The sequence below is a fragment of the Saccostrea cucullata genome, unplaced genomic scaffold, assembly GCF_032062105.1.
Source record: "Saccostrea cucullata isolate Sc308-1 unplaced genomic scaffold, CSIRO_AGI_Scuc_v1 ctg713, whole genome shotgun sequence".
Lineage (NCBI taxonomy): Eukaryota > Metazoa > Mollusca > Bivalvia > Ostreida > Ostreidae > Saccostrea > Saccostrea cuccullata.
In genome coordinates, this window is record NW_026921547.1 from 8,057 (window position 1) to 69,004 (window position 60,948).

Below are 60,948 nucleotides of genomic sequence, written 5' to 3' on the forward strand. Positions count from 1 at the left end.
TTGATGTCCCAGAGTCAAGAAGAAGATTTTTAAAGATTTCATTAATATTATTGGTTTTGGCCCCATCCCTCAGGTCCCAGGGGGACGGGGATCATAAAATTCACAATTTTTGTTCCCCTTCACCCATAGATATTGTGTACCAAATTTGGTTGAAATTGGTTTAGTGGTTTCAGAGAAGCTGAAAATGTTCAAATGTTCACAAACGACACAAGGCGCACGACGACGGACGAACACAGATAGCAGTAGGTCACCTGAGTGACTCAAAAAAGCAAAGTCTGTAAATATATCCCCCCTTTATAAGCCACAAAACATTTGGTATGAATTGTGTTAAATTACAATTCTTTAAAATACCTACAAAAAAGGAATGTATGTTTCGCACAGGGAATATTTCATTGAATTTATAGTGAAAACCCCAAGCTTTGTCAAAATTTTAGGTTATTCTCTTATAGTCTATCTCTTTGTTTTCCCAAGTAAGTCTCATATGGCCTCTTAAAATGAATATCTTAATTTTATTTAATATTTATCATTACTTTCCGAAGCCATGCCCCCCCCCCCCCTAATTTTACCGATATATAGTATACTATAGAAAACATACAGTAAACTACAGAAAAAATGTTGTAATAGTGTAATACTGTAGAAAATATAATCACTTTGTGTCTCTATATTGCTCACCTGATGCCCCCTTTTTTTCTTGTCAAGGAATTCTCCGCAGTTGATAGTGCTCCAACTGTAAATGAATGCCCCCTCCAAATGAAGAATCTGAAATTGCTTCCTACGGGCCTGATAAACTTGAAATAGTAATTTCCACATCAAGAAACAAAAGATGTTGAAATGCTTGCAATACTGGTGTGATTGAGGATGAAATTCATTCTGTTTTTCACAGTAAATTTTATTCTATTAAGGAAGACATACGTAAAACATAGTATAACCAAGAAAAGTATTAATCTTGACAATGAAAGATACGTTTTACAATTATATATGTTCATTTCCATTATTATAAATGGGTGATTCCACGAGACAATTTCCATAAGTGAAGAAGTTGATATTGCTCTTTCTTCTTTCTCTGTCTAACATGGTTCAATGAGCTTTGTAATATATGTGCTCTTTTATTTCAACGCTAGCCACGAGTCAAAGTAAACAGATTTATTATATTTAAGGAATAAAATCAAATTTATCATGCTTTGGTCATGACCGCAACTATCAAAAAACATGCAGTATATATATATTTATAGATTTAAAAGAAATATTTTTTTACCGATGCAAAGAAAATAAATACTCTGTAATATAATTGAAGTTGTAGAATTTTGGAATACGTTTCTATTCTGTAGAGGGCCAAATAATTAGCCAGATTTAAAAAGATGCTATTTGTGTAATTACAAAATCATTTTTTGTGTTGTTAAAAACAAATATTAATACGTTTTAGGAAATAACAGGCATGAAATAAAGTAAATTATATCACTAAGGCTTATTTGTTATACTTATAATCAATAGCATGTAGTTTTATATGCAAGAAAGACTGGTTCTGTGGTCATGATTAAAATTTTCGGTCATGACATCAAATTTTGGTCATGACATTGCTTTTTGTTATTTTAGAGTCATTCATTGACATTCTTTATATGTATTTAAATTTTAAATACATATAAAGAATGTCAATGAAAGACTCTAAAATAACAAAACTAAAAAACAATTAATTGAAATAAAAATAAAACCCATGTAACGTTGAATAAAATAAACGCTCTAATCCTGCATGCTTTTTGTCTGTCAAGTCCAACTCTTTACAAAACACTAAAAAAAAAAAAAAAAAAAAACAATTGTTTAATGCTTTATTAAATAAAAATCAATGAAAATGTTCATAGTTAAAAATATTCAATATAATATATTATATATACTTGAATTAATAATTGATAAAAGTTGGTTTGACAATAGTAACTATTGTCATGACCACAACATAACTATAAGTTGCGGTAATGACAGTTTTGGTCATGACATAAATTATTTCCTGGTCACTCAGCTCACCATACAGGTACAATGATTTACATAACATTGCAGAAACAGTAAATAAAGCCGTTAAGTACAAGTTTACTATGTGAAATATTTGTATTATTGTGTTTTAGAACATTCGGTCATGATACACAAAAAAGGAATTAATAAAAAAAAAAAAGATACTTACAACAGACTTTTTCTTCTAAACCATTTGACTTACACTGTTCCTTTCCCGCCATCAAAACTTTTGGTAGTTTATAAACCTTCTTTTATGGAGAGTAATAATACAAAGGGCAGTAACTCTATTTTAAATAGCAGATTGTACAATCGTTTCGGTCATGACGAAATATTAAGTGACATAAGAATCTGCAACAAAATTTTAGTGGTATGATCAATAAAGCTAATGAATAAAAATCGAAACATATTTAGTAGAAGTTTATTAGAGTAAATAAGACAAATAAAACTGAAAAACAAAAACTAGACGCGTCAAAAAAAAAAAAACTACGAAAAGTGGTAAGTCTATCATAAGGACACTGATATAAGTAATTGATACATGAAGCAGTGACATTATTTTTCATTATTAAAATCAAAATTTAACATTTTTGCATATCACTACAAAAAAGAATATCTTTTTATTTAATATTTAGAACAAAAAGATAAACATTTTGTTATATTTAACAGGAATATTAGAGTTTTTTCGTGAGAGACAAAATTTGTCTCAAATGTGTGGAATCACCCAAATATGCCTTACAGAAGTCGTAGGTTTAAAGTTTTTGATCAAATTTTATACTTTATTTCAACTTAACTGTCTCGGAAAAGTTTTTAAACTTGTTATTTATTTCTAAAAGTCTTAAAGTATACAGTGGTATACATAAAACAAGCTAATTCAGAGAATTTGTGTCTCCCGCTTAGGGAAAAGGTAAACCATGCGCAGTGGGGGGGGGGGGGGTCGGATCCTCCTGACTGAATTTGTAGAATTTACATGTATACTGAAGAAAAGAAAATATGCCAATATGGATATAAAGATTTGATTGCTTATTCTTCATTATGTGTATAGAAGATTCCCTTTTTATTTGGAATATAGATCACACTGTAATGATGATTTTATGAGTTTGTGCAAGCCAGGCCTCATAAATAATTCATTTCACATGCTGAATACTATCATTTAGTAAAAAAAAAAAGTATTTCGAAAAAAAAAGAAAGTGGATCGCCCTGGATTCGAACCTGAACCCTCTCACATGTGAAGCGAGAGACATACCACTACACCACGGAACCGCTTGAAATTCACGAAAATTATATGCAAACATGAAGTCACATATATATGTGTATATTCACGTTCGATATTGTTAAAATTTTACACAATGCATGGTGTCTAATTTAACCTTTATTAAACAGTTCTAATTGATGTACACATGTAATAAGAATATAAAGTCCGCCGAAAACCTAACTCTCCCCATGCCCCTGTGCTTAAAATTGCGACATGTAATAAATAAATACTAAAAAAACAAACGGGGTGGGACACTTTGAGAGGGGTGAGAGAGGTCCTAGGGAGTTTTGGTATAAAATTACATTGCAAAAGCTCAAAATTCTCTTGAAATATCGCCCGGAAAGGATAGTGTTACACACAGACAGAATGTATAAATTTACGACCTTGAACTCTGAGCTTTTGACCTCAAAATCAATAGTGGTCTTCCTAAGGCCACAAGTAGTTGATATGTAAAATGTCATTGCAAAAGCTCAAAGGGTTCTTGAGATATCGCGCGGAAACGAAAAAGTTACAACAGACAGAATTTACGAATTTATGTCCTTGACCTTTGACCTTTTGACCTAAAAATCAATAGGGTTCTTCTTTAGTCCATAGGGAGTTGCTGTGCAAAATTTCATTGCGAAAGCTCAAAGGGTTCTCGAGATATCGTGTGGAAACGGAAGTGTTATAACAGACAGAATTTGCGAATTTGTGTCCTTGACCTTTGACCTTTCCTCAAAATCAATAGGGTTCTTCTTTAGTCCATAGGGAGTTGCTATGCAGCTATGCAAAATTTCATTGCGAAAGCTCAAAGGGTTCTTGAGATAACGTGTGGAAACGAAAGCGTTACAGACAGACAGAAAGACGGACGGACCGACAGACCATAATTAATATCCCCCACTTTTCAAGCGGGGGACAAAAAAATAGGTGTTGTTCATTATTAGCCTAGTGTACATCTAGCCTGTATCATTATTCTCTCTTTTCCTTAAGCTTTAAAAAAAAGCATGAAATTAATACGTAGAGAAAAAAAATCATACACACATATTTTCCTAGCTTTACATTCTGTACGTTGCTACTGGTAACGTCACATTTTTCTCTAGCTGCTGTATAATAAAAACGTAAGGTTACACATGTGTGTTTATTATTTTGGCAATATGAAATTTCTACTGAGGGGCCAAGAGATTGAAATGGCCATTATTATAATTTCTGAAATGCTAAGTCTCTTCTTTCCACCCACCCAAAAATATTCATTTTTTATCATTGAAGACACACACTTGAAATAATAAATAGATAGGCAATACTTACTTTTTTTCATAAGCAAGGGCATTGTATGAGACTGAGAGTTACGTCCAAGTTTACAATGCTGTTCAGTAAAATCAAATAAGTTAACACCATTGGTAAGGCTTAAATAAGAAAGAAACGCCATTACATGCTCTACGTACGAACAATGTTTAAAACGAGGCAACCTATAGACAAACATGTTGATGAAACAAATATATATCAACAGTCTTAAGTCTTCATTTCAATTCTTCATGTCAAGTTATATAATCGATACAATATTGTCAGTAAATGCAATCAATATTTCTGTCGAATGCTAACTGACGGTTTTTATATTAATTGTAATGCCATTGTTTACACACCCAAATTTTCCCGTTTACCCGATCAAAACCAGGCTGGTTTGACCGGGGATGCTTACTCCTCCATATGGCACCTGATCCCACTTTTAATGCCTTTAGAGGTCCGAGTTTGCTCTACTCACAAAGTCACGATTTGTATTTTTAAAACGGACATTTCGGCTTGATTGCTGTTCGTTATATGCATGTTTCGTTTGTTTGTCCATATTTCATTACAAATTTTAAAGCAATAATTCTATACAATATAAGAGGGCTAGATATCGATTTGGAATTTCTTATTGCGGTATTTTAAATGTATTGGCATATTTTTATAACAGTTATAACAATCCTTTCTTTATTTCTTATCACTATTTTTTCTAATTCACCACATTTTTGCAACGGAATGAAATGATATAGCAGCAAACTTACTGTTTGACACGAATAAAAACGTTTTTGACATCTTTTAATTAAAATTTCATAAAATTTAGAAAGCTCAAGCTTTTTTATTGCATATCTTTTTTGAATAGACCTATACCCAATTTTTTTGTTATCAGTTTTAATTGTTGGGGTTAATCTAGCTATTTTAAAACACAGCACCAAAGTTTTTTTAATTAAGTCACCAGAAAAAAAAATCAAAATTGAATCATTATTTTTTGTTTTCTTTATAAAAAAAAAAAAAATAGGTGTCACAGTGTTCGTAAAAAATTACGCGAGTTTTCATTGGCTTTCGTCATTGACTGTGACGTCACGTTTCTCGGTAGGCCTAAGTTGTGTTGTGGTTACGTCTCATTCCAACGACATTAGTCAAAGAGTGCGGACGCCTTTTTCTATCGAGAAAATTTTTCTGCAATTTCTACTGCTATATCCAAATAAATGGCATCGAAGATGTCGGAAAGAAAGACTAAGAGGGTAATGCCTCATTTTGTGTGTTTTATGGCAAACAAATCGCTGATTTATTGTCGTTTTTCACATTTTCAAGGGGAAAAAGGGGGGGATGGTGTTAAGATTACAGTTAAACGGGTGGGGTTGTCGGGGGGGGGGGGTATACTTTTTCTTGAAATGTATTACAAAATAAAACAAGTAAAGATATAAGAGCCATGATGTCAAGCATTCTAGTTCTTTATATAATTTAATTTTTGTCAAAATCAAACATATTAAATATTTTAATATTCGGTCACAGTTTTCTTGTGAAACTGTTTTGATGTATTGCTGCAAAGATATGGTCTCCAGCGTCAACATTGTAGGACTTTTAGTGTCTATGTTTTATTTTTATAACAAATGTTTGGTGTTAAGATAAGTAAAATTTTATTATTTTCCTTCCTTTTTTCAGCATTCGAAAAAAAAACATTAAATACAGAAAGAAATTAGAAATATTTTCCTAGCTTTACATTCTGTACGTTGTTAGTGGTAACGTTACATTTTTTCTAAGCTGCTGCCTGCTTAATAATAAAAACTTGCGGTTACAAATGTTGTTTTTAAATTTTGACAATTTGAACTTTCTACATAGGGACTGAGACTAATATCCACATATATTTTTAACACATTTATTTTTTTTTTAAATTATACATTACTTCAGCGAAGTCAGACCCCTACAATAATTAGATATCCAGCTTTTTTTCCAAGCAAGAGCATTGTATTAGCCTGAAGTTCAATCTACAATTCGGTTTATATCAAATAAGTTAACGCCCTAGATAAGGCTTTATTAATGGGTTGGTAGGGTAGGATACGTATAAGAACATGCTCTTCGTACGAACAATTTTTAAAACGAGGCAAACTATTGACAAACAAGTCGATGAAACAAAGATATCAACAGTCTCGTTTACAGGTTAAAAATTTCTATGGTTATATAATGTTTTTAAAGCAATAATATTACAATATTTTAGGTCTGGGAATCGACTAGGAATTTTTTATTGCGATATATTGCGATATTTTTTTAACTTTATTGCGATATTGATTGGCATATTTTCTATAACATTTAAGATAATCTTTTCTTCTTTTTTTCATCACCGGTTTACAAGCAAGGTGTATATGTAAAAATTATAAATAATTGTAATAAAAAAGTTCTGTTAATTTAATTCTCGATCCACATTTTTGCAACGGAATGAAACCATACAACATACTTTCCGTTTTGCATAATTAAAAAAAGGTCTGGACATTTTCATATTTGATTTAGAAATCGATAGCTCAATCTTTTATGCGGTTTATCTGGCCCCGCCGCCACCAAAATTATACGGTACTCAGCCTCAATTCTCTACTCAAGCGTTGAGGCCATCCTCAACTGAGAAAATTCTCAAATCACCACCACCAACATAGTTGAGTATGTACTCTGTTGAGTATGGATTTTTACGTTCTCAACTCTACTGAGTAAATACTCAGTAATTTTTTTTCAATGATCTAAGCAGTCTAACGAAATATAGGCCTACAAAGTACACAAAATTTGATGAAATGTTTGTTACGTAATAAACAGTATTTCCGTCTGCTTTATTTGTTTTGTTCACAAACATGGAGCTTGTCGAAGTGAAACTCCCGACAGAACAAGAACAAAATAGTCTTAAGAAAAGGGGCACCAATTGGACCCCGGAGGAGGAGATCCTCCTAATAGAAGAGGTTTTAAAGTACGAAGAGACCCTCTTCGGTAAAATGAAGGGCTCGGGGGTGAAGGGTAAACATGGCAAATTGAAAGAATCTACGTGGAAATCCATTGCAGAAACCCTTAACTTGTAAGTTCTGTTGTTGTTGCATATTCAATCAAAACATTTAATTTTCCTATACTTAAAAAATACCGGTATTATATAGCTTATTAAGTTTTTACTTAACTTTTCCTTTCCAACTCGCTGTAACGCGGACCTGTTGTAAATAAAGTTTAGTAGTTATCTCCCTTCAATCTTTACATGGGTAACTATTCATTTCGACCCAATACTGTTTGAAACGTGACGGTTTGACATCCAAATGTGTAGGATGACAGATGTGCAGTTGTATATTAGATCTAAAGTTTAAAAAAAATACATTGCGGCTTTTTCTTTTTTCTTTTTAAAAAAAAAAAAAAAAAAACGTTTTAGATCGCAGAACATTAACTGACAAGAATGAAAACATTTCACATTTGATTCGTTATATATAAAAATTTTCTATCCATTTCATTATGAATTTAATTCTTATAATAGCTTATATAAAGAATTTTTGAATTGCTATGATGAATTCACAATTTTTAGAAACGGATTAAATTCGTTATAAGGATTAAATTCATTGAAATTGATATAATTAATTAACAATTCATTTAAAAATAATTTATAACAAATCAAATTTTACAATATGCTCACTCAGTATTCGTTACAGCGGATATCGGATTCAGTGATACCAGGTATTTTTGATGCGTCCTAAACGTCAATAAACTTCTGACTTCAAATAATAGTTAACTTATCCATAGTTTTCTCATACGATTGTCTGACCAGCCCCCCCCCCCCCCCCCCCCCCCCCATTTTTCCAGTTATGTTCTGTGGTCTTAAATTAGGTGTTGACAGGTTAAAGCATTTTCTAAAGTATTCTTTATACATTCATATACCATTAATTATATTATTGTATAAATATAGAGAATATCGCCTTGAACACCAAAGTCGGTATTAAATGCCATCGTTTCCTTATTCTTCTGATTTTTTTCGATGGCTTACTTTTCTAAATACTCTCGGGCGGTTGATATTCCAAATGATTGTAGAAGCTACAAAAATGACAGAGACAACGACACAGTAAAGAAGAAATTTAACAACATCAAACAAAGAGATATCAATTTTTTTTCATTTAGACTTTTGATGATTATTTTAAATTTGTTTTGATGATTTCCATTTGTTTTTTGCCAGTACGAAACTTCATCGAAACATTTATTGTTGTCATTGTTGTTATCATTTTGGTTCAAGTTTATGGAAAACGGAAACGGTGTCGTATCATCGTTTCTTAAATTTGAGGAGGGGTAGTCAGAGAGAGAAGGGAGAGAAAGAGAGAGAGAGAGGAAAAAAGGAATATCCAAACTCGAAAATCCTATTTGGGAGAGCGTTGGGGGGGGGGGGGCAAACTGACTTTCATTGCTCAATTAATTTATATAGTATAACGTTATGTCTGGAAAAAGGGACAACCCCCCCCCCCCCCCGGCCCATGATACGTGCTGAGAAATACAGTTTACTGTTAAATACATAAAAGGTAATACCATGGACACAATTTTTATAAAGTTTTTGTTTTCGTTAAAGTAGTAAATTGGAATGGACATTGTTGCATGAATGAAGCAAATTACATTTTTTTTCTGGATGAATGAAAATGTATGAAAAATCGTTGGGCTCATTTTCGTAGGTTAAAAATATTTTTTTCACGTTATAACGAGATTTAGAAACAGGAAAGACACACTCAATTACAAGAAAACTTATAATTATTGCTTGTGATGGTCCAAGATAAAGATAGCCTTTAATCTTCATTGTATTGAATAAACTAGATCACAAACAAGAAAGTGGATACTTATGTAAATGTCTTGGTTAAACAGCAAAAGTTTCCCGTTATAACACGAAAGTTTCGCTCTAGAGTTAAAGTTACGAGTTATTTCGCGAATTCTTTTAATCCATGAAAATGAGCAAAATGGGCTTTCGTAACTGATTTGTCTTATCTAAGCCTGCTCAATAAATGCAAATTTATAAAGACATATTTAAAATAGATTAAGAGGACATGTATTGACCCAGGTAAAGAAAAGATTGACATGTTGAGAAGGCCAAAGACAGGTGGTGGTCCGGCGCCTTCTTCCCTAACAGCTTCCGAGGACGCTTTGATGCAGGCCTTTGAAGGGCGACCACAGATATACGGACTGCCGGATGGCATAGACACGGACGCAACTGATGGTACAAACAAAAATAAGATGAAGCTTTCTATTTCAAATTTTGCTCAACCTTCTTATTTCACAAAAATTTAAAATTCTGTGTATAAATTTAACAGAAATTGACAACGGCACGGCTTCTGTCTGTACATCTTCTGCCGCCTGTACATCTTCTGCCTGTACATTTTCTGCCACCTGTACATCTTCTGCCATCTCTGAATCTGCTACCCCCAAGACTGCAGCCACTGGCCATCAAGTCTCTTCTAAAAAGCCAAAGAGAAAAGGAATCAAGGATGCGTATGAAGAAGAAGATTTGGAGAATATGAAACTGGATAATAAAAAAATTAAGCTCCAAATTGAGAAATTGATAATTGAAAAGCAGAAACTACAGGCAGAAAAGGAGTTAATTGAAATTAAGAAGGCGTTTTTGGTCCGTCAGTTCGAGGAGCGATATCCAAATTCGATTATTTATACAAGCAATTCAAGTCTGGGTAATGAGTTGTAACGTTAATTGTTTCAATTACGAGTGTAATTTTCTTGGAAAATTAAATGTACATGACTGTATTTAAGAAAAAAAAATTACATGAAACCTATAATACTGGTAAAAATAAATACTAATACATATAACGTTAACATTTATCTGTTAATTATTGCCAAAAGCTATTTTTAAGGCATAACAGCATTTAATACTGTGTTATGAAATCTTATATCTTATCTGGCGAAGGGTACCTGTAAAATGTGAAACGAAATAAAAATGAAGTGAAACAATTAAAACGCCACATCTTCCGAAACAAAACGAAATCAAGGCCTAACGAATCGAAATCAAAACGAAACCTACCGAAAGCAAACCAAACTATCAGAATCACAAGCACTTGGGGTATGGATCCCCCTTTCCATATACATGTACATGTAGACGAATAAGGACTGAAAATGAGAGTACAGGCGCGGATCCAGGAATTGAAGTTAGAGGGGGCGCCAAAAGTAGGCAAGGGGTCTGGGGCCGCCTTGCGGCCCCCAGTGGGTCCAGGGCAAAGCCCTAGTGGGGTTCCAGGGGCCGGAAGCTCCTGGATTCTAGAGATTTTGTAAGGTAAAAATGAGGTCTACCGAGTATACATATTTACGTTTGTGTAGTTCTATAAGTATCTCTAACATGTTGAATGTTTTCAAACCATAAAAGTCTGTGCCGTCCATATGAAAAAAAAACTTATTTTAAAGTTATTTGAGTAGATATTTCTTATTATTTGACTTATCATGCAATCTAAAGAGTACGAACTCATAACAGGCACCTAAGCCTAGGTAGTAAACTTGTACGAGTTGTCTGTTCATTGGAGTTGTCTTTCTTTGAAAAACAAAACCGAAAGTAGAATGCAGACGAAAAATGAAAAGGACATTGATAATTTGATTTCATTGGAAAGATGCGGTTTTTTTTACCTGCTATTTTCAAAAACTGTTGTTTTGTTTCTCTGACACGGTTACCCTTGGGGAAGGTGATACAATCTGCCAGCAAATGAACTATAGCATCACAGACTGATCGACAACATCTTCCAGTAGTTGTTTCAGACACGCCAATGCTGTCCCCGACCAGTCTGTGAAACGCCCCCGTTGCTAGGAACCTCAGGCAGGTGAGAATCTGCAGGATTGGAGGTAAGGCGCTGTTCTTCGTTGTATTATGCATAATTGCTGGACTGATTTTGTCCAAAATATATAGGATAGTTGGTGGTCTAAACCTATACCTATCAAAAATCTCATCCTAAGAATATATCTCTAATGGATTCATTCGGTCTCGTATTACTCTTTTTGAAATTCTACGAATATGTCGCACTTGTCTCCGGCGGCGCCGTTTATGTCGTCTGTGAGCAGCCATTTGTATTGCTTGAGTATTTACATGAGAAAGGTCAAGATCTACCTCAAATAATTTGAGTACGTAATCAAATTTTTGACTTGAATATGTACTCAAATATTTGGTGGCGGTGACTTGAGGCTGAGATTATGGGTTTGAGGATTTTGTCAGAGTTGAGGCTGAGTTTTATACTCAACTACTTTTGGTGGCGGCGGGGCCAGTACACACTAAGAACCTCAGCTCTGTAGCTCCTCAGAAAGAGACAGGGGTTAAGGTATAGAAATATTTAACAGTGTTTAAGTCATTTCTTAAATAAGAGAGTAAAAAATATGATTTCTTGGTTCAAAGCCTTGGTCTTTCTTGACTCGCATGCGTTTCTAAGTTGCCATTCCATCTTTTCACATTAGTAAGAGTTTTATATTTTTCCTCTTTTCTGATCATAGTCTTCTCCAGTACCAGACAGAAAGGCTGCAGGTGATGTAAGTTTTTCTCTTCTCAAGTTAGAAAATATTTAAATTATGACCGTTAAAAGGAAACGTTTGAATTTTTTTTTAACCAGATGTGTTCACAGTGTTACTTGTTTATTAGGTGGGCGATACATCCTCTCCGACTGTCAGACATGAAGAGGTCGAGGAGTTGGCGAAGCTATTGGCAGTTGTGTTGGCTCTCGGGGATGCCAGCAACCCTGTTCAAATTAAGAACTTCAGCTCTGCAGTTCTCCAGAAAGAGACAGGGGTTAAGGTATAAAACTTTCCAAAGCATTGACTAAATAAGAATTTAGCAAGTTAAGTATGATTTATTGAATGGAAGCCCACCTGAGACATCCTTTATATTTTTAATATCATCTTTCAATGCCATCAATTTCAATTGCAGTTGAGAGAAATGAGTAAAATCCATGCTAAATAACAATTTTTAATATCATGTCAAATCAAAAATCCAACATTATGACGATTGAAAATACTTAAAACGGATCTCAAACTGTATGTTTCTTTTTGCCATTCCCTCTTTACACATCAGTAAAAATGTCTCATATTCCCCTTTTCCTTGATCCTAGTCCACTCCAAAGCCAGACACAAAGACTGCTAGTGATGTAAGTAATTCTTTTTAAAATTTAACTAGATTTGTGAGGAGGTCGTCTTCTCCTAAAGTCAGAAAATATTTGAAATTATATTCGTAAAGAAAAAATTATGATTTTTTTGACCAGACATATTCACAGGGTATAACTTGTTTATTAGGTTGGAGTAACATCTTCTCTGACTGTTGAACATGGAGAAATTGAGAGGTTGGCAGATCTATCAGCAACTTCATGGGCTTTTGGGGATGCTAAAAAGCCTCAACAAATTAGAAACCTGCACTCTGCACCTCCTTATAAAGAGACAGGGGTTGAGGTATAAAACATTTTTAAAACTTTCTTTGCCTTATAGAATTCTCTAGTATTAGCATAATTTCCACAAAATCAAATGCTTTTTTTTTAATCACTACCCAATTTTTACAACTCAGTAAGACTCTGACAAAAATTTCTGCCTTCTTCTTTTACTATAGTCCACTCCGATGCCAGAAGCACAAGTGGCTGCTGATGTAAGTCAATCTTGTAAATATTTATTTCAGCATGTCAATAAAATTGTCTGATCAAATACAGAAATCATTTGTTATTAGTATCATTATCCAAGATTTAGTTAAATCACATGTACACACGGTGTAATTGTCTTATCAGGTTACTGACAAGATTCCCTCTAAAGCTGTCACAACGGCACCCTCTCCAACCACCAAGAATCCTCCAAACCATTTTCTTCCCAAACAGAAAGCTGTCACTGACGTGGTAGGTGTAATCTTTATGGCTATCATTGCTGTTTTAAAATTAACCCTAAAAGCAACACATCTTTGCGCACATGTTTTTTTTTTATTTTTTAATCTTTATGAAAAGAAAAAAGTAAAGTTCCTTTGTATGCTATTTTCAGATCACTGATGGCCTACATGGAGAGGTGGAGAGGCTGGCTGACCTGATAGATATGTTAACTCTTAGAGAGACTATGGTAAGAAGGACAGGCTTCTCTACTATCAAAATTTTTTATGTCATGAATCTTAATTGCAAGACAAAAAGAAAATTTTCTGTCAAAAACTTTAGTTTTCTTATAGCAAATTCAATCTATTGATTAGATTATTATCAAGATTTTAAACCACTCTGTATTTAAAAATCGTCTTTTCAGGTTAAAGTAACATCGTCTCAGAGGGATGAAATTCGTCCCAGCCCTCCTAATTCTGATGGACAACAGTCTGTCACAACTCAACCCTTTCCAACTGCCAAAACTCCTACCAACCCTCCTTGTCAAGAACAGAGTGCTGTCACTGATAAGGTAAGAGCAAGGTGTTGGTCATGATCATCTTTGCTTAATGAAAGAAATTAAAGACTGCAACACAGCACTGCATTTTCAATTCACATTATCTCTCGTTTATCTTAATTATAAGAAAAAGTCTAGTTCCACTGTATGTTAATTCAGATAATTGGTGGTGAACGAAGAGAGGCGGGAAAGCTGACAGACTTAATGCCAGATAAATTGACTCTTAGGGAGGCTCATGTACATGTAAGTAGAACAGGCAAATATCATTTTTACATGTGCTAATCCCATCAATTTTAATATCAAGTAGAGTAAGTGAAAAATTCCAATCTATATTTTAAAAAAAACTCTTTAATGATCGAGACTTTTATTCCTCAGTTCCACAAATGAAACTATATAGATCTATGGTGTTTCTGACTTTTCAGGTTGCATCTTCTGTGACAGCCAAGACTGCTGCCAAATACACTTCTGCTGGACAGCACACTGCCACTACTGTTCCCTCTGTGACAGTCAAGGCTCCTGTCAATTCCCCTTTGAATAAAGAGAGTGTTGTCACTACTGGAAGAGTCAAAGCTGTGACAGTGAAGGATCCTGCTAATTCTAATGCTTGTACAGAGAAAGCTGTCACAACTGGAACAGACAAACTTAAGACTGTGAAAGTCAAGGATCCTGCTAATTCCCATTCTTGTACAGAGAAAGCTGTCACAACTGGAACAGACAAACTTAAGACTGTGAAAGTCAAGGATCCTGCTAATTCCCATTCTCGTACAGAGAAAGCTGTCACTACTGGAACAGTCAAGGATGTGAAAGTGAAGGATTCTACCAATTCCCATTCTTGTACAGAGAAAGCTGACACTACAGGAAAAGACAAGCTGGCTGTGAAAGTCAAGGATTCCGCTAATTCCAAAACTCATACAGAGAAAGCTGTTACTACTGGAACAGACAAGGCTGTGAAAGTCAAGGATCCTGCTAATTCCCATTCTTGTACAGAGAAAGCTGTCACTACTGGAAAAGACAAGACTGTGAAAGTGAAGGATTCTACTAATTCCAATGCTCGTACAGAGAAAGCTGTCACTACTGGAACAGTCAAGGCTGTGAAAGTGAAGGATTCTACTAATTCCCATTCTCGTACAGAGAAAGCTGTCACTACTGGAAAAGACAAGGCTGTGAAAGTCAAGGATCCTGCTAATTCCAATGCTTGTACAGAGAAAGCTATCACTACTGGAAAAGACAAGGCTGTGAAAGTCAAGGATCCTGCTAATTCCCATTCTCGTACAGAGAAAGCTGTAACTACTGGAAAAGACAAGGCTGTGAAAGTGAAGGATTCTACTAATTCCAATGCTCGTATAGAGAAAGCTGTCACTACTGGAACAGTCAAGGCTGTGAAAGTGAAGAATACTGCTAATTCCCATTCTCGTACAGAGAAAGCTGTAACTACTGGAAAAGACAAGGCTGTGAAAGTGAAGGATTCTACTAATTCCCATTCTCGTACAGAGAAAGCTGTCACTACTGGAACAGTCAAGGCTGTGAAAGTCAAGGATTCTACTAATTCCCATTCTCCTACAGAGAATGATGTCACTATTGGTCCCTCTAAGACAGTCAAGACTCATGCCATGTACCCCTGTGATGAACAGAGAGCTGTCAGTGAAAGGGTAGGTATAATCCTCATGGCCATCATTGCTTTATTAAATGAACCCAACCTTTGATACTACTTTGCATTAATCACATCTATCTTTATCATGAGACCAAAATCCAATTTTAGTGTACCTGGGGTATGTATATTCAGTTCTCATAATTTTTGTTGATTTTAGGGCCAGTCTGGGAAACGGAAGAGGCGACGCCGCCATTTCACTCCTTCAAAAAGGCTAAAGTCTGCTTCGGTATGCATTTTATACTTTGAGCATATCCTGTACAACAATGTCTTTATTTATAATTGACAAATAAGTACATAAAATATTCTTGTATATCATGAAGTACCTTGTGTGTTTTGTAGCTGACTCCAATGGAGATCGATTGAAATTCAGAGTCTGACCAGGAGGTTTTGCGCCTTGAGTGTGTAAGCCTCAGTGTGTTGGAAGTTTTACTTGTGCAAGAATTTGACGTTTGACTTCTGACATGTCTAATTTTGGTGGGTGGAGTTGTTATACAATTCTTTTCGAAGTATTATTTAGACATATTCTTGCACAGGTAATTGTTTCAGTATTTTGTTGTATATAATTATGTGTACATAGTTGATCCTGAATCAGTGTAAATATATTTTGATTATAAATTATGAATTGAAATGCATGTCATCAAATATTTAGATCTATTTTTTATTGGAAATTTTAGATCTAACTTTTTTTCTACATTTACTTTGAAAATTCACTCTTTCTTATTTGCTTTTTATTATGCATTTCTATTTTCTAATGACATCTATTTATATTTTTGGCATTTTCTTGATATTAACTTCATTTTATTTTCATTTAAAGATGATCTTTTTATTTTTGTTTTAATCTGAACATTTACTGTTTTTTTTTTAAGATTTACCACATATTGTTAATACATGTACTTGAACATTTTTTTCAAATAAATATGAAATAAAAATTAAAACATATAGTTCTTGTTATATATTATTTTTATTTTGGGATAAAATGAAATAGCATAATAATCAGAAAGTATTGTCCCATTAGAAAATGTTTAAAATGTGTCGAATTTTGGAATAATGTTGACAGTTTTTAGGCATATGATGAGTTTTGTGTGTTGATCAGCATTGTAACATTAGAGATAGTTCCCTTTATAGAGGATGCCACCACTTGCCGTTGGAGAGCTGCAAATTTTGTCTTATACTTGGCACTTAGGGCAATTGAGCATTTTTTTTGTGCCAGCATCAAATGCGACACGGGACCTCGGTTTATACGATCTCCAAGTCCCTAAGTGGGATTCTAACCTCGTGACTCAAGGATCAAATACTTACTTTGCGACTCTATAGAGCAGACGCTTTTACCACTGCGCCACGCGGGCGACTCGATCGACATGTGTTCAAATAACAATAGTTATTTCCATTTACATTTGACTTTATATAGAGAAACAAAGAACAAGAGGCCCATAGGCCAAATCGCTCACCTGAAAACTGGCTATGAAAAAAGAAAAAAATTATTATTTTAGTATTAAACAGCTTAATTGCATGAGTGGTCTGGACTTACCCCTAAAAGTCAGAAGGGGAAGGAAGAGGGGGGTACAATTTGAAAAAAAAACTACAATCTGAGGTTGCTCCAAAATATATATGACAAACCATGGCTTTGCTGTTCTTTTCCTACATTTGTATATACTCTTATGTTAAACTTTGATAATCATGTCCATTGTGGCTCCAACCAGGGGGTCATGATTTTGAACAAACTTGAATCTACACTACCTGTGGATGCTTTCACAGAAATATGAGCAATCATTGCTTTGGTGTTCTTAAGATATTTTTCCCCATATAATTTCCAGCTTTGTTAAACTTTGATCATCAATTGTGGCCCCACTCTTCCCCCTGGGACCATGATTTGTATAAACTTGAATCTTGAATTCTTGAAACTTGAATTCATGTCCACCACAAAATGTAAAATGTCACATACATAAGTATATACTCATTAATTCTTGATCCATGAAATCAAATCCCCACAAACCAAGAGATTTTCCTCAAACCACGAAAATTTGACACCACGAAAATTTGTGATTTTACAGTATATATTTCTATGTTAAACTTTAATCATCCATTGTGTCCCCACCCTACCCCCAGGGGTTATGTTTTGAACAAACTTGAATCTACACCACCTGAGGATGCTTCCATACAAATATCATCAATTATATATATATATATATATATATATATATATATGTATGTATGTATGTATATATATATATATATATATATATATATATATATATATGGCTTTGCTGATCTTGAGAAGATTTTTAAAAGATTTTGCCTACGTATTCTTATGCAAATTAAGCTTTGATCAGCCATTGTGGTCCCGCCCTACCCCCAGGGGTCATGATTTGAATAAACTTGAATCTAATTTACCTGAGGATGCTTCCCCATGAGTTTCATCTTACCTGGTCCAAAGGTTTTGGAGAAGTCTTTTTAAAGATTTTTCCTATGCATTCCTAGGTAAAACTTTGATTAGCCATTGTGGCCCCACAAACTTGAATCTACATGTACACTACCTGAGGATGCTTCCACATGAGTTGCATCTTTCCTGGCCCAATGGTTCTGGAGAAGAGGATTTTTAAAAGATAACATTAATTTTTCATTAATTCATAATTATCTCCCCTTGGAAGAGGGCTTGGCCCTTCATTTGAACAATCTTGAATCCCCATCACCCAAGAACACTTTGTGGCATTAGTTTGGTTGGAATTGGCCCAGTGGTTCTTAAGAATTTAAGATGATTAAAAGTTAACAATGCCACTAACAACGACAGGCAACAGACAAATTCTGATCAGAAAAGCTCACTTGAGCCTTCAGCTCAGATGAGCTAAAAATGCATTTCCACTATATAACCAGTTACTATAAAGTGCTCCACCCCACAGGATTACACACAATTCACCAATTTTGAAAATTAAGGCAACCTTGCTGATTTGCTCATTATCAATGTTTTATTAATACCAAGGAGCAAATTTTAAAACATTAATTTATTTTCAGTATGTAATCTACCCCGGCCATCCCATCCCCTGACACAAGGGCCTTGAAATTCAAAAATCCGGAAGAAGCAAAATTGCTCATCATAACTATATACTTAAATTCATCAGAAAAATACCCAAGAGCAGAGAAGATTTTTTTTTTAAAGAATAAAATATGATCAAAATAACCTCACCCTAGCACTAGAACCCCTGACCCTGGGGCCTTAAAATTCACAATTTTGAAAGAGACACTATTCCTTACACTAACTTTGTACATAGTTCACTGGTTTTAAGCCCAGGAGCAAGGAAGCTTAAGATTTTCAGAAAAATGCACTTTCACTATATATGTTTAATTTATATAACCTTGTCTTAACACCAGAGCCCCTGACCCAGTGACCATACAATTCATAATTTTGGAATTTTTCCTCATCATAACAATATAAACACCAAGTAGTTCACTGGCTTAATACCCAGAAGCTGGGGAGAAGAATGCATTTTCACTATACAATTTATATAGCCCTACAGGTACACCAGATCCCCTTACCCTGGCACCATAAAATTTACTGTTTTGGAAGAGGCACCATTCCTAATTATAACTACTGTATACAGGGGTTATTTTCGCTCTGTTTTATTTTCGCCCTTTCACACTTGCAACCAATTTTGCCCCGTTTTAAATTCGCCCAATCACAGTTTCATTTCAAAAAATATATTGTATATTTTTAATTCGCCCCTTTTTAAATTCGCCCAAACAATGTAAGGGCGAAAGGGGCGAAAATAAAACGTGGGCGAATATTTCCCTGTATACAGTATGTGTGTAGTAAGTTTAATACCCAGGAGTAGAGAAGAAGAGTTTCAGAGAATTAGTGCATTTTCACAATAATCAAGAGCCCAAACCTAACACCAGAACCTCTGACCCAAGGGTCATATGCATGAAATTCAAAGTTTTGGAAGAGAAACAATTCCTCTTCATTTGTTTAATACCCAGGAGTAGAGAAGAAGGTTTCAATAATGAACTTTCACTTTGTAATCTACATGTACTAGTATATAGCCCAACCCTAAAACTAAAAACCCTGACCCAGGGGCCAGGAATTTCATTGGTTTGGTAGAGGACACATTGCTTATTACAATCATGCCAATTAACAGTTTGACTGCTTGATGTCCAGGAGTAAAGAATATTTTTAAAGAATGCATTAATATTGGTGGTTTTAGCCTCATCCCTTAGGCTCCAGGGGGGCAGGGGTCATAAATTTCACAATTTTTGTTTCCCTTCACCCAAACATATATACCAAAATTGGTTGAAATAAACACACTAACAGATGCCTTGTATGTGACTGCATGAATCATGCATAGCACGGATTCAACTTGTTCACCCATAAACAAAATGGACAATCAATCCATCTCCTTTACCGAGAGACTTGTACTGCATACATAACAAACATGTGTGTTTTCCCATTAACATTTACAAAACTATGTCACCTAAGTAACTCAAGTGACCTAAAAAGTATGTTTCCTTGCTTGCTCTATAATTTCTTCATTTCAGAATGGTCACAAATAACAAATATTGCATGTATTTTATAGTTTATTTTACTCCTGGCAACCAAGATAAAACAAAAGAAGCAAATATCACAGCTATGATGAGGTTGACAAAATAATACATAAGGGCCGACTGTTTTCTTTTTCTCTTTTTGAATCCCTTTTGAATGTATTCCTCTAAAACATCAGATATTTCATTCTGTATTGTTGGCTGGTATCCTAAATCTCTGGATGCTTTTTTGATGCTGAAGTAGTGTGTGACACCGGATTTGTAAACCTAGAAGCAAGGGGAAAAAATATTTATGCATATGATAGATGCTCCTGCACTTAACAATACAATTAAGCAAATAGCATCAATTTTTAGGAATTATTATTTCAAAATGTACATCTCTATATGGTAGACCAAGTTTATAGTTTAAGAGGACTTGGTGGTCGTGGCCATTTTCAGACTACTTTGATCTCCTTTAGAAGAAGAGCTCCATAAAAATTGATCAAATCTTAGAACTAAGAATATTTTTTTTTTGCATATGATAGTTGACAGCAAGGACCTATATACTAATGGGATAGACAACTCCTTCATCGCTCTGTTTATTTACCCAAAACATCACGCACAAGTTTTTCAAACTATGTTTATTCCCAGTAAACTTGGTGTTTTCTTATTAATATGATTTACTCAATTTATGTATTGGAATTGATTTTTAATTAAGAAATAAAGTCCGCGTTTTCGTGAATGTTGCAGAATAACCTCCGAGGTCGAGAAATGTTGTTTGAAAGATAAAAGCCGAGGCGCTAGCCGAGGCTTTTATATTTCAAACAACATTTCGAGACCGAGGAGGTTATTCTGCATCATTCACGACAACAAGGACTTTATTTCTATTCTACTATGTATGGTACAAACGATAAATTAAGGATAATCGTGAACCTCTATAGAGAAACGAATTAGGTCACCATCTCTCGATTACGCTGTTTCATTTAACACCAGAGGTAAAATTTGTTTGCTTACCTGTGTATAGAATGCAGCCGATTTGAGCTTTCGTTACATTAAAAATAGCCTTTTTAAATTACAAATTTGTTCGTAATATGTATTGATCAGTTAAAATGAATATACAATAACAAAATCATGTTCCTGTTTTACTGCTAAAATCACGTTTTTTAATGTGTAGGGAGGTCCGTGGAATAGCCCCGCTTAGCTATAAAAACCGACATTCATCAGCAACTTGATGCAATTTACAGTGTTTGTACTGCAAAAGACGACACATCTATGCGGTCTAAACAAGTATTTCATTCTACAGCCAAACATGCATTTGAATTGTTAAGGATACGTGTTTCTGATCTGATAATTTTTTGATGACGTTCGTGATTTATTGGAGAATAATGTCCGGCGGTTTCCTTTCATGTTTACAATAATCGCGGTAGAATAAATTTTAAACCATAAATAATAATATGATTTAAATATAAAGAAAACAAACACTGAAATTGGCAAATTATTGGAAAATGGCCGATCATGGGCATGTGCCGATTTTGAATAAAACAAAATTACCACTAAGATAAGTAGTATAATCCATGCTAAAAAACGATCTTGAATGATTTTTTGATAGATTTTTTAAAGTTTTGATCAGAAATATGTGAAAGCATTAGAGATATAATTAATTAAAGTTCACTTACGAATCCCATGACTTACGAGATATAGCGAGACTTGCGGTACTTGCCTATCCTGTTAGTATATAGGTTCCCTGGTTGACAGCTTTTAAAAGATATCATATCTAAAAATTAAGTTATATCTAACCTCTGTTCTTGTTAAAATGGGTTGAAAGTTGTAAACTCTACCAACAAAGAAGTGGATCCACTCAATAATAAAAGCTGGAAAAAAATAAGATTAATGTATCAAAATGTAATTAATACAATCTTTTGGTATCTGACTTAAACAATGAAACTTTTATCAATGAAAAGAATTTAAATGAACAAAATTTATAATTTCAGTAGCAAATACATGTACCTGTACACACATTATATGAATAACAGTGACTGTAACAAGTGATCAAAATTTGACAAAATGGAGTGACACACACATATTTTCATTTTTACCATATTAAAAATGTATCATAAATACTTGCCTTTAAGTCGGTTTTTTTTTTTGGTCCAAAATTTTATGTCTGACTTATAGGCAAGTCAAAGAAAGATGACTAATTTTTTTGGATGGCATAATTTGTGTAGTACAGTGGAGCCTCATTTATCCGGATGCTTTGGTTCCCAGTCAATTTGTACGGATATGTGAAGCGTCCGGATACTTGAATCACCAGTTAAACAAGACAATATAACGTTTAAAAATTTCGTTCCGATGAAAAATCGTCCGGATACTGAAGCATCCGGATATCTGGGGTCCGGATATCTGAAGGTCCACTGTATTTTAGAAACGTATATTCCACGATGATTGTTAAACAAAGTCTGGATATGTCATATGTCATAACATTTATGTATTCTAAGATTATATATACATCAAGTAAAAGTATTTAATACTTTATTTTTATCCTAAGTGTGCATTATCTAATTTTCAAAACGATTTAACGCTAAATATTGGCATCATTTCTAAAAATATTAATCGAAACCAGGTTAACCAGTATTCGTTTGAAATTGTGAAATGATTCTGGCAAAAAGTTGCACTGACTTATAAGCGGGTCAATTGCAAATCCCTCCAAATTAACCTAAAAAATACAACTGACTTATAGGCGGACCGACTTATAGGCAAGTATATATGGTAATCTATATGTTTAACAAGAACATGCATTTAATAAAGGAAAGATCCATCAAAGCATGATAAACAATGATTTTCTTACCTACTGCATAGACTAGAGACACAGGTACAGAAACTTTGGGAAGTGAGTAACCCAGTCCCTCCAGCTGAAAATACGGAATTAAAACAAATACAATTTTAATCCAACTTACTGAAACTATACAGTTAAACTTCATTATCTAGAACCTGAAGAGAAAAAACCTTCAACATATCTGAGGATTCGAGATATGGAGGGTAAAAAAGAATATGTGGTTGAGACTTCCACATCACTTCGACATATCCATGGTATTCAAGATATTCGAGTTCAAGATATTGAAGTTCAACTGTACCAGCATCGACAGGATAAACGTTATACAGAAGTTATTATTGAGGAAGTTTCTCTCAAGTTTCCATTCCATATATTTTTAACATTCAAAACATAACTCACCAGGGGCCTGAAGAATTCAAAAGTATTGATAGGAGCACCATCTGACAAAAAGTAGGCCTGGCCTGCCTGTAAAAAAACAAAAACCAAAATCAATGCATGCTTTTAAATACTGTACATAAGGTTATTTTTGCCCCTTTAAACCTGCTAACAATTTTGCCCCATTTTAAATTCGCCCTGTCACAGTTCTGTTTAAGAAATTATATTGTGTTCTTTGAATTTGCCCCGTTTTCAATTTGCCCACTTGTGACAAGGATGACAGGGGCAAAAATAAAACAGGGGCAAAAATTTCTCTGTATACAGTATTTCAAGATGAAATAAAAGGCCAATTGCTTACAGCTACACATTTCTTTGACTCCATTAATGCCTGTCCTGCAAGAATATGTCCCTGAACAAGATTGTCCACGTGAAGAAAGTCTTGTAAAGAATTTTTACCAAACAGGGCCTTCATAGCTCCCATCTGTACTGTGTTCTGAAGAAAACAAACAAACAAAAGTTACTTATCTGTGGTAAATGGCAAATCTTGTGCTGGAGAGACATATTATATTTCTTCATTAAAAAAAAAATCACCTTGCACTTTAATTTTTTAAATACATTCTACTCAAAACTTTGAGAAGTGTTATTTAACCATATGCATGTGTGTGCTCTACATTTATATATATACCTTTCGGCAATTTACACGTAAAACTCATAGGAAGTAACCCTATTTTTTCTCTCTCTATTTTTACATAACGGTTGCTAAAAGGTACATAACTTCTCATCAATTGTTACTCTGGTATATATGTAAAGTACAATTTTGATCCTCACTCACCACGGTCCTTGGTATATGACGAAGTTCCCCCACCCCATATACCCCTGCCAGCCTGAGGGCACAGGTATGGAGAACTCCGGGGTCATTGGCAGCCAGTATCTTTTGTTCTGCTATACTTTTGGTTCGTGAATAATGATCAGGATGCTGCAGTGAAATAAAGAAAGTAATACAACAGTTTTCAAAAACAAAGTTCAATTTATTTGGAATTCACAGGGATTTCCTATTAATGATATCTTTAAAACTTGGGGACCTAAGGCTTGAATAAGTACAGTGGACCTTCAGATATCCGGACGCCAGATATCCGGATGCTTCAGTATCTGGACGATTTTTCATCATAACAGATTTTTTAAACTTTATTTTGTCTTGTTTAATTGGTAACCCAGATATCCGGACACTTCACATATCTGGACAAAAAGACTAGGAACCAAAGCGTCCGGATAAATGAGGCTCTCCTGCATATGACATGGATGGTGGTCAAGCTTGTACTAGATACATCCCTGATTTTGTCTTAATTAAACATCAGGGTTTCTATTAACTTTAATTTTGCTATGGTAAAAATCATGAAAACCCTTCTCATGGAATGAATGACAATTACTGTGGTACTTGTAAATAATGTTCTGAAAAGTTTCAAGGAAAACCCTGAATATTGTATGCATAAGTGTACTTAAAAAGCATGTAGGCTTCAAATAATAGTGGCTCTGATTCAAACAATAATGCGGTATTTCATAACATCCAGTGATTGCACTCAATTTTGAATATATCAATATCAATTTACTTACAAGTACAGCATACAGTATGTCACATACTGTTAAATCACATATTTTCATGGGGCAAATCTTCGTGGTTTTAGTAAAATCTGTCTTGGTTTTGGGGGATTTGAATTCATGTATGAAGAATTGTTGAGTAGTTATGTATGTAACATTTTACATTTCTTGGTGTACATGAAATTGTGGGTCTATTCATACCTCAAAAACAAGGAAGATTAAACCCCCACTAAATTTTGTGATTTCACAGTATTAATGAAAACTCTACTTTGTTAAGAGGTAGGTAAGGCAGGGATTCATTCCCATCACGAATTTCCTGACCCCCAAAGATGACATTGTATGTGCTGGTGTAGACAAGTCTCCTGATCTTGTGCTTCAAGCATGCTGAAATACAAATATTAAATGATTAACTGAGAGATCAGTGATCTTTTTAACACTTTTTTTAACAGAGAAAAATGGATGGAAACAGACTTAACTAGAAAGCCTTTCAAACTGGGAATTGAAAAAGAATTTCAGACCATTTTATGCATCATACATACATTCAGCACAACAAAATTAAAAATGCATGCTTTGGAAAGTTGAAATAGACACTTCTAAGAAAAATGAAATCATGTATTGTTAACATTTTCTGATTCATTAGTCAAAACTGGGATTTCTCTCAGGTTGTTGTTACCCTCCAAAACATGCACTTTTTATATGGTGAAGTCTGACATATGAGTTGGAGATAAATTTTACTTTTTCCTCAATCAAATCTCACTTATTCTAAAATGTTACCTTTGATAACATTTTCTGTTCCTCCTACATTTACAGCCTCTATCACTTTAGTATTCAACTAAAAAAAGAAAAAATTCCAAACATAATATTCCATGATAATTAATATTCCATTTGATTAAATATTTTCTTTTTTCGTTGTGAAGCACTGCCGCTTCATACTTGTTTATACACAAAGTATATTTGTACATTTTATAATAATACATGTAATTTATGAATGAATTCATTTCGATATTAATGTCAGAAGAAACAGATAAAATACCTTACTTGTTCCCTCCCCGACATTCCATAAGAGGCCATGTGGTACACACAATCTGCTCCTTTTAATGCTTCCTCCACTTCATGACCTTGAGCTATATTGCACTGTAAATGTAAAACTTTATATAAACTTAAATAACCAAGTTTTATCAGTATTAAATTTGAAAAGTTGTTTCCAAAATGCTATTTTGAAGAAGCTACAGGGAATTTATAACTTGATTTTGATGGATCTTGTTATTTATCTCAGTGAAATTCAAAGAGACTAAAAATCTCAGTCTGGCATCTCCACGAAATTTTTAAGTCACTTCGAATCTTGCTGATTCAGAAGTTACATTATCTTGAAGTTAAATGTACTAGGAAGATTTTAATTACAGTTCTATATCTGTAAATATTACATGAACTTAAGAAGAAAATGATGGATATGTACAGTAAAATTTCTATGTAACCTGAATAAAAGACACGTTTTCCTCCATTGGCCACCTTGGTTTGATGATGTCTACTAGGATAACTTTCTTTCCATTCTGGGCCAGCTTTTTACCAAGGTTGAACCCGGGGTATCCTCCACCCCCTGTGACTAAATGCACTCTATCTGGTTCAGAAGGAGAACTAGACATCTTTTAAAGAAGAAAGAGAGAATTAAAGTTTAAGACAGGAATAAATCCAAAAGTGATTTCTATATGCCTTAGTAAGCACTCATGTTTGAAGCTGAATTTGAAAATAATGCACATCAAAATTACTCAATAAAAAATCTCTAAGGAAATAAAACAAACAAGATCCTTTATATAAATACATAGAATAACACCCATGCCTTTCGAATGAGTGCTGACAAAACCCTTATTCAACGTATTCATGGAATATACCTTCAAAGTTCAACTTCGAATATTGTGTAACAAAGCACCCGGCTGAGGTCAGAGGTCAACTACCGAAAAAGTAAACATAACATTTTACGACATACATTTAAATTTGTGAATTTCGTGTCTTTTAAAATTTTTTCTTAGATATTCGACTAATTAAACTCAAACAATTTTTATTGCTAGTATACTTATTATGATATTACCATTAGTAAATTTTCGGGAGCATATTTTACGACAGTCGTACGGTACTTTCCGCCATATTGTTCCATAGCAACACAGTAATTGGTGGACTTCTCTCAATTTTTTGGTAAATATTGACAATTGTATGCGATTTTACATATTGCTTGCTCCCAAGAATTGATACAAAGAAGGCAGAAATATCGTAAATTGGATTTGATGAGGCTTAAATACATGAAATTTCATTCCTATTTAGATAAACTTTTATTTAATAAACATCGCAGCACTTTTTCTATTCTTCTTCCTGTAAGGAGTTGACCTCTAATACAAGAATGATGACAACTCCAACCCTTTTAATAGACTTTATCACTACAAAATAATTCATTGTTATGATTTTTATAGACTTTTTAAAATAGTTTGAGTTTAATTCTGTTTATAGTTGAGGTAGTGAAACACCATGTATGACAGAGCTCCTAGAGATCTGGTGAAGACATATGGATCCACTCCAGGAAATGTGGGACCAGGCTCATATGATAGAGGAATTAATATGAAAAATCTTTAAAAATCTAACTGGGCCAGGAAAGATGAAACTAGTGCCCTGGCCAGAGCTAAACTCAAGGCTGGTAAGTGCAGTGTTCCTCTGCCCTTTGAATGTGGCTAAATTCTCTCAAAATCGCATTTGAAGCTTTATTGTAATGACAATCTTTGTATTGTTTACCATACATTAAATCTATCTAAGTAAATGCATGATCTATTTTCCAGATGGATATGCCCCTTTCTTGTCTATGACAAGTCGAGAAACATTCCTAAATGTTAGTGATCAGGTTGTTGCAGCCCCTGGACCAGGTCATTATGATCCTCAAAATGCTCAAGATTTTGTTCCTGTAAGTATCATAATGTTGTCCAACAAATACTGAAATTTTAAGTCATGCTTGTAGTAGATCAACACAGATATATATTCTAAATTGTGTTTTACAGGGAGGAAAAACACTGGCCAATAAATCTAAAAGATTCCAGGGCCAGATTCCAGAGAACCCAGGACCAGGGACGTACAGTACAGAAAAGTACACAGACTTCAGGGCCAGCAAGTCTGCCCCAGGCAGTATCCAGGGCAAAAATAATGCTGGAAGTGTAAGTGTCAGATAGCAAAAATCTGAAATAAGCATTTCAAGTTACATTTATTACAGTTGCTTTTGGGGGGCTTTGAATAAAAACTACTTGGGGGGAGGAAGGGGGGCAATGCATACACATGTAGTATAAAAATGCAAGTGAATAGGTTCATATTACACAGAAAAACATGTTTCTATGCTGGAATTGTTTTTGTCTGTTTTCCATGATTGTATTTTGTTCCATAGGAATCCTATAATCAAAGTGGAAGAAAAGATATTTCTTGGTGTACACTATGTGATTATGCTTTTTTTTAAAAAAGAAATAACATATCTGCAAAGTTGTTTTAAAATCGTTGTAATACTTTTGTAGTTGGTGACAAGCAGAATCAAATTCCACAGGAAGCCAGAGGCACCCTCTATTCCTATGCCAGGGCAGGCCTATGGGTACGAAGAATGTGAAGACGGAACTCTAAAAAAACAGGATGCTCCTGACAAGGATAAAACTATAGGACCAGCCTTCTATAACCCATCTGCAGTAAGATGGACATTTTAAAACACATCTTCTGTAAAACTGGTATTAAATTCGATTCAAATTGAACTTGACAAAGTCTCAATATCTTACAGTCTCAGAGATAAATACATATATACATCTAATATTTTAGTTGGATTCACATATTTGAAATCTTTATTAAAAACATTTTGATTTTTTTTATATTCACTGCTAGAACTGACTTTTCATTAATTTATTTAATAATGTAAACAATGGGCCAATAATCTCCAAATGTTTTAAAAATCTAAAAAGTCTAAAATTTTCTGATTTTAGGATCCTACAAAGGCCACAAAAACATATCAGGGTGTCCACTTCAGTAAATATGCCTCCAAACGTATGGACCTCAGTAAAGGGAAGATGGGCCCCGGGCCAGGGGACTATGAGCCCTATGTTAATGTACAGAACAGAGCAGAAAATGTGAATGCTACAGAGGAATCTCACAGGTTTGAGGCCAGGATTCCTAGATACCACGAGTCAATTGTCAAGGATGAGGAGAAGAAGGTGTGTTTTATTGGTATTGTGTATATGTAGGAGTTGTTTCCCTTTAAACAGCAACATGGGAAGCTCGTGGAAAACAGCTGCATGAGAATTTAATAAAAAAAGAAAATTATATTTTGCAAAATGCATTGTAATTTGATTATTTGTATTTACAAATATAACATGATTAAATATGTATTTAAGAATATTTTAGCAGAGTTTTGGCTTAATCTGTCATTAATTTAATTTAAAACATCATTTTTATAGGCCATTCCTGGACCAGGGAAGTATGATGTTAAAGGAGGGTTTGATCCTGAACCTCCAAAAGTCAATACAGAGGGAATAGAAGTAGAACACCCTCCCTTTATGTCACAGGCCAAGGTTTGTTAAAAGCCCAACAATTTTTCAAATACTTTTGAAAACTGCATATTTTTCTACCCTCGTGTGGGTTGAACAGAAATTGTGATTCCACAGAAACCATTACCTAGGTACCTAGTCAAATAAAAAAAAAACTTATAAATTTATTGATTAAGATTTAAAATTTTTACTCCTTTGTCATAGTTATGGAGCTTAATTTACTTATTCTATCCAAATTTAGTAGGATTGCTGAGCTAATGTGCTGCAAATCATTTTGAAATATTAAGTACATCAATGTCCTTATCAGAAAAATATTCTAGTGCATATTCAGGGTTATTTGTTTTATGATTGCAGAGATTTACCCCAATTAAGAAGACCCTCCCTGCTCCTGGTACATACAATGACCCCCGTAATGCACTGGAGACCCTAAAGAGAACTACTGGACTGAAGAGATCCCCATTTGGACAGACCTCAGTTAGATTTAACCCTGAACCCCATGTCAAGAAAACACCAGGTATATTTAGAATGAATTCAATGATATCACGGAATCGATCACTTTATTCTCAATCTGAAGTGACATCAACTGTTTGTTGCTTGCTTATAGAAACTTTCTCTTTCTTTTTCTCATTTGCTTTAACAAAATTAAGAATTCTCTCCCTTTTAAATGGATGTGGACAATTGTAATCTTTTTTTTAAAGATTGTTCTTAGAATGTTTGAGTATTTTGTTTTTTGATAAAAGAGATGCATGGAAAATAGCAAAAATATAGTGTTAATATGGATATCATTTTTATGCAATATTATACACAATTTAAACAATTCCATATTTTGAATGGAAACATGCACATTTCAGTTTATTTAATTTAGATTTTATTTCAAAATGTTTTTTGAAATAATTATAGTTTTAGAAAATGGTGCACAAACTTTTGTAAACAGACAAAAGGTATATTTACAATCAAAAAAATATTCTACATTGTTTAAAAACAACTATATTTCTTTCATTTTCAAGTACCCTAATTGAAAGTAGATATGTAAATATGCACAGTTGAGCTTGATAAGATCATCAAATGCATCACTGATTAACATTATTATCTTTCTATCACATTAAAAATAAATTTTTAAAGTTATAAACTTTGTTCATTTATTCATGCACTTTTGTATACACAAACAACCTGTCCCACTTCCATGCTGATACTGATACATTTTGTGCCTCTATTGTAGGAGAGTTACAATATCAAAACTCGCGTATTACATATATTATTCAAATCTAAAATATTGAAAAATTGTCTCAGGTGGCATTATAATGCAAAGTTAAAATTCTGAATTAATTTTTTTAATTACTTCTTCATCCATGCACTCTATCTGATGCAAATAAAAAAAATATAAGAGATGACATAAAAATGTTACTCTATAAAACATAACTACATTCTGTCACACCATCATTTCTTTGATATTCAACATTTGTTTGCTTTACTGCATTCAACGATGGGAAATTCCAGCTGTTAAAAAAATATGAATCGGGAAATTGTAAAACAGAAGAGAGTAAAGCCATAAAATGGTTGATGATTTTAATACCGATTCTTCCAGCCTCTTTGTTTGGTCTCTAGTTGTCGCTTAAATTCAATCAACTCACTGCTGAAAAAAAGTAATTCCCAAGTTTCCCATCTAGTGGGAAAGTGGTAGGAGATGATGTGATGGTATCTTAGCTCCCAGGTGAACTGTTGCAGGACTGATGTAAACTTCCCTGATGCAAAAAAAAGCTTCAGATTTGGTGTTAATCAAAGAAAGGAATTGTTAGAACTGAGTCAAAAAACCAATATTCGGCTTGGAATATTTTGAGAGATTTTTATCTCTTTCAGTGATGATGATGTAGGCAGTGTGTCCTTTGAGAATTATTGTTAATAAGGGCCTCGTCATATAACAAAGTACTTTTATATAAAGGTGTTGGAAAAAAACTCTTCTTTCCCTGAAAATAAAATTTGTAGGCACTATGTTATTTTTGATCATGGATCACTTGAAATAAAATTCTAGAGGAAAAGAACTTTTTTTTTAGAACAATGTATTAACAAGATGGAGGAAGATTTATCTCACCAAATCTCATGTGCATAATTTCCCAGTTTACATAATTTCTAATTAGAAAGCTGTAATGAGGGATTGTGAGGTAATTTTGGGGGACAATTCCAGATTCCCAGTTTTAGGACAGAATGTGCTTGTGACAGTAATGAAGATTCATAGATAAGGATTCCATTATTTTTTGGGTGGCCAGAAACAAAGAAGAAACCTGACACCAACCCTAAATGTCAGAGTTTTTCTCAACTCTAATATAATAACAATCTTGATGAAGCTCTTGTCTCATCAACCTTTTAGTTCTCATCATAAAAACTCATAAATTCCATGTTTGCAGAGATGTGCATCACACAAATTTAGAGCTGAGCCCAGATGCTCGGACATTAAGAATTGTCAGGGAGTTTTTATGAGGGGTAAATGGGGGTCTGAAAAATGTCACCCCCTGTGTTAGCCTGGCCATAAGACTTTTCTGGGAATGGGGGGAAGACATTTTGCCTCTATACACCCATCTTATGAGCCATATGGAATCCCCAGAAGTAATTGTTTTTTATGTGTTTTCTGGTATTTTACCCTTTGACAGGTTGACAGACTAAGTTATTGTGGAATCTGAATAATATCCTGATAATATCATTACATGTGTTATATGTGACAATGTTTCTCAAAGTATCAGGTTTTAAGGTCTTTGCCATATGCTTCTCCTTTTTGCATAGTAAGAAAGACCAAAAAAAAAAATATTTACCTATGTCAAAAAGAATTCTTATTTCTAATTTTCAATTTTTTATTTTTTGAGAGGAAAAAAAAATGTATCATAAAAATATTGTTGCTGATAGTAATTTGATAGAAATTTTATGCTTTAGCTGTACTTCATATACTGTGAAATCAATAATTTACATGGGAGTTTAATTTTTGCTGTTTTCGAGGTGTGGAGAGACCTTCGAATTCATTTATGACCACCACAAAATGTAAAAATTCTATATGCATTACTAGTCAACATTTCTCCAGACAACCACAAATTCAAATCCCCACAAACAGATATTTCTTTTTCAAACCTCAAAAATTTGACCCCACGAAAATATGTGATTTTACAGTATGTAAGAAGTAGTTTTAAGATAATGAGAGAAATGTATTTCTAAAATGTGATAACTTCTGTTGAAAAATTAAAACAAACTTTTAAAAAATGAATTAAGTATTAAAAGCAATTATGCATAAAAAAATTGTGTGCTGCCATCTTCTTAAGACATAAATAAAATGTCCAAGCAATTTGAAATTATTCCATTTTCCTTTTTTTAAAGCTTGGGAAATGAGTCATTTCAGAGTGATCAAGCACACATGTGATAAATTTTCATTATTTCCTGAAGATTCTGCCATCATTTGGGACTGACTCGATCTCAGACTCATCATCTCATTCCTCTGAGTGTTTGGCTTCACACTACTCATGCATGCAGTGTCTTCAAAATGTCACAAAGTTAATTGTGGTTTTAATTTCTTTCTCAAGATATTTTTCTCAAACGTCAAATGTAATCCACAGGCAACACAAATTGAATTTTAAGATTTAAATCTTCGGAGATGGTTTACTGTTTTTGACTCATTTATGAATATTGTGTTTTTTATTATGTGTTTGAGTAAGATTTTTATTTGTGCAAGAAAGGTGGCAAGTTTTGACTCTTTTAGGGTGAAATTTAGAAAATAACTTTTCTTATATGTATTTCCGCAAGGAGGTACGCTGTATCCAGCTAATCTCAAGTTCCAGATATAGAGTACATGTAATTTATTAATGAAATTTTTGGACTCTAATTTTAGGACCTGGTGCCTATAACCTGACCGGAATGGGATCTGATAGCATGAGGAAAGCCTACATAGAGAGCACCAGAAAAGGTGTGTTTGGCACCACCTCGGTCAGAGTCAAACCAATCACCAAGAAGGATGAAACCGAAGTACCGGGACCAGCTCATTACCAGGTCAAGGAAAAACCATTCCAAAACCGATACCAGAACCTGACATCTAACTTCTCCTCTGTGACAGCCAGACTTCCAGAACAGCCTACAATAATTAAGGTATTGCAGTAAAGGAAGGGTTGAAAAACTATTTGCTACAGTAAAGCCGAGTAAAATGTCATCAGTCATAGTAACAAAATGGCTGATTAAAACCAGTATGGCTCTTTATAACTGTTTGTCACTGAAATGGTATTGGTTTTCAAATCTTTGAATAGTTTACTGACAGTCAGAAAAATTACTTCAAAATATGAAAAACTTGTGCAAAAACCACAGGTACTTGTGGACAGGACTGACATTTTTTTCACAAATTATATTTATTACTCTTATTCATCATGTGAACAATATGAAAAAATCCTCAAAACCCCAAGATAATCGCTCCTCAAAAAAAATACCCCAATCATTATAAGAGAGAAAGGTATGCAACTCCCGTTTGTTTACGTTGTACCCCCACTGGTCTTTCTGGGTTTAAAACATGTATTTATTTCATTTCAACCTGAAATGTCGATTCACACCGTCTCTACATATATTTCTGTCATAGTCCAAAACTCTGCATCTCGTAAAAATCCCACAATAAACAGCATTACAGTCAGAACGTTGAAATTTCCCTTAGTAAAAGCAACGGAAGTGCATAAAGAATGTTGATAACACCCGAGAGGAATTATTACGTCAGGCCAAAACTCTCTCGGACGTTTTCGTAATAAGTGAAACATTCTCTTTGCACTTCCGTTGCGAACCTAAGGAAATTTCAACGTTCTGACTGGAATGCTGTTTAATAAGATATTGTGGGATTTTTACGAGATGCAGAGTCAATCCGATAGCATGGACTATGACAGAAATAAATGTAGAGACGGTTTGAATCGACATTTCAGGTTGAAATAAAATAAATACATGTTTTAAACCCAGAAAGACCAGTGGGGGTACAACGTAAACAAACGGGAGTTGCATACCTTTCTCTCTTATAATGTATAGTGGGGTATTTTTTTTGAGGAGCGATTATCTTGGGGTTTTGAGGATTTTTTCATATTGTACACATGATGAATAAGTGTAATAAATATAATTTGTGAAAAAAATGTCCAATAAGCCCCGGGGTTGAATATGTCCACAAGTACCTGTGGCAAAAACCATTTATTTGCAAACCATTTAACTTCAAACCAAAAAAAAAACCTTTTTGGTAGGTGCTTTAGTGATAGTACATGTATCTCTTTATCACAAAACCTCCTATTTCATTGTCCAGTTATACACCAAATTATACCCCTCAAAATGTATTGTTCAATAAAATATGTCCTATTCATAAACCATCTATCATATCCTGTTAATGACAAACAAGATTCCACTGACTTATTCTCTAGCATTTGTCAGAAACCTCTCTGTAGTATCCTTAAAAAACTGCTGACAAGCAAAAACTCATGGTCAATCATTCGATTTTATGCAGAGTTTACAAAGATTACACAATAAACTATCATGAATAGCTTAATTGAATATCAAGTGCATATGATCTGTACTGGTGGCTCAAACTTCATAAATATGCAGTTAAGATAACTTGTCAACACTCAACAATTAGGATATCATGCAAGAGCAGAACTATTCAAAATCCATAAGTAGTCAGAAAATATGATCCGACTTTGGTGATGGTTTTAGGGTTAGTTTCAGTTAGAAGCCATCATCTGCTCTCAGTTCTTCCTGAGTTTGTCCCCTGAGTGGTGTTTTGCATCTTCTAATGGCCTGTGAGTGGGATATGCTTTGCAGGCATCATCAGTCAAGGCAGGATGTATAGTGGTGTACTTTTCAACTATAACCGAAAGTGTGGTTATGTAGGAGTATAAAGTCCATGAAAGGAAGTATTTTCCTGTGAAACTGGAGAGGGTAGTTGACATTGAAACAGAATATTTGATTGGAGCTTTACAGCATGATTGAGTTATTGTTTGATTAATATGATATATTTTTTTTTTTGCAATCAGACTTCCAATTCTGAGTTCAAATGTTCTCATGAATGTTCAGTTGATCTTTCTTGCTTTATCAGTGTGATTTTGAGAAATTGATGAGAGTTTCTGTTAAACCATGGCAATCAATTACTTCTCCCAGTATCTAATAGAGTACTATCCATCATTTTTTCTCACCTTCCTCTGAATTTTTTGATGGAGTATGTCATATTCAGCTATGACTGTCTTCCATCTTAATTTCCCATGATGCCTTTTGGTGTGATAATTTGGGAGCCCATTCTGAAAAGTCACAGTTTCTACAAAGTAGGTTTGAGACACACTAGGAACTTTATTGAGTCATCTTAATTGCATTTACACATAATGTTCAACTTGAGGTTTTTCCTTCACTTTTTAACATTTTTTCACTCTATCACTGATATCAAAAAAGTTAAGAAAACTATGCTTTAATTTCCTTTTTAAATCTTATCTTGTTCCTTAAAACAAGAAATTTAAGAACTAATTTGAATTACAACTTAGATACATTTTTGCTGCATCTTCCAGATCCATTGTTTATAACTTTTTCTTAGAAAAGTAAATTATTTCAACTTGTTTATTTATTCCAAGAATTATTTCATCCATTTAAATCATAAATAAACAAATTCCCTCTCAACTTCAAGTATAATTTCAACATCAATGAAAAATAAAATTTACAACACTATTGTAAACAATGAATTAATGGCAGACAATATTTCATTAAAGTGCAGACATTCAACAAAAACTAAAGCCATTGAAATCGTAAACTTGTTTAAAATCCCTTGTTTTTAGGAAGCTAAAAATGTAGCCCTGGAGCCAAGTTCCAATTATCTTTCATTAAGAATGCTAACAAACTTGAAATTTACATGGGGCAGATGTAGTCTGCTGGGTGCATTGTGCACAAGATGATGGAATGTCATATATACAGGAGGCAGACTGGTCCATTATATAAAAGGACAGAAAACCTGCCTTCAACAAGTTTTTTCTGTATACATTATAAAATACAAGAATCAAGAAGTGGTCAAGTATTTGGTGCCACTTTTGATTGTTGTAAATTATTATACTTGTTCCTGTCTCTCAGTTTAATTGACTCAAAATCAAGACATTTGGTTTTATTGTTCCTCTATTTTGAAGATAAAAATGGAAGGAAATTTTCTAGAAGTACACTTAACATTTGAATCGTTTTGCAATATGACATAACCATTTTACTAGCAGGGCATAATAAAAATATTCATAAAAGTACTTAATATCAAAGTGCACATTTAAGATAAACCTGGATTAAACACAATTTTCAGAGCATTTGCTCAAAATCAATACTGAAACTGTAAACATGGTTATTGTAATAAAGGGTTGAAAATATTAGGATTTGATATTTCAGAAATAAAGCTAGTGTCTGGAAACTTTAAGGTGTGCACCATACTAGTACATTGTTCTTTAAAAAAAAAGGAGAAAACTGATGAATGAAATCCTTGTCAGTCAATGAGTCATTCGTCAATTTTGTCATTTCAGCATTGTCAAACTTTCCATATTTCTGATATATCAAGATCGCATTTTCTGTGTTTTTTGAAAAGAAAAAAAAAAAGATGTATGCATGCAAGTTAATTTACAAATTTTCAAACTGAATTTAAACTTTACCACATAAAAAATGTCTCATCATATAAACATTGAAATTTTTTCTTAATCTCAACAATATTGCAATATTTTAATTCTAAAAAATCAGGAGACTATTTCTCTCAACATTCAACAGTTCAAATAGTCTAATAAAAAAATTTAAAGAGAAATGTCTCTTTTATCTTGGGTTGGTACTGAAGTCTGCTTTGTATCAACACAAAATCCTCCCTTGCTCTCTACTGCTTCTTATCAGTCCATTTTATTGATGATTTTACCATAAAATCTGACATCAGTCTGCCGCTGCAACGAAAAAAAAAAACACAGAAACCCGCAACAGCCGAAAAACTACAGGCCTACTGCATTTACAGAAGAATGGCTAATACCTTATTTGTAGATGGATTCCATCTTGATACAGAATTTGATAAGAGGGACTTGTCTAGCAAATTGAATCCTTCAGCCAAAACCCAATCAAACAAGGAATATTTATGAAATGCTTTTGGCGCTATATATTGCTCTGTGTTGTAAGTCCTGTCAGGGCCACCGTGATGTATATTCTTTTGTTATTAGATTTCTCCTACAATCTTTACAGTATCAGAAGATGGACAATTTAATCAGGACGTTTCATTTGTATATCTGGACAACTTACCATTTCGGGGGATCTTGCAGGGATGTGATTTATCAGAATTGAAAAAAATTGGTCATTTCTCAATGCCAGAGTCCTAAGGTCCACACAGTACAATTTTGTTTAGGGATTTTTTTCCCCACAACTCTTTAAATGTAGGAAGTTTGTATCTTGAACTTAAAAAGTTTATTATGTACTTTTGAAAATTGGTATGACTTAAAAAAGATATAGTTTTGTAAACATTGATCTCTAACATCTATGGTGATTAAGTTTTCAAATATTTAAACTTAATAACAGAGTTTAGTAATAGCAAAATTATCTTCCACACTTTGGTACCCAGAATTTGACATTTATAAACATATCTCTGTATTCTCCTGTGAACATGACTCAGTTGTATCAATATCTGAGAAATGTATGTACATATTGTTTCTTTTGATTCTGTGAATTTTTGTTATGCAATATCTCTCTGAATCATGAAGCTTTTGTCGGAAGTTTTTTGCGGGGGAATTTGAGACAAATTACTGCTGTCCTGGAAGTATACATGATGTAATCCATGGTGCTATGGCTGTAGGTATTAAGTCTCCACGGGGATAATATTTTACGGCATTTTAGCGATAGAAAAAAAACCTTTCCCCATCTCATGATCAGATTAAGGTTTGTTATTTGTAGTACTGGTGAATGATTCTTGAACGTGCTAATTGACCAAAACAGCTAGGTTGCAGTAGCAGACAATTAGGTTATGTACCAGCCCATGAAAATGATACCATTCTGGTTTTTTTGTTTTATGTTTTACCAGTTCTTGTGCTCTGTGGATGTTTTTTATGGTTAAGCAGTCTTCTTTTTTGACTGTGATGAGACAGAGACAAATTTGTGTGGTAGCCATGATGCTGTAAAGTCTATGGCTTGTTTTTGAAGTTTTGACACATCATAGCACTGTTAGCACCATAAAATCTCAAAAGTTATCTCGAGCAACTCTAGCCATCAAAATGCTGTTCTCAGATTTTTTAAAGTCAGAAATAGTTTAAAAGATTTAATGTACAAACACCTGACTCTATAACATCTTTCTGAAATAAATTTCAAAAGTTCTAATCGCAGACAAACCAAATCTTTTATTGTTGACAGTAATGGAAGCCAATTTTTCAGCTGATTCTAACAGTGGATACAAAATTTTCAAACATTTCCTTATCTCTCCTGTACCCAAGGCATGTACTTTTACACTAAAACCCCACATTTAACATATATACAAGACATGGAGGTAGTTTGACAAAAATTCCATATACAAGCCACTCTGCTCGCTAAAAATTTAATGAATATCAAGTTGTGTTTGTTTTTCAAGATGACAATTCCAATTCGGTTGCCAAACTCACTAATGTAGAAGTTGCAGGGGTCAGGGCACTTCATCAGAAAGTTTTCTTACACAAACTTATAGAAGCCTAAATGTTGGGCAGGCAGTTTACTTGTTCTTGTATAATTGTGTTTTCTTGGCAAATTAAGTTTTGGTCATTTTTATCCATTATTGATCAGTAAATGAGGTATGTTCAGTTCTCAAGGGCTAGTATAATCTCTGAATGCCAAACCTGGATTAAACCCTCTCCTTCAAGTACCTCATTTTTGGCTGCCTTCCTTTGAAGCTGTTTTTGTTGAAGGACTACTGTTTTAGGTTAAGGACTGTTTCATACGTTTTGGCTGTATCAATACTGATAAGGATAACCTAAAAGTCCTGTAACATTTGTGGACGGGATCATGAAATGATAGAACACAATGCCATCTCTGTGTTCCATCTTATATTCATTGTGTTCTATCCTTCCAGAACATTTTGCAACAAAGTATTGTAACAATTAAAGTCTTATTTTCATAAACAAAAATATTACACCTCTACTAATCTTATTTCATGATATACTGCAAAATGCATGCAGGAAGTATCTATAATTTGTATGTATTCAGTTGAATAAAAATAAAATTCAGTGCAGATGACATTTTTCTGGGAAATTTATAGTCCCAAAGATTTAAGTTACACTTTTATCATTATTATGATTATTATCGTTATGCGCCCAGATCGATTATTGATCTTGGGCGTAGATTGTTTTTGTCCTGTCTGTCTTTCTGTCTGTCTGTTTGTCTGTTTGTCTGTTTGTCTGCAAACTTTAACCTTTGCCATAACTTTTGAACCATGAAAGATTAAAACTTCATATTTGGTTTGCCTACTACACTCATTAAGCTCTTTCAAATGACACCAAGGTCAATGACCACGTGACCTTGACTGTGACCTATAAGCGAAAAATAGCTTTTTTGAACATTAACCGTAACTTTCGAACCATGAAAGATAGAGACTTCATATTTGGTATGCATACTCCACTAATCAAGTTCTTTTAAATGATACCAAGGTCAATGACCTTGTGACTTTGACCTGTATGCTAAAAATAGTTTTTCCAAACTTTGTTGCCGCCGGGCGCATAGTGTTTCACAAACACTTTTTGTATTAAAAAACCTCCCAAAAAACAGAACATTTCTGAAGATCAGCATATGCTTCATTTTCCATGTTTATATTGTAGGAGATGCCACCCCCTGGGTCCTACGAAGTCATCCAGTCCTATGAGCAGTCCCAGCTGCGAACCTGTGAGAGGACCAAGCCCAGGACGGATGAGGCCAAGAGGAAACACGGCTCCTTCCTCTCTGCCGCCTCCAGATTCGCCCCACCCCGAGACATGGTTGTCTCCAACACCGACGCTGACTTCCCAGGTAAGCTACTGGGTCCATAACTCAATACAGTTACAAGAATTGAATTGTGTCAGACACGTATGTTAGCCTCATATTTCAGAATTATAATGTTGTAAATTTTGAATTTACTAAGGGGAAGTAAATGCAAAATTTACAGCATGTGATATTATGTTGTAAATTTTGCATTTACCTCCCCCTAGTGATTAAATTCAAAATTTACATCATGATAGTATCACTGACTTACTTTACTCATGAAAGTAGTTGATCTGATATATAGGAGAACCTAATTAATCCAGACAATAGTGATCTAAATTATGACAATTATCTGTAAGTGATCTTTGATGCCTTAATTCCTTTCCTTGCAATTACTTTGTTTGGCAAGTTTTTTATTCAAACAAATATCACTAGCCTTTTTGAGGGAGAAAATTCTTTCCACTATTCCAAGGAGCAACTGTTTACATTGCAAAGTAGGATTTGTTTGGGGGGTCACGATTTATGAGACATCACTGTTTCTAACATCGTAGAGATCGAGAAGGAGACCCTGACCAATTTCGGTACACCAAACACTAAGTGCAGGTCTCGTTTCCAGTAAGTCAATAATCATTACAAACTCCCTCTCCAGCTAAGAAAACAGTCAAGAATGTAGTGTATTAATCATTGCTTTAATTAAAAAGATGATTCCTACATGTAAACAGCAATATTTAAATGTTTTCGGAATGCTCACAGAATTATAGACTCCAGACTCTTTCTGCCAATTTACCAAATTAGAGATGGGATCCCCTCAGAAAACAAAGTTTGGTTCATTTCAGTAAACCCTGGCTCAATCAGAACTCATGTTGGCATATATCCGGCTTAATCCATGATGCTTTACTCGATTTAAAAGATTAAGAAATTCTGCTCATAATTTTTGATTAATCTAATCAGGGTTGAAGATAAAGGTAACCTAGCTGCATGGCTTGGTGTATATACACTTCCTGAAAACAACCCTGTCTGTCTGCAAAGAACACCTATATATTAAAATTATAGCAGATAATGTTATTTTGTAGGAAGATGTTCTTGAAATAAAACAAAGAATTTGGAAAGATGTTGTTCAAAATGTCTTCTTTTAATCAGATACATGACATATATCTGTCAGTGATAATGTCATAGGGGAGGAATGTGGTGTATTACTTATCTTAGAAGCTGATAAAATTTTATAAAGTTTAGAAATGAACACATGTATATGTAATAAATGTTACATTTCATCAAGAATGTATGTTTCAATTGAAATAATTTTAGGTAGATTTTAAAAAGTCAGCTGAGGGAAAAATATCCAATGAACTGACTTTCAAAATGTCAATAAACTTGCACTTTGAATAAAATGACCAATAAAAAATGCTTTATGTCAATTAAGCATTAATCAACATGTGGTTTCTCCTGCATTTGTCATAGTTTATTTATTTCTCTACGTCAATTTTGTAAATAGTTTTGATGACAAATTTGCTTTTATCCAGATGAATACAGTTTGAAGCCGTAATTAAATTTCTTTTAACTCAATAATTTCCAATTCATTACTTTTAAGAAATCACTACAAAATATTTGGTATTCTCCCTTAATTAAATGAAATATTACATAACCAAATTCATTACTTTGTAGATTATGGGTATAGAATTTTTCCTAATTCGGTTATGCGAGCAACTGACAATCTAATCGAACTCTTACATACAAACTATCTGATAATTCAGCAAAGAATTATCGCTTACAATCATGAAAGATCAAATTATTGGAAATAAACGAGCTCGGATAAGTGAAACAGAAAAATACCAGAATTGGATGAAGCAGGAGGGTTTGAGGGAAATTGGCAGATTGTAGATATTTTGGTTGTCTGTTTATTGAATTAATTTTGATGTGTATGTAGATCCAGTTCTGCAGTGCTTTGGCTCTTACGTTGATTGTGTAAGACATCATGGCTTCCGTAAATAGGAGATCATTTGAAAAACCCTCTGTATGGAAGCATTTTAACCACACTATGAAGCCTAGGTTTATGAGTTATTAAATTTTTTACTGCTGAAATTCTTGGCAGCAATTATAGACTCTATATAGATTCAAGTCCCCTTTCCCCTCCCCTGTTTTGCTGCTCTTATGTTGAATATATGACTACAAAAGGTAAGTTGCATGTAGAGAAGGCAAATAAAGTTAAAAGTGCCCAATCCCTTTGTATTTATAAATTGCAATAAAATACATTCAAATCAAATAAAACATTAAAGACTCATAATTAAGTCTTCAAGAGGAAAAAATTAATTAATGTTTGGATAAATTATACATGTATGTAATTATAAATGAAAACCATTGAACTGCTTTATAGGGACTGTATTGAAATACTAAAAATTCTTTTTACAACATTTCTATACCTCTTAAACATGTGATTCACGGTCTTATATTCTAATATCTACCGTTATAGCTACATATATATCTAACTTTTTCAGTTATTCTATATTTTGTTGGAGTTGTCTTCCTTGTGTTAATCTGAGAGCATTAAATTGTCTTCCATAAAATATCTCTGTTGACGAAGAACAGAATAGAAAATAAAACCATCACAAATTCCTTTTGGATAAAAAACATACTTGTTTTTATGTAGTGGTTCCTTGAAACAGTATAAACATTTGTTTTATGACTGTGTGTGTAAAAATTGTCTATGATTAAGTGCTGAAATAAAAATTAATAAACGAAGAGACTTTAATTATTTCTTTTAGCCGAAAACTAATGGGTTTACATCAATTAACAGCTACATGTAGTATCTGGTTTTTGTAGGGACTTTCTTTTTCTGAATTATTGATTTTCAAGTCTTAAATTGTGTATTTTTTCCCACAAAATCAAATGTTAAATCTTTAATTGTCTCATATATATGTTTCCACAAAACCAAATGTGAATTAAAGTAAATCTCCATATAAATTACATGTATATTGAAGTTCAAGATGTACGTCATTTGAATTTGAAAAAGAAAGGAGGCACTGAATAAGTGAATACAGTTAAGAAATGAATTTAATTTTTGATTAATTTAAGATTGTAAGTTGTGATTTTGCAGTGTTAAATATTCAACTTTTCTTAACCAGCATGATCGACTTCATATTCAAAAATTTATCTTGAAAAAAAAAAATTAAGGCAGGGCCATGAACTTGTTTTTCTTGAAACATGATAAAATTTTGTGGTTCAACAATTGAAAATAAATAGTTGGACCTAGTTGATATGTCTGAAGATTGATAATTATGATCAAATTCTTCCCATAGACATCGAAAATAACATAAAAATGCTCCACCTATTCTCTGAAAACAAGGTTTGCTAGTTGGTTGATGCATGGGCCACAAGATAGATAATTGTCTGCCAATGATATGTTACGGCCATGTCATATTCGGAAACAGAGGCATGTAAAACATTATGTCTCCCTTGTTCAGTACTGGCCGTATAAATAAAAAGTTCACGACAAATTTACATGTATTATGAAGTAGAATGGATTGTTCAGGATCGGCCTCCAATTCAAACAAGTGCTCAATCAAAATGGAACACCTGGTCTCTATCCATTTTATACCTTTTTTTATTTTGTCAACCTCTGACGCAATATGATGTAGAATTTAAATTGTCTGAATTCTTATTTTTGTTTGTTTGTTGTTGTTTTTGTTTTTGTTTTTTTTTGTTTATCTACGTCATCAGAAATCTACAATATATGGCACATTGGTCAATCAGGACATATTCTTCTTCCAATGTAATTAACCTTTTCTCACATCTCCCACTTGCTTAAAAAAAACTGATACAAAATTGTGATTTAAAAAAAATAATCTGCTTCAAGTTGATTTAAAATTTTTTTTCATATTTATCCCAGGCCACACCTTGACCAAAAGATGTCATAGAAATTCAGTATTAACATCTAACATCTGTATCATTTAAACAGATAAACAGACAAGCATCTGAAATTTTAATCTACTCTTGATTTTTTATTTATTAGAAAAAGGAAAAAAAGATAGAATCAGTTTTTGGAGAAATATTCTTATGCTTATTACAATTAAATGTTTCAAGGGAGAAAAAAATGTGTACATGTACTGGTAGTTTGTCAAGTAAAGTGGGATCATGTTGCTCATTAGTCACCTCTATTAGAATGAAGTGTCTGAGGGGTTTTTACAGCATTTAGTGTTGTTCAAGGTCAAAGGTGAAATTTTCCAACCACTGGGGTCATGCCTGGAGGTCATTGAAGTAGATATTTTATTACTGTCTTTCAGGCCTATTGACATATCTCATCTGTTTTCTTTTTAAAAAAAAAAATGATGCTGTCTTGTGCTATAGAAAAGGCTATTACATTTTTCAGCATGTGGACTATTTTTATTCCTCAGCCTCCTAAATTTTTCTGTATAAATCAAGCCTTATCAAGGATCATGCACCCCGTCATGTGTCATAAGAGCATAAAGATTTTTAATCAAAATAATCATCTCAAATGCAGTGTAAATATGCATATTTCTGGTAAAAATAATTCTTTAATTGTTTTTATCAACAGAACACGATATTTGAACATTGAGATAATTCCATGAAAATGAGTAATATCGTAATAAAATTGGCAAATATGAAGAAAAAAGTGTTGCAGTAAAAATCAATTTCTCACATTAGTGTCAGCTGCAAGCACATCATAACTGTATGCAATCCCCATTCTTTTAAAGCTTGATTAAATCCGCAATAAAACTTTAAATGCAAATATTAACTTTTTGTATCGAGTGGTTTAGATGCCTTAAGGAATTGACCCTTGCCTCAACACTGTTGACTAATAATTTCTATACAGCTTGTTTGTGAGCAGATTAAATGTTTTGTCAGAAATTGAATAATTTGTTTCCATGCAATACCAAAAGACCCATTATGAATACTGCACACAAATGATGACTAAAAGCCCTTTCATGTTCTGGATTCTCCTTGCTCTTTCTGTAATGGGTCTGAAGTAATTTCAGATTTTTATAAATTCACCAGACCTTGGTGTTGTATGGTTTTCTATATCTTTCTGCCATTTCTCCTAATGACCACTAATTATGTTGCTGGTTTCAGCTGAAAAATTTGACAGCCCATTTTTCTGAGAGGTCTTATCGCAATGGATAAGTAGCCCAGATGCCTGTTTTGTTTTACACTGTTTCTTTGTTGACAGAAGACACACAAAGCCACATTTATCTCCCTTTTACATATGTATTTTAGATAGCATACCCAACATCTGAGAATTTCCAGGCCCCTTTAAACAAATTTGCAGTTAGCAGAGATTTATTTTGTACATATTCAAAAAAGTGAAAGTACACATTCTTTTGAAGTGAAAAATGTAAAGCAAGTTTTATCAGGATTTATACATACATCATTTGGATTAAAAGACTTTTTAGAGAAACAAAATTGGTAATTTTTCAACCGATAACCATCGAAATGGCCAGCAGTAGCCATTTTTTACAATTTAACGCCACAAGTTTCACAATTATTTGCTAGATACATCAGTGTTATCTTTAACATTGTCACTCGTCTTCTAACCTTCCAACCCTATTTTGTCTTGATCATTGCTTGAGCATGTGTTCCAAGATGTCCAATTATGTTGTAGAGCTTAATAAATTTTCGCCAAAGAGGATTAGTCAGTTTTACTTATAACGCTGTAGTCTCAGAGTCTATCAGACACTTGTCAATAGCTGAACGATTTCTTAGCTTTCGTAAGTAGTATATATTCTGGAAATATTTGAACTACATTTTCTTTAAAATAGAACAAGAGTTTACTGATTGAACCAATTATTACTTGGCTCTACCAAAGCTGTATATGAAGAGTTTTTAGACCTGGCATTTTTAGATCTGGCATCGGATCTTTTGAAAGTTTTAGCCAATCTGAAGTGCTACAGGACTCGGCTAACTACCTTGGCAGACAAACAATTTACTCTTAAGCTATTGTTCATGTCAGTACAAATAAAATTTGAAACCTACCACAAATAGAATGGGTTGGCCAATTTTTCATCCCTCTTGCATCTGTGATTGGCTCATAAGCCTCTTGAAAATTACATGAACCAAATTACACGGCTGCTTTGAAATTAACAAGGAACAATGCTAAAGACAACACTTGTGCATTATTTCATGTAGAGTGTTCTCTGTTCAACATCAAACAGTTTCGCTTCTCAGTGTAATTTGTGGAATTCCGTCAAACCTTGGTAAGCAATGTCTACAAAATTGTGTAAAACTTCAACTTTTAGCTCTAGGTAATTAAAACTTCTTGATGGTTAAAAGCTTGGAATGGCATCAAATGTGACATCAGAAAATGGGAAGTTTTTGGGAGGTATTCATGTAGTTCACAGCAGCCATGACCCATATTGTTCTGAAATCATTGCAACTTAAAATTCTTAGAAAACTGGCTTCTTTTTTAACCTGAATTTGCAACATAAACTTAAAAGGCTGCATCCATGAAACATATATAAAGCATTTGACATCTGCTATGGTTTAGATATATAGTTTTATAATATACCAAGAATTGCAGAATCCTAAAAATCACCTCTTGCAGACCAATATACAGCAATCAATGCATATTACTCTTATCAAAACTTGACTGCAATCATGATTTCTGACCTCAATACCTATATTATTGCCTCTATTGGTTTTGGTTATAATTTAATTTATATATTTACCAAAAGGTCATGATTTTGTACAACTCTACAATATTAGCGTAGTATTGCTTGGAGTGGAATAATAAATGCACCAGAGGGTCACTTTTTGCCTTTCTGCATATGGCTAAAAAGCACTTAATCCTTTTGTATACATTCAAAAAGTCAAAGACCTATAATCATGAAAGCATCATGTAACCTTATCTTTAATTTGTTTTTATAAACCGTGAACTTCCGTAGCAATGAAGCAGACCAACAGACATGCATTAGTGGCAAGCAAACTCTCACATATGTCCGTCATTTTTGCTCTGAACAATTGTAGGTATATTGGAAGTCCCCATTAATTTCCCCAGCAAAGAAACAATTCTGTTTGCTAATCAAATGATTATCTTGGCTAAGTCATTTCACCTGTAGACTTTGATAGGAATGTTAAGATGCTTTTATCTCGACTTTCATCAGCGTTGTTCTTGTCAAGGAGGGTGGGGAGGGGTCACAGGGGTTTGTAGATACAGGGCCACTGGCAGTGATGGGGAACTTGTTCTACCCATCCCGCGGTAATTGCTAACATGCTCTAACTGACGAAACCAATATCATCTTCAATTACATACATGTATGAATCATATGGCATATACAGTGGATAAATATCTGAGAAAAAAGGATGAGAATTTCTTGCCTTGAATAATATTTAAATATTCCTTTTCCTCGTTTTGGATTTATGTGTTTAACACAGTTGTAAAATTATAATGGCAAACTTGATACTGCCTCCAATTATCTGTAAGCTTCAAATGTCTTGTGAAGAATTTTGTTTTAAGGTGTTAAATACAAAATATTTCATCTAAAATACTTGCATTAAATGTGCTTACAAAGCCCCTGGGTATTAAACTTTTCAAAGATTTGGGGGAAAAGAGAAAAGACTTAAATTGATGCTGCATTTTGATTTCCTAACATAAAACAAGATATTTTTTTGCAAAAACAGTAATTATTTACACCTTTAAATGTGGAATTAGATATGTGTTAAATTTGTGAATGAATATCTTTCTGAACAAAAAAATGGAATTTGTCATGTCCATAAAAAAGCCCTGTGAAGCCAAAGAAGTTGAAGACATTTTAATTCTAAAAGGAAGACAAGTTCTCCATAAAAATCTCATATCCCAAATTAATTTAGTGTAGGCTTACCAAAAATAAATTGATTTGGCACATGGTGCAATGGATAAGGTCTTCATAAATCCTGGTGTCATGTCGTAGGTGATAAATGATGGAGGATGAACAAAGCTCGGACATTGAATGTTTGGTTGGGGAACAGATGACATTATTTTTATTAAATATTTGTCAGCAATTTGGAAAAATTGACAAACAGATTCATAAGGCGGTCAGATTTTCAATTTTGAAAAAAAAATACAAATGCCTTTTAAAAAGCATTCAATGTTATAGGTGGGAATAAAGTTTATTAAAAGATATAAAAATTCCTACTCTGACGGCATAAATTTTACTAAAAGATATTAAAAAAAAATTCTAACATTACTGCATGAAGTTTATAAAAAGATATAAAAATTCTTGACCCTGACTTAATGTCTTTAATTTTCTCTTTATTGTTAATAATTGTAGGTCCAGGTGCGTACGAGTCCAAGGATGGAATTAATAAGAAGGGAGGGTTGATGGTCACCAAGAACAAGCGATTCAAGGAGCTCAAATCAGAGGGCCCTGGTCCAGGGGCATATGAGGTAATGATGATCTTCAACCAAGTAAATTAAGTAAAGTAATTAAAAACTTGTCTAATACAGAAACACTGGTTATGGAGAATCTGGATGGATTAAACAACATTCTAGATAATTAAGACAAAAACATTCCAGATTATACAATATTTTAAACATTTTAATTTTACTGAAGGGAACTTGAAATTGACATCATTTTAGGCAAGATTTCAGAATACACAAGTTCTGGATTAGACAGGTTTCACTGTATTGTGTTTGATTTGATTTTAAATGTTGAGAAAGTTTTAATTTTTGCAGCACACATAAAACTCTTCTTTTATATCCTTGGAATTTTCTCCTTCAATGGAAATAATGGAAAGAAAATTTAAGTACTATATATATATCCTGGTAACTATTTTGATACAAGTTCAACACATTAGGTTATTACAACATTAATTGCAGCCCCTATTATTTCTTCTTTGCCAAACTTTATGGGCTTACTTGCAGCAAAAGAAATGTGCAGGCCATCACCCTGGTACATTTGTCTTTACAGATTTATGTCCCCTTATCAACCCCTGCATTTTTAACTGGAAATCTAAAATAGCCTTAAGAATTTTTTTTGACTGTCATTAAATATTATAGGTTCCCTTCAGGGAGAATGTGTTCTATATTTTCTCATCATGTGGTATATTGATAAAATATTTCATGTAATAAAAAAGAAATTATATATATAAAGTTTCTAAAATTCTACCAACACACACAAAAAAAAAAATCATATAATCCGAAACCTCAGACATCATATTATTCTCACAGTCACATAAAATGGTCTAGAGATGTCTGTTCTTGAAAAAATTTAGCTTGATTGTTTTGTAATTCCAGTAACATTTTAGAATCCAAATATCGAGGAGGAAATATTATCACCTAGGGTTTTTTTATAATGCTTTGAACAATTGTAGTTCTTCTAATTTGCTTCAACTTAATCCTCTGATATCTTTGGAACAGAACTTACCAATAAACATGTCAAGCCAAATCTTAGTTACCATGTTTTAGGTCTCTAAATAAACTCCTGTGAAGAGTTGAGGTGATTTGTGCAAGAATTTTTAAAATGTAAAAAAAACAGTCTGTGAAATTCAAGAGAACAAATAAGCTATTAGGATGAGATCTACTTTGATGCATGCAGTGCCATCTGTTGGAATGTGTCATTCCAGTACCTGAGATGCATTTTAGTAAAAAAAATTCAATAGTAAAATTCACCACCTTGTCTAGGCACCATTGATAATGGAAATTAACAATGGTTCTGAGAAAAAAAATCCATAAATGTATCATCTGTACTTCTTTTGAAAAGTTCCATTTTATATGACCCAAAGACTTGAAAATTATAGGAATTATGATCAATTATCATTGGAAAAACATGTCAATTCTATAATACATTGATTTGGGACTTTCATATCACCCGATATAATTCGTACAGTAACCAAGCAGTTATATCCTTTAATCTTGTTAACTCAGCATAATATGCAAAAAGTACATTTTCAAAGTCGGAAAATTTACATATACACTGATAAAAGATTGAGGAAAATTGTTGGTGAATTTCCAATACTGTTACAACTTAATCTTATAGAACTTGCTATGATGGTTGACATACAGAGGGAAAATAATTGCAGAAACATTGACAATGATGGAGCAGTTAGAATGACAAAAAATTAAATCACCATCAGTATTACAAAACATTAAAACACAAGGCTCTAAGTCCTAGGCTTTTCTCAAGACGTTCCATCAATTTCTGAAAGAAAGAAAAATTTCATTTGGGATTTTAAACTCGACACTGTTCAGATATGAATTAAATGATTTTTCAGTACATGTATACAAACAGAACTTTTCCCAGCAATCTCTCTCTCTCTCTCTCTCTCTCTGGAATGTGATATATCATGCTTAAATATTAACAACAGTATGCAGTCAATAAAATGTACAAAAATCCATACCAGAAACAAGATTTTGATTGAATATGCAAATATTAACTTTCATTTCCCTTACAAGAATATCAAGCAATAGCATTAGTTTTATAAATCCCCTTGACATATGAAACGTGTACAAGAACTACAAAGCATTGATTATTAGTTGACACCTTACGTAAGAGTTGATTAAGATAGGATGCAATTACTTGATCTGCCATTGAAGTTCAAATCAATACTGGTACCGTACCCTTCAGCATCAGCAAAGGCTTTAGATCATTCTGGTTCTGACACCAGTTAACCAGAAAACGGTTCAGCAACATGCAAACCCACCTGGTTTATGGCCATGGGTAACTAGAATTTCCTCTGAGGTTAACCAACAACCAAGCATGGCTGTCATCATAAAATTTCAAAAGTGTGAACTGTAAGTTGTGTACAGTGTTAATGATAGCATGTCTGAATGCAATTTTCATGAGGGGTTTTCTTGAGTCTGTTGAGAAAGAGTAAGTGATTTACTGGGGTTTCTTGGTTTAAATCAGTACAGAATATAAAACTTAACTCTCCTGTCTGTCTTACTTCTTCCATATTTGGATGCAGCCGATAAACCCTTTTATATATGATGTTACATATTTATGTATTGATTTAGAAACAATTTCTCCTCTTACGTTTCAGAAAATATTTGGAAACAGGAAATATATATTTATAAATGCATTCTGGTTAATGTTAATTCTTATCTGTTAAGAATTTCCCTCCAATTAAGGAATATTAGAATATTTTATTCAAAGAACTTGGTCTCATTTTTCAGACATAATCAGAGGAAGGCAATATATTTTCCCTAAAAATTTTTTATTCAGTTCTAAAACAAAAGCAGATTTCAGCCTTTTTGGTAGCATTGTGTCACAATGATGAATTTCCTAAGTCATCAATCCCAAAAGACAATAAAAATTGATAAGAAAAATTATTTTTATTATTTTTTGGACACATTCCTTTATTCTGTGATCTATATCACTTTTAGTACAAACAAATCTTTAAGACTTTTCTTAACATTTCATTTCTTTATGTTGTATCTTTTTCTCCTCCAATTAATAGATTTAATTATGCATGAACCTGTATTAACCCCCCTATCTAAGATTCCAATTTGTCTCTGTAATCTATTGCATTAAGTCTTACTGCTGGGCTTTGAGCATTATCCCATAACACAAGATAAAAAAGATTATATAGACTTTTTTATTTTGGCTGTGGTACAGGCCTTTTGATGAAAAAGTATTTACCATATAGCAAAGAAAAGAAAGATCATAATTTTATTGCACCACAGCCAAATCATAGAAATAACATGAAAGTAGATGGAAATCTTTCAATCTCTGTTGGCAGTCTGAAATGTTCTTGTCATCTGCGTTGGCTATGCTTCATAGATTTGTAATTATATTTTTCTAGACCCATACAGTTTCTTTTTCAAAGCTGACATTGTGTATCAATCTAATAAAACATTTCAATTTTGTCGTTTAAGAGAGTTTAAGTATAGAAGCCACCAGTCTCCACCGTCAGGTTTCCTTTTGAAATGAGAAAAGTAACCACCTTTTTTTTCCCGCTCGGGCTTTTGAAATTTTGGATGTTAAATATAAAAAAAAAAACATCCCGTCATAGAAAGTTATTAACTCTTGTTGATTGCAGATTATAGAATGTTTCTAGTCCTGTTTAGCCTTGGGGGAAAACGTCAGCGTACAATCCCATGAAAATTTGGGCGATTAAAGTAGACATAATTTTTTTGTTGATTATTTAGATATTTCTCAATCCACAACTTTAAATAAAATCCTTGGTGGAAATGGGTGCATTCGGGGAATGTGATTTTAAGAATTGAATGATAATCACAATAAATCAGAAATCAAGGGAATTTCATTTGACATTATCTCCGGGATCAGCATTTCTTTTTATTCACATTTCATTGTTATTAGTATCAATAACAAATATAATTTTATGCTTTCAGACTTCTTTTATACTTGAAGATAAAATCAACTTGTCGTAATTTCGAGTTTATAGCCCTAAAAAATAGGTTGTAAGCGGAAAGCAATGTTCAATTAAGTCAATTATTCTGTCGACTGGGGATTTGGTCCTCTATTCTTGGGCTGAATTTCTTAAACATTTATTTTTCAATATGATTTTTAATTATGGCAAATATTTTCACGAAGGTCCCCAATTTAAAAAAAAATTGGAGACAATGCAGTGTTAAGTGCGTATTGTGCAGTAATATTAACATTTTCATTCATGCTGAAAAGGAAAAATTAATGACAATTACATGCATCCATTAACTGTCACTTTTTTAAAGCAAAAAATATTGACAATTTAATTATTGTTGTTTAACTCTTAATCAAGGTTTAGAAGTCTTTCAACAATGAGATTTATAGATTTGATTATAAATATTTCATACATCTCTGATCAACATCTCATGATCTAATTAAAGATAAAAGTCAGCAATGATTTCCTAATGGATTTATAATAAAAGATTTAAGATGGAAATTATTTTTTTAATCTTTCTAATTTTTTATTAACTTATTCTGACAAAATTTATCCCCCCTCCAAAAAAATATGCACAACTTTTCAAGGGATATAAAAGTCCCATAGGTTTATCCACAGTAATTGGTATCTATACTGTCTTGCTTGTGTTTCTGGAATCTTAACCTTAACTGCAATGATTTATAAATTCCTATTTAATCATAGCTGATCCTTGGTTTGGACAAAAATTTCAAATATAACTTACCAATTAAGCCAGAATTTTAAGAAATATAGTTAAAACTGTTTTTTTTTAATTTTGCATTATAAATAGCAGTTATCATAGTTCCTTTGTTTGAAAAGTATAGAACTGGCCAAGTAATTGTAAGATTTTACTGAAACACTAACTGTACATTGAAATAAGATATATGCTCATTCAACCTAGATTATTTTTGTCAAGAGGAAGAAAAAACATTTTTTCTCTCTAAAAGAAATATTATTCCAACAGGCTGTTGACCCTTTGCTTTGATAATCATTTTGACAAGTTATGCAGTTTTAGCAATCTGAATGAAGTTTTAGGAGCATAACCAAAACATATACACGAGACATCACAGAATTTTGGAAATAAGACATTTATCAAAAACGGGGAAGGATATTTGTGGATGTAAACAAATGTCAGCATGATGTATATTCTAGGAAAAAGACACATCACATCTTTGGATTTTTGTCTACAGTCTTATGATGTGGCAAAATTTATGCCTTATTCTTGATACTTTTTGCCTCTGAATTTTTGTGATTTAATGTTTCTAATTAAATAAGTGTGATGTAGTTTCTTTCTTTATCACTTGAGAAGTGAGTTTGCACAAGGTTGTTAACATAATCAGATATATACCAGACAGCTTATTTTCAAAATGAAACCAAATTATTATTTCATGCGAAAAAACTCACACTAATGAGAGAAGCAACTCTTTCTGCGGCTCTAATTGGAACACTAATGACCATGCAGCATGTGCATTTAGTTAAAACTTAATTTTACGTGTCACAAAATTTCTATAATTGACTTTTTTGAAGGTTTCTTGGAATGTCTTTGGTGTGTTTTTTCCAGCAGCTGAACTTTTCCTATGCAATAAAACTTATCCTGACCCCCAGAGAATGTGGGACTAGATAAGAACTCTTCTATTTTCTGAGTCCAATCTGCAATATTTATTGGTGATCTTTGGTATGCTTGTTCTCTGTTTAATTTGATTACCTTGTGATAAGAGTTGGCTAGGGAAAGGGAAAAATGACTTATTTTACCGGCTTTGATTAGAAAAAATCTGCTTAACTATTCATGTTGAATAATAAAAGTCTATGCTTAAGTGGGAGGGCGAAAATAACAGCCTTGCACTTAATAAAAAAGAGAAGATTAAACATAGTGGCTAGTCATATCTCTGAATCTTGACTGAGTCCAATTTGACAAGAATTACTATCATTCTGTAGGAAAAGGCTCTACATGTACTTTATGGGGATGCAGATGTTTTTTACAGCAAAAAACATTTTCATTTCAGTGTCCTTGCTTCTATGCAGAAACACTTTTAATTATAAGGTCCCAGTATACATATACCAGTTTAAGACATTTATTTGTCTCATTTTCCACTTTCTTGACCCAACAAAATGATAAAGTAACCCTGAATTAACATCTAGTTCTGGACAATTTATCTTCAATAAATATAGCCTTGTTCTCAGCTACATAAACTCTCGTTTGTGAGGTAATCATTTGCTTCTGTTTTGCCATTATCTGCATTCAAGGGACATGCTCAGGGATCCGGTGAAATGTCTGACCATTAATTTGTCTGCAGAAGAATTTCTCCTTATCTGTACCTGATAATTTAGTTTTATTGCCAGTGTTCACTTATGTCAGAGCTTATCATCTTTGTTTTTGTCAGAGAATTTAGGCTTCAGATCTAATCATCTTGATTGAAAAGTTTTTCAGTTTTAATGTATGACTAGTATTGACAGAAGATGATATGAAAATTGAAAATTTTGTTGAAAAATTGGAACTAAAATTAACTACCTTATCAGTAAAGTGAGTGGAGTCAGTTTACTCGAGTTGTATGGGCTTTTTGTTCATTTGTATAATCAACCCATATAATTTTTTTTTATGTGAAATTAACATTCTGTTGGCAACCCACTAAAGTTAAGGAGCTTTAATCTTACTTGGATTTCAGTCCATTCAATTGACTTTTATTCATTACAGACCTGCAATAACTGGGTGTTCATTAGTGTAACTTGATGAGACTTAAGTTTGCATGTCCGTGCATCAAGGCATGAAAATCGAAGCTACCGTTTAGTGGTGCCCCTTTGTGTTTGGACCAAAGTAGCTTTTGTCATTGGTGTCATTGATTAACATTATAAAAATAAAAGTCTGTAAATATGAGGGAGACCATGTAATTATCTCTCTGATTATGGATATAATGAATGCATTAAATCACCCTACAATTTAAATCCCATTTAATTCATGTTGAGGTGTAATCGAGACAGAAGTGTTTTAGCATTCAGCAGGTGTAGAGACAGGGTGACCCTCTGTGGACCTTACTATTAATCACAGATCACCACCAATCCAGAACTTCTTGTAGATTTTCAGTGGGTCTGATAAATATTCCCTGGCCTGCCTCTTTAGATTTCTTTCCCTGTCATTTAATTTCTGATCCACTGCAAGCAGATCAACTTTGTAGACAGCTGAGATGCATGTTATACCCTCTACCTTGGAGCATGATGTCAACCTTTATTGATTGATAACCTTGCATCATTTAAAACAGAATTTACTCTGGATTATTTGTTTTTCAAATGACAGATAGGACCTGGCTTGTTTAAATGGAAAAATACTTGAGATAAAATGGAGAGTTGGGCAGGTGTGCATTGTGCAGAAAATGGGAATAAATTGGCATGTCATGTTGTGACTCATGGGGTAGATCCAAGCCTTTATTTACTGACAATGCACCATGATATATAGCTGCCCTTGTCTGTTTACTTACATTTAATATAGCAGATTTTATTCAAATAAAAGCTGGTTTGTTTCTGAAATTTATTGCTGCAACATTTATACAAACTAATATACTAGCTATCCCTCTTCATACAGAAGTATGCTATGCTTGTACAAAATTGGGGGTCGTAAATATACAAATTTAGGTATTCACTTAAAACATGACTGATGGATGTTTCTTTTTTTTTAATTTCAGTTCTCTCCCCTGATACAAGATACAGTTCTGAAGGGTACCTTCAATGCTACACTTAACAACCCCATAGCTCCACAACTAGACATGTCTCAGCATATGGGGACATCAGCAAAACATGCTTTCCTCCTGGGAGTGTGAAGCAGTACTCCACAACAACAACAAAAACAGCAACAACAAAAAACAACAACATCAACAACCAATCAGATTCTGTCAATACCAAAAACGTTCAGTGAATGGACAAATTCCAAGGACTGTTTCCAAACATACGGGAAATATCTTTAAAATATTTTACACATTCATATCTATGAAAATGGGTCTTTTTTTGAATGAAAAGCTTTTGTGATATGATGTTTTTATTTTTTTTTTCTATCGAAAAGAAACTGTCCTTATTTTAGAAATGTTTACTTATTTTTGTTTTATGTATACTTATATATAATTTTGTTGAAGTTTTAACACTGTGATAAATATATAAAACCAGTCAGTCATGTTTTTGTAATATACTTTGTATGTATGTGTATGTTTTACAATAAACAAAATTGTTAAAAAAAAAAAAAAAAAATTATAGTTAAAAGTTTTACCACCTATATTAGGAAAAAAACATGAGAAACATGCTTTTGGTCAAAAGTTTGTGTGTTGATGTTTAAGACTGGCTAAAAGGGGCAGGAAAAAATCAAAAATTACATTTTGTCTCATCAAGCAAGAAATTTCGCATGAACTTAATTCAATTTTATGGTAGATATAATTGGATTTTTATAAATTCTTGAGTATAACAGTCATACAAAAAAACTTGATGGTTTGTTGGGTATATGGAGTGGTAGCAATTACATTGACTGATTCATTTAAAACCACTATCCAAAATTAGCTGAAAGGAATATAGATTTCATTGTCTGATTGTGAAACATGAAGGGAAGAAAAGCCTGAAAATTAGGACAAATTGGGCTAGGAGATTTTAAGAAGGCAATGACAAATTCACCATGTTGATGTTGAAGATAATATCTGATCAGATAATTGACCGGGGTCTAAAATTATCCAGTTATTATTTAGTTATTCAATGACAAGAAGGTCTACAGTTTTATTGGACCAGTTATCAGGTTTTGATCTCAAGGGAAGAATAAAAGACTTGAGGCTTGGCCTTATTTTGAAAAAAAAAATATGCATGACAGATCACAATTTAACTTTAAGTATTTCATATGTGGAAAGATTTTCCTGTCACCAGAGTGGAATACTTTGTTGTATTGTTCTTTTTTATCCAATTATTCTGAAAGTGCTTTGCAGAAACTATGTATCATCTGCATGCATAGTGAAAGTTGCACAAACAATGTACCATCTAAAGTGAAACTTAAAAATGAAAACACTTATGCCTATGATTCATAAATATCATCCAAAAATTGATAAGGATGGTATTTTGTGTATAGTGATTAATTAGAAATGTCACTAATTAGCAGGTTTTAAAACAAATGACATGCAATTAGACTGCCCCTTGGTCAGGTTGAACTTTCAGTATCTACAACTGCCATTCGTCTTATCTATTAATGTCCATTTCAGGCCCCGCAGATGCCCCTAGAATGTCCAGCTTGATAAACCTTAAAGCTTCACAGATCATGCTTTTAATGTCCAGTATTTAACTTTTATTGAGTGTTAAAACCATTTCCCAGGTTTTCTGATTGTTTGTTTTTAGAATTCTGATCCAAAACAGAGTGTTTTCGAATATTTTTCAGGAAACAAACAACTGGTCATCGAAGATGTTTTGTAGTGTTCATATGGCATTTAAATGAAGGCTAATGGAATTTTTGAGATTTGTAGAAAATGTTGAAAATCTCAAGAGAAATGATATGTCAAAATCATGCGCTTCATATGTATGAAAACATCAAAAAAAGTCGTGCATGTTTTGGAAGAGGGAATTACAAGACAGAGTGCCCTAGATGATATTTCTTAAAATGCCAACCAATGATCCTACATGATAAAGCCACAAAACAATTTAATTTCGTCCTTTCTATACAAATACCGAGGGTATATATCTAAAATTTTAGATTTTAGGGGGAGATGCAAGTTCATCTCTGAAATGCCAGTTTCAAGAACGCAAGAATGCAGGCGTCTGGAAATTCTCTTCGGGTTTTGGCTTGGTTAATACACGACTGCAGACTCCTCGATCAAAGAGGGCCGTAATCGTCTGTTAATTTATCAATTATGAACGTGATGGATAAGTTTGTGTTTCAATTTGTCCACAGTATGGCGTCACCCACGTGCCTTCGGTCAGACGGACTCCACAGCCATGTTGATTACGTCATTGTTTACCCATGGTCGTGCCTCCAGCCTCGCCGATCGTCTGCTATAAGCAGCACGATCCACGTCTCCAAATGGAATTCTATTACATAACTGGGACATGATCTTTACAAGCTTATGATTTCTTGATAAGAATGTTATTTTTATCGTTTATATTGATATATATATAATAAATGAATTCATTTTGTTGTGTCAGCACCCTATGAAGACATCATACTTTCTTGCTATTCCTATTTATAAGCGATAATGACTTTGATGTTTGAATCTTCTATTTTAACTTTAGAGTTTGTAACTCTACTAAGTGTTTGATTTTATCAGAGTTTATAGTATACAATACCAGTAGGTGTGGTTGACGGGTTCTCGTTACTTATCAGCTAGGTTTCATTACCATATCGAATTCCCTTCATTTGTAAGTCTGGCGGTGTTCGATTTCTGGACCAAGTATTTATAGTATATAGATAATTGTATATGCGAATTGTGCAGTTATAAATCGCTTTTAAAACAAAAATCCCTTACTTGTTAATTGAAAAAAAGAGAAGATTTGGAGTCAACTGAAGTGTTCTTAATCAAGAACATCTTCACAACTGAATAAATATAACTTATGCAGACATTGTTATTGCGTTTTCCTTTAAAATCATTTGGTGTTTCCTATCTGACATTGGGTACTTTTAAACAGATTTCAGTGATAACATTCTTACTCAATAAAGTTGGTGGACTTACTCTTTATACAAAAACAGGGCCGCCAGCGACGTAAATACGTCCTTGGGATTATTAATGAGAATCTATATTATATGGACCTCAATATGAGCTTTTTTTCATGGGAAAACTAGACTTTACATTAATTTTCTCCTGTACAATATAACATAAAGACATACATACAGGAACATCTGGGAGTGTGAAGGTCACTTCCAAGAATATATATTTTGCAGAACCTTTAGAGAGCACCTGTTATTGTTAAATCTACTCGCTGAGTATCTACAATCTATTAAAATTTATGACATCATCAGTAGACATGTATACATGTACACCCAGATCTAGACTTCCTCCAAAATATGATTGGGCTGCAGTCCTTAAAAAATATGAGGGGGTTCAGTGTACCAGGGTTTTGAGGTAAAATATTATTTGTTGGCCCCATTTTGCCCCAACAGCTAAGAAATACGAAAACCTTATTGCACAGTTACAGGACACCGCCAATCACCATCCAAAAGATGAATTGGTTATTACAAAATATGGAAGAGGAGTTCAAAGAACCAGTTACCCGCGTGGCGCAGTGGTAAGAGCGTCTGCTCTAGAGTCGCAAAGTACGGAGTTGATCCTTACGTCGCGGGTTCGAATCCCACTGTGGGATGTGGAGACCGGTCTTTCGGATGAGACCGTATAATACGAGGTCCCGTATTGCAGTAGGTGTTGGCTCGAAAAAGATTCCTCCCTGTTCAATGACCCTGAGAGCCGAGTTTAAGACAAAATTTGCAGCTCTCCATCGGCAAGTAGTGGAGTCTCCATATGAGTGAAAAATTCTCGAGAGTGACGTTAAACAATATACAATCAATCAATCAAAGAACCAATTTTTTGTACAACAAGTTGCTTTTATACCGTAGTTGCCCCCAGGTTGAAAATCGTAGAAGATTTGACGACTGCTTAGAATGTAAGAGTAGGGAGAAGAAAGTGTGACAGGCGGACGGATGGACCAGAAAAAGCACCAATTTACTCGACAAAGCAAATGGAAACTATGTAGAGTAATTGCAATGAATATAACTTAAATTAATATTCGAATTTATGCAGAACAATCATTCTGTTTGACTTGTTTGCAAAGTTTCATGAGTGAAGCCATGGTTTGCATTGCAGACAAATGTTTCTCGTAGGGTGGGTAATCACTGGTCACAACAAACAAATATACAAGCATGTCAAAAACCGAAGTTTACCACAACAATAAAGTTGAATTTCTCATGTAACAATTTTTTTTCATTTAAAGAGCACCATATATGCTTCTTTAAAACCATTTTTGAATATCTCAATGCCTGTGACAGGCAGTGTGCATATTTTCCTCATGTACCATGTTGTATGGTTTGAGCGAAATAAACTGACAAGAATGTTCTTAATGCCCGTGGCCAAGACGGCTTATCTCTATGTTTGGGTATTAGATCATTACCAAACAAATTATTACATTAAATGGAATATGAATCATATATTGTCACTTTTCTTTACCAAGCACTTATACTTTTGAGGTCATTATTCGAAGAGTTGACGACTTTTAATGACAACCATTGTGAAATAATCGAAAATCCGCCATTATGACATCCGCCAGCAAATGAAAATTGGCAGGTCATGTCACGTGCATCGATCGGAAGCTG

At 33.4% G+C, this 60,948-nt stretch overlaps 4 protein-coding genes across 4 annotated transcripts; 3 read left to right on the plus strand and 1 right to left on the minus strand.

Annotated features, from left to right (window-relative positions):
* The first annotated feature begins 7,344 nt into the window (after positions 1 to 7,344).
* On the plus strand, positions 7,345 to 10,283 carry LOC134260296 (uncharacterized). The gene is made up of 4 exons (XM_062742864.1): positions 7,345 to 7,562; positions 8,552 to 8,614; positions 9,556 to 9,713; positions 9,808 to 10,283. Exons 1-4 carry the CDS (start codon positions 7,345 to 7,347, stop codon positions 10,191 to 10,193), a joined length of 825 nt encoding a protein of 274 aa, XP_062598848.1. The 3' UTR covers positions 10,194 to 10,283.
* Positions 10,284 to 14,014: 3,731 nt separating this feature from the next.
* Positions 14,015 to 15,881, plus strand: LOC134260295 (dentin sialophosphoprotein-like). Its single transcript, XM_062742863.1, has 4 exons — positions 14,015 to 14,110; positions 14,290 to 15,516; positions 15,676 to 15,744; positions 15,858 to 15,881. The coding sequence occupies exons 1-4, from the start codon at positions 14,015 to 14,017 to the stop codon at positions 15,879 to 15,881; spliced, it is 1,416 nt and encodes a 471-aa protein (XP_062598847.1).
* Positions 15,882 to 20,071: 4,190 nt separating this feature from the next.
* Positions 20,072 to 26,779, minus strand: LOC134260297 (short-chain dehydrogenase/reductase family 42E member 1-like). The gene is made up of 11 exons (XM_062742865.1): positions 26,718 to 26,779; positions 26,304 to 26,471; positions 25,867 to 25,962; positions 25,603 to 25,660; positions 25,097 to 25,212; positions 24,065 to 24,208; positions 23,591 to 23,725; positions 23,257 to 23,322; positions 22,873 to 22,936; positions 21,825 to 21,898; positions 20,072 to 20,315 (listed from the first exon to the last, which is right to left on the minus strand). The coding sequence occupies exons 2-11, from the start codon at positions 26,469 to 26,471 to the stop codon at positions 20,085 to 20,087; spliced, it is 1,152 nt and encodes a 383-aa protein (XP_062598849.1). The 5' UTR covers positions 26,718 to 26,779; the 3' UTR covers positions 20,072 to 20,084.
* A 548-nt stretch (positions 26,780 to 27,327) lies between these two features.
* LOC134260300 (sperm-tail PG-rich repeat-containing protein 2-like) lies at positions 27,328 to 56,683 on the plus strand. Its single transcript, XM_062742867.1, is given in 11 exon segments — positions 27,328 to 27,511; positions 27,651 to 27,772; positions 27,867 to 28,019; positions 28,368 to 28,532; positions 28,821 to 29,048; positions 29,292 to 29,405; positions 29,736 to 29,895; positions 33,247 to 33,500; positions 40,178 to 40,364; positions 48,575 to 48,690; positions 56,318 to 56,683. Coding segments are annotated over 11 exon segments (1,800 nt in total). The 5' UTR covers positions 27,328 to 27,345; the 3' UTR covers positions 56,453 to 56,683.
* The last annotated feature ends 4,265 nt before the right edge of the window (positions 56,684 to 60,948 follow it).

Bases quoted from the DNA above. Each gene is read 5' to 3' on its own strand.
- LOC134260297 (XM_062742865.1), bottom strand. From the start codon at position 26,471: ATGTCTAGTTCTCCTTCTGAACCAGATAGAGTGCATTTAGTCACAGGG. The intron at 23,726-24,064 runs GTGAGTGAGGAT...TGTTTTCTTCAG, and splicing joins GTCATATACCAAGGACCGTG to AACACAGTACAGATGGGAGC. The intron at 21,899-22,872 runs GTAAGAAAATCA...ATTTTTTTCCAG, and splicing joins GTCTCTAGTCTATGCAGTAG to CTTTTATTATTGAGTGGATC.
- LOC134260296 (XM_062742864.1), top strand. From the start codon at position 7,345: ATGGAGCTTGTCGAAGTGAAACTCCCGACAGAACAAGAACAAAATAGT. The intron at 8,615-9,555 runs AGATATCAATTT...ATGTATTGACCC, and splicing joins TTTAACAACATCAAACAAAG to AGGTAAAGAAAAGATTGACA. The intron at 9,714-9,807 runs GTACAAACAAAA...TAAATTTAACAG, and splicing joins AGACACGGACGCAACTGATG to AAATTGACAACGGCACGGCT.
- LOC134260295 (XM_062742863.1), top strand. From the start codon at position 14,015: ATGTTAATTCAGATAATTGGTGGTGAACGAAGAGAGGCGGGAAAGCTG. The intron at 14,111-14,289 runs GTAAGTAGAACA...CTGACTTTTCAG, and splicing joins TTAGGGAGGCTCATGTACAT to GTTGCATCTTCTGTGACAGC. The intron at 15,745-15,857 runs GTATGCATTTTA...TGTGTTTTGTAG, and splicing joins AAAGGCTAAAGTCTGCTTCG to CTGACTCCAATGGAGATCGA.